Genomic DNA, 72,089 nt, shown 5'->3' with positions numbered 1-72,089 from the left:
CCTCGGCTCCTCCAGAGGACAGGAGCAGGGATGATGGTGGGTGGTGAATGCTGAGAGAGTCCTGACCACCAGCCAGCACCTCTGCACTCCTGTCTTCCTTTTGGCAAGACAAGACTGATGAAAGCATGGTGCCACATTGACTGCTGGGGAGTAACTGTGCAATAATCTGCTGCGGCTCACATTGCCGTCCAATTTATCAATGCACCAGCTAATTTACAAGTGGGAGATTGGCATCACCCGTGCCCCAGGGATGAGCTGTGCGAGGAACTACTGCCATATGGCTCGGTTAAAGCATGAGGGATTATAATGACAAAACATGGCCTCACAGACTGGGGTTTCTTTACCTCAAAGCTTTTTGGTTAACTGCCCTGTTCTCTCACCTTGCTGCCAGCTTTCGATCACTGAGCAGCAGCCATGCATTAACCCGCTGGGAGCTGCCCCATACCCATGGGTAGTTCTCCAGCTTAGCGCTTGTCAAACAAGAAATTTAGTCTCCATTAATTAAAGGTCTGAATTTAAGGCAAATTTGTGAAACTGCATCAAACACTATTGGGGATAGTCACATTCATAACTACTTTAGCCTTAATTAGCTTGATCTTAATTAACTTTTATTTAACTTTTAATTGGCTTTCAAATCTAGGCCATTTTAGTTGTCCGCATATGTTTAACACCGTTTAACCACTGGGAAACTGAATTCAAGCTTTTTCTTGGGTTACAAACAGGCACCAAAGTTGCAACACACCAGCTGAGTCACAGTACTTGCTCATGCTCACACTGAAGCCCTTCACAAACGTGACATCTGGCACCTTAACACAAATATCTCTCCTTGAGGTTTAAATGAAGGCTTTGCCTCACAGCTGCTGCAGGGTGGAAGCACCTGCAGCATCAGCTCAGCTATTGGAAACAGGAGAATTTAATCAAGTCTGCAGGATGAATAGAGAAATGGCCCCAGCAGATGCCTACATCATGAAATGACTTGTATGCTCTGCAGAAAGGACACTCTTGTCTCAGTCATGCAAAGTCAGCTGGGGATCGCTTTATCTACACTGAAAAAAGCCTCTTTTCCATGAAACAAGTGTCCACGTGGCATCAGGCTTTGGCTCACCTTCTGCCCCTGGAAAGGGGGACCGATCATGAAGGCCACTCTGCGGTATCCCCACAGGCTCACACATGGGACCTCACACATTTATCACATGGAGATGTTCTCAGCCTCAGCGTGACAATGCTTAAGTGCAGCTGTGGCGGCATGTAATTGGTCTCCCTGCCACACACACACTCAGGGGTACCCCAAGCATCAGGGGAAAAGCCTTCATCATTTTCTCAGGCCCTGCCTGCAAGGATGGGCACAGCCTCCCCACCTATGCTCACGCTGCGCAGCCCAAGGGAGCAGTTTGAGCACAAACTTGCATGAGAAGGACAGACCAGCAAAGCAGTGGCTTCACGGCAATTATTTTCTAAACAATTAAGTTGTCCTTCTGCTGCAGCACCTGAAGTCATTAAAGAAAAGGCTTTGTTTTCCCCTTTGTACAGCACTTTAAAGGATTTTTAATCCAGTGACCAGGTACACTGCAGTGACTGAAGTTAATGATAATACGGAAGAGACTTTGGTTCTTAAAGCCAAGCCACGTGCAAGTGGAGATGGAGAAGGCCTCTGGAGACACCTGACATGCTCGTTAGAAAACCTCCCACGATCGCTTTGCTCAGTGTTTGGTGGTGTCCTGGGTGCTGGGAACCTTTCACCATCAGAGCCAGAGACAAGGTAGAGGACTGCAGCACAGCAGCAACAAGCATGAGGCTCCTTGGGGACGCCTTTGCTTATCATGGCCGAAAGAAACAGCTGAGAAGGATGAGCCTGCACCAATGCAGCCAAAAAACATTTGTTTGCCCAAAACCCATTGCAAACCACGAGTTGGAAAAAGGCAGATAAACAAAACCAGCAGGGGTGGTAAGATGCAGCCTCATAGCAAGGACTGTGCTGTACATCTTGCAGCCAGGCACAGTGCAGAGACCTCTCAGCCTGCGTCAAGGTATGAGTGCAGCTGGCTGCAGCTTGCAACACACCATCGCAAATGCATAGCCCTTTGTAAGGATGTCCTACCTGCGGTGGGAGAGGGAAAGTGCTCTGGTTGCAGGAAACCTTGGGTTTTCAGTGCTCCCCTTCAGCACAAAACTCTCACCATTAGCAGTGGTACACGGGTAGTTTCATATGAAGGGACCAGTAACATTCCTTAACTGAAGCATTTTAGGTAACTCTCCATATGAGCGTCAGCATAGCACAAGAGAAGATGGCTTCCTCTGAGAGGACAGTATAGGCTCCCTTAAATGTTGGAAGCAGTTCAGGTGCTGGAAACAGCTCTAAATCCCTTTCACATGACAAGGGAAACCCCCTAACTCTCTTATATAACCTATACACTTTTCCTTCTTACAAGAAGATTCATTGACCTGAAAGAAGGATTACTAACTGAAAGACATTAGATTTAGGCTACCAGGCAGAAATCCTTATTAATTTTGGCTAATCTTATGCCTGCTTAAACTCTGGTTTCAAAAATTTCTGTTTGACCAGATACAGAACAACCTACATTCAAAAGACTGACTGATGTCACTAATTATCTTTATTCCTCATCACCTCCCTCTCATCTGTCTTAAAGAGAAGCTTAATCCTCCAGTTAAATGTTTTCCTTGGACTTGGTGGTTCACGGAGGACGGGGAGTTGTGGCCTGCATGGGGAACATGAGGGCTGTGCTGCATTCCCAGGGAGACGTTTGGTTCCCTGCTCTGCCACAGACCTTGGGCACCCATTAGCCGATCCCCTGCGCTTTCTGTCTCCATGTCCCTCCGTGTCCAGTGAGGGCACACCACCTCGCCTGATGGATGCAGGTAGCAGAAATAATGACAGCCTCAGTGCCAGGAGTGCAAAAGTCCCACAGGAGCCCTTCCAGGAAAAAAAGGACAAACCTCTCCATTCCTTGAATGGGCATTACAAAAAAAATGGTGATTTCATGGCCTATTTCCCTGCCATCTGGCACAAACCAACCACTCAGCAGGGCCCTAGCAGGCCCTGAGGTGCCTTCTCCAAGAGGAAGACATTCACTTGCTAAAATATAGCAGTTGTAGGTGACCCTGCTCTGGCAGGGGGGTTGGACTAGATGATCTCCTGAGGTCCTTTCCAACCCTAACCATTCGGTGATTCTGTGAAACCAGAGGCTGCCCACCTTCCTCCCCACCACCCTGCATCCTTGCATCCCTCCTGTGCCTGTGCACTGTCCCCCAGCGCTGAGCAGGGCACATGCCAGGCCCCACTGCCCCACTCTGCCCGTGCACATGAGTTGACCCTCTGCCATGGTGGGAGGCAGAGGCATGGCTGAGCTTCACACCAAGTCTCTCTGGCAGACATATAACCACAGGGGCCATGGCACTAAATCCCCATCTGACGTCTCAGCCATTCTGGATGCTGTTAGAGGCAATTTTCTGTCCGGCCGCCCGTTTTAATGGGATGTGCAGTTAAACAGATTCATCCTTTCAGCTTCACTCTGCACAGCCTTCACTCTCCAGCCACCACCGCAGCTCCCATCTCAGGGAATTACAGTGCTCACTGTGCTTCTCTCTTGCAGGCAGGCACGTTGCTCAGAGAAGTAGCTCTTGCCAAGAAAAGTGTATAATCTAGAAAGCCACCTGCTCAACTTTCATTCTTCGAACTCCCTACAATCAATTTGCCTTTCCCAGGAGAAGGTGCAACTGTTTTCAGTGCAGGAGGAAATAGAGGATGCATGATGTGCTATAAAAGCACAGCCAGTCCCAGGGAAAAGGTTAATTTGCCTCACTGAGGGGGGCTGAAACCTGTTATGCAGGAGCAGCAGAGACACCCTGGGATCCTCGATGCTGACCTTCCAAATTTCATGACAGTGTCCTCGTGCTGGCCTCAGTCTCTTGAAGATTATCTTCATGTTCCCATCAGGACAGGTTGCAATGTTAGTACTATACGAAACAAGATGTGGGACTTTACCTTCCTGACAGGTCCCCATTTCCTTCCTGTGGCTTTGTTCCTGCCAGAAACACTGCTCTGCTTGGGACAGGGGCGTCTGGCATTTGCTACAGGGGATTCTCTTGGCTGGTCACCCCGTGGCGGCACCACAGTCCACCATTGGGTCTGCCCCAGTGTCTGAAGCAGTGAGCACAAGGTCTGTGGAGCTGAAAGCCATTCTTTCTCCATTAGTTTTTGCGGATGTGAGGGTTCAAACACAAAATGTATCTCAACAGTATCAAAAAACGTTACCCAAACAACAGCAGCATCTGCCCCTGTGTCTTTACAGGATAATCTGAATCCCCACAACCTCACCATCATCTTTCCTGGATTTTCTTGGACAAAGAACACAAAAAAATGACTGAAGAGATGCATCATTTGGCCTTGTACAAGTGTACACTTCGTGACAAGCTGTCACAGCCAGCTGTCTTTTATGCAGATAAAGGCTTGGTTTCTCCTCAAGGTTTTCAACTACAAATACTTGCAGGAAACAGCATGCAGCAGGCACTGTTGGAATAAAAGTAGATCCTCCCCTAAAGTGCACAGCTAAAACAGGTGAGACAAATTGCTGCCTAAAACGACCTATTTCATTATCTATTTCAAGAGAGTTTTGCTGCCCAGGAAACTCTGCCTTGCACGAGGTGGCTAGCAGCCCCGTGCACAGAGGAGCTGCTACAGGCAGTGACTGGCACCGCTTTCCCCAGGAGCCCACCCGGGTCTCCTCATCAGGCTGAGACGCTGCTAATTGCACAGCTTCTCTGAGTGGGAGCCCCTTGGCCCCCTCTTGGGGAGCTCCCAGTGGCTGGGGAGGAGCACACAGAGACACACCAAGCCTCTGGCAGCACCAAGCCTCTCTAGGATATGTCTCAGAGCACCATCTGTGTCCCGTTTGCCTTCTAGGAAAAGGCAGGTCTTACCATTACCTGCTGCTTTGAGTACTAGGAACACACGAGCTGTTTTTTTCTTGCCGGATAGCTGGGAACCAGAGGCCCCAGCCTGTAAGGCTACCTGATAAAAATTCCTCACCAGACCTAAGGCTCTTTCCCCTGCACATTGTTACTAAATACTATTTAGTCAATTTTCACATCCAATTCATATAAATAATGGGAGGAATCAAAACTGGTGCCATTCCGTCTTCATTAATGCTGTCATCTGACTCCACACTGGAGCCTTTCATCCGTCCTTAATTTGCTGCCTGGCAGAAACGTTTTTGCTGTGGACATTCATGTTCATTTGATGTTAATTATGACCTTTAAGCAATAAAAAAAATAATTAAACAATCCCCTGGCAACAGCTTTTATGCACGGTGTGACAGACCACGGTGTCAGTTTTCGCTTAACACATCTCAAGACCTAGAAGAGACAATTCCAACTGAATCACAGCTGCAAGTTTATTGCAATCACCTTGCTAGGAAATATCAAGTTAGCATCAACAAAAACAACAAAAAAAATCTCATCTTCTATGGAACTGACACACCCCGGCACAAGCATTCATTGTAGCTCTTCTCACACATTCCACGATGGGAGAACACCACCGAAATAAAAGTCACAATATTTTCAAAGCTCCCAGTGGCAGGGGGCAAGTGAGGCATGATGAGAAAGACAAGTATCAAATGGCAAACAATTTAGATGGAAGTCTACGTGTGGTTTTTCCATACCTCACCAAAGAGGTCAATGGTGCCAACAGACGGTGCCCAGCTTGCTGACAAATAGCTCAGGGTAACACCTCCATCCCAGCACGCCGGCTGGCAGATGGAGGAGCACAGACGAGATGCAAAGGCTGCTCCTGGAGAGCTCTCCCTGCTCAGCCACACCACCCTGCCCCGGGCACTGAGCTCTGCAGACTGCCTCGGCCCAAGGGAAAGCTTTCCTGTGCAAAACAGTTGATATGGTACACATCTGAAACACCGGAAGGGGGGCAAAGCATGACAATGCTGGAAGTTTTCACAGCTCCTGACCCACAGATACAGCTGGGTTTGCTGATCGCCCCCAGCCTGGTGGATTGCAGGCAGTCACTCGCATACATCCTGCCTCTGCTCAGACCCTAAATACCGCAGCGGGATCTCCAGAAACACAGGATCAGCTCCTGCGTGTTGTAAGGGACACGTGCCTCACAGCAAGACCTAGCTGACCGCAAACGCAGTTTGCAAACCTGAGCCAATCTCATGGAGTTAGTGTTTTGGGTTTACTCTGATGGCAATTCTTCAACTCTGCACTTAATAACTTTCAAAATGTTTTGGCTGAGTGGACAAGGGCGTACCCAGGTCATTGTCTGCCTGCTGCTGTACACCTCTAGATTATTTTCTTGGTCAATGCATCTAATACCTCAGAATAACGCTGCTTCCAAACCAGAGCTTAATGCCAGTCCTGAAATGTTGTTACCACCCTCGCACTCCAGACTCGGGACAATGTACCACTTGCTTTGGTGAGGCAGCGAGCACCGCTGTGTGGGTGCCTGGCTACTCACAGACATGGTACGGGTGACAGGTAGTCACAGCATAACAGGTGAAATTACAGTTTGGCTTTGGTGGGAACTCAGTCCACTCACACTGCGGTTGGTCTGAGCCTCCTAAAACTGCCTTCATCAGGTAGTCTGCGAGTGAGCAGCCCCACAAGCGAGCTGCCGCCAGCCCCGGGCAGCCCCACATGTTCCAGAGAAGGCTCCCTGTGGCCCTAGGCTGGGTGCCCACACAAAATCATTGCCCAAATAATTTCCTACTCACTGCTTGGACTCCATAAAACCTAGAGACCACCGAGGAGTGGAAAGGAAAGGAGCAAACCAGATTTCTTCCAGTGCTGAAGGGGAGCTGGTGGCACGGCTCAGCTGTAGCTGTGCTGCTCTGGCTTTGGAAACACCATGAGAGGGAAGGGCTGCTGCAAACCAGCAGAGAACAGCTGAGTCGGGGCCCATAAATCCCAAAGGCAAAGGTAGGAAGGACAGTACATCAACACCAGCAAGCAGCGGATTTGCTGATATCACTATATTCTTCAATACTTTGTTTTCTGCCTCTCCAGTGAAAAGGTCTTCATTTTTCATTTTGGAAGAACGCAGCTATGAAATGCAGCAGTGTCTGAAACTTTGGCCTATCTGGTTTGTGTAGGAGGGAGCAGCAGCGCCGCTCACACTCTCGCCTGTGCACGGCACGCTAATGCTGCAACTGCAGCTCTGTGAAACTCCCGCTGCGCTTTGCTGCTAGCACCCTTTTCTATCCATCAGCATCATAAATAATCATAGCAGCTCCTGCTGTCTGAATCATAATTTGTATGTTGTTTCTAATTGTATTATGTGTAGCTTGTTCAGCAGACCCTATCTCTGGAAGCATACAAATAATTCATCTGTATTCCTCCATTCTCCCCATATGCGCTTCCAGACGAGCCAGGTTAATACCGGTCTTTGTCTACTTCTAATCTCATCTCCCTCCTGTATACCTAGTGTCTTATTCAGCTGCATTTTAGATGCCACCCAAAATTAATGCTTCACCTGGCATATTCACTCTCTTCCCATAGTCTAAATTCTTGATTAAATTCACTTCAGAGACTGAGGATGAACTATAGATATTCAGTCAGACTGACTTTGAGGACTATCATTTTTTTGGGTCAAAAAAGATCATCAGTTTTGTCTTACAAAAAATAACACCTGATACATTACAGCAAGCAGAAATATCTACGATGCTCTTGGGGCCACATTATACCACTGAAGCGCAGCAATTTCGTGATTTTGTATGCCAGAGTCAAATGAGGTGATTTAATGAGATGTCACTTAAAACTGATTGACACCTGCAGCCAGAAACCACATTGAACAGCACTTCTACCCGCCGGGCCGCAGCGACAAGCTGCTTGCGTCCAGCGCCTTCAGTGTGGCAGCCCCAAACGCTGCAAACCTGCCCAGCTCTGGAGGACCTCCCACTGGTGGGAATGTCTCGAGGTCCCAGGGCTGTGGCCACAGACTCTCCTGTTTGCTGAAGGTTTCTCCCACAGCCACACTAATCCACGGGTCAGGGATGAAACCAATCACCACGGCCACTGTGCCCCCAGTCTTCACTGAGGTCTGTGCAAACTTCAGCTGGTGGAAACCAACCCCACCAGTTACCACCCTGCTCTCTGCCCCAACAGCCCTTCACTGCCCCTGCAGGGAGGGTGACGGCTCCCTTCTGGGGGGTCTTGGCCAGTGCTCACCCATGCAGACCCCCAAAACTCAGCATCCTGCGACACAAGCCGACACGCCACCTCCTCTCCATGCTCACTTACTTTTGGCCTCAAGTATCACGTTTGCTTCCCAATCCTACTATATTCACGTCTTAATAAATGAATGAGTCCCCACTGCACAATTTAACAGGGAAAATACTCCTAACGCCACCAATAATTCAAACCTGCCTCTTCAATCATTCATTTTTCTTCCAGTTCCTGGAGTAGGGTGGTGTGGACTGTGCACAGCAAACAGCTGTCAAACGTAACGCTGCCTCCTGCTCATGAGTTGCCTGCTGAGATTTTGATTCCTGCACGTTTTCTTGAAATTACTCTGTGAATATTTTCTGCAAAAGCAATTTATTCATAAACTGTTTCAAATAATCAGAGAGAGCAGAAAATCCTCACTTAAAACATGACCCATTTGATTGGGGGCACGTTCACACAGTGCTTTCTGTTGCAGGGGAACAGCTGGTGGGACAGGGCTTGCATCACGTTTCTGGCCCAGCCGCTCACATGTCAGTTACTAAACTTACGTATTCCTCAACAGTAGTTTAAAAAGGAAACAGTTTTTCAGGGACTTGCTCCAGAAAGCAAATGCAAGACTGCTCAGCCTGAGTCTGTGCAAAGACAGCTCGAAGGTTCCGTGACAGAATAGTCTCAAACAGCCCTCACGCTCCAGACCCGGTAAATGCATCGCTGTAGAACTCACCACCTACCTGGGGAAACACGCTGCCTTGAGCTTGGTGTGGCAATTTGGAGACAATTTTACAGGTACAATATTATGGAAACCTTTGGATTTTCATACCTGCCCAGGGAGGTAAGAGCGGCTGACGGGGGAGGGTGTTTGGGTGCCTGGTGTTTGTTCCCGAGTGCATGTTCACTATGCCCAGATGTTTTCAACCTTCACAATCACCTTTTGCCTGTTGAGCACTGCACTTTACAGGAAGTGAATCTCAGATTTATTGAATGCATACATCAGCTACTGCTGCTGCGATACGAGCCAGGGTCGACGCACTCAGTCCCACAGCAAGCAGGGAAGGCGAGAAGAGATTGCTCCTACAACCCCCTCACCTTTTTCTTTCCTGAAGCTTCCCGAGTTAGTCCCCTGCACGAGGTCACTGTCTGTCGCTATAGGAGTGGGACGGAGGCCAAGGAGGCTACGACCTAATGTTTTCATCTGAACAGAGAGATGGGAGAGATGGATTATTACACAGGAAAGCTCTCTCCGTACATGCAATTATCTGATAATGATCTATTTTGGGAGATGAAACTCAGAAAGAGGAACATGCAAATCTCTCACCTTGTTTGTACTGGGAAGCTGCGTTATCCCTTTACAAACCAGGGAATAAAATGCATAAAAAATGATACAGAAAGCAGCAGAACAGCATGGTGCTTTGACTTGTTCTGAGCTCAGAAGAGGGAGGGAGAAGGGGTCAGTCCTGCCAGTGTGCAAAATTTCGTAAAAAGTATTCTTGCTTATTTAAGGCTAATCAGGTGCGTGAACAGTTGGACTAATTCAGCCTCGTTTCTCATGCTTCATGGCTGGATTCCTTCATCTACATAAGAACCAAAATCCAAGTGAAACTTCTGCATCCACTCTTTCTCTTGTGGACCCTGGTGCCTAACACACAGGTAGAGGTCACGCTGCAGCCTCACCCCCTAGGGAAGGTGCTGCCGAGGCCTCTCTGAGCCACCCGCCTCGTCTTCGCTGTGGAAATTTGCAGGAACTGAACACCCTGGAGGCGACTGTGCCTCTGCCACACTTGACCAAAGGTGCAGTTTGGTAGGTGCCAGACACACAAGCATGTGGACAATGTACCCCTGAGTGCTGGAGGAACTGATGCCCTCGGGAGAGGGGACCAGGTCGCGTCTCAGCCCTCCTTGCACCTGCTGGCTCACCTGCATTCACCAGCAGTGGGAGGACTTGGCAGACACCGGTGTTACAGGACAGCCCAAACACAGTGCCTGGAGGTTCTCCTGAGAGCACCAGCACACTCACAGGGGTTTCAGAAATCTGTCACCTAATCCGTGCCTGGGAAGGAAAACACCATCAGTCTTATCTTACAGATGAGAGAACGACACAGAGAAAACAAATACTGTAAAGATGTAGGACTCAGTGGCAGAAGTGGAACGAGAACCCAGGCACATTCACCCCTGTATTCCCTCCGGAAGACACCTCCCTATGCCAGTCCCTGACAGCTTCTCTGATTTCTGGTTGCTAAAACACACTGTAAACAACTACAAATACCTGTAACCCTTTCCTGACATCACTCCCCCAGAAGCGATATAGATAATGTCCGCCCATTCAGGTGGGACATCAAGCAAATCGTACCAGCACAGGGCCCGGAGAAGGTGGTAGTGTCGCTGCAAGAAGCCAGGCATGTCATGAAACCCTCCCCGAAAGGCCAGGCTGTCAGTCCCCCATGTGTTGGTGCTGTCAATGCTGAATATGATTTTTCATGTGTTCTCCTCCAAGGCTGAATTTTTATTATGCCAACTGATGCTTTAGCATCCACTCCCACCCCCAGTGATTTCAAACGGGGCACCGAGGAAGGTGAGATAAGCTTTTGCTGCCAGCCCTCTCTTTGTGCAGGAGGGAGGGTGGAGCTGCTCCAGCTGCAGCTGTTCCAGCTGCAGGGCTGTGGGCGCCAGCACCAGGCACAGGCCCAGCCCCTGGGGTAATCCAGGGTGCCCAAGGTTGTCTTCTACCTGTGTTTTGGCACAGGAAGTCACGCAGCATGACTTTGGCACAGGAAACGACATGAACTCTAAACATGGCATGAAAGGTGTCGGCACACACGCTATGGCATTTCCACCCAGCAACTGTCTTCTCATTCTGCAAATACATATAGAGAAAGAGCTATATGGTACCCCTTTCCATGTGAGCACTGAAACCACGCCCTTCTCTGGGTAATTTTATGTTCATTTGTTTACGACATCAGAGAAGGAAGGAGGACTAGAAGGTATTTTGCCAGCAGTTCCTGTACAGATATTGGGATAGCGTTTCAAATTGAAGAAATCAAGCTATTTCTAGGTTTAAATGAAGCACCAAGAGACAAGCCACTCACCCTTCCTGAAGCAACCTCTCCCTTGCGAGAGAGATGCTTTCTGAAGGCTGATCCTTCATAATTGGTGGTGCTAGGTTAACGATTTCCATCCTCCCTAACTGTAAATACTGAAGGCCCAGTGCTATTTTTCATATAAACATGATGTAATCAGGAAGGTAACCCAGGAGGGCAAAACGTGAATGTGCACACTTACACCATTGATCCGGCCTTTATACCTTGCCTGAAGCACAAAACACATTCCTTGCCAGGCCTCAACTAAGGCTGAATATACACTCATAATCTAATGGTGACATAGACAGAGGATTTAGGGCAGGATCTGAACAAGTATGGCAAGTTTTACTGAAATGGTATTTAAGGCATACGAGTTATAAACTTTGCAATAATACAGTTCCTATTAGAGCAGCACCTTCTCTCAAGCAACTTACCCACTCTAACCCACCTTTATCCAAGTCTTGCGATTACCTTCTGTGTTAAATCACTTTAAAAACATGGATCAAAGTTGTTTCATAGCTTTACTCTCTCAGTAATGTGCAACATGAACATAATAGTGTTATTAAGAAGTCAAAAATAACTTAACACAATAGCTATATAAGATTCTCCAATGGTCAAACTTTCAGCAATTACTTTTTGTTAAGTTCAGAAAAGTAGCATATTTGTTAATCAAATTAATTTAAAAAGTAGCTTTTCAAAATAAAAGCAATGCTTTAAATAAATATAGTCTTTTTTATAACCATAAAACACTTAGTCCTGTTAAAGATAACACAAATACTACACTCAAGCACAGTACTTAAACAATTGAAATGAATGTTGTGAGCGTACATGAGCTGGACACTGGGGGTCGAGGATGCATTGCTTTGTGACAGTCTCCATCTCCTTTCTACAGCGCAACAAGGAGGCATCCAATTCTCCGAATTACCCTAAACATATGACATGTGTCAGGATATTTGTAACTGCTGCACAAAAATGCTGGTACCCTGGTTTTTCCCCAAGCTATTTCTCTACACTACATCTGTAGCAGTTCTGCAGCCTTGCTTCACATTTCTAGCACAGCCTGGTTCTTAACCACAACAACGTTAAGGCCAGATCCTGCTTGCTTCATCCAACTGACTTCAGCACCTCAGCAGAAGGCAGCAAGCAAGATCTGACCTCTCACGCCTCTTGCAGTAAACCTCACAGCCTGTGAAATCTGTAAAACCTGCCTTCCAGTAACTGGCACCACCGGGTGTTTCAGAACAGACTGGTGCTCACCTTCAGTGTTCACGATCACTGAAGGATATTCACAGCTCTCCTCGTTAACTACGGGGCTGACGAGCTATGTTCATTACTACACAAGTTAATGCCTATCAGCAAAGACTGTAGCTGCCCTGCAGATCTACAAGGTAGCAATGATTTACTGGAATGAAATAAATCAGCTAGTTCTTATGTTAGTACGTGCTATCTGGGTATATCCCGAAGAGCAGTTTGTTAAAATTCAATGAAATGTACACCTCAAATCTAATCACAATCTATCCAGCAACTCTGACCATTTAATATCTCGTTTACTTGGTTTGAATTGTTCATTAAAAATCATGTTCTGGTTCTGCAGCAAACCACTGTTTTTGTCCTCACAAAAACAGCTGTCCGTGACATTTGTTGTTGTATTTCGTTTGTTTGTTTAAACAGCGTAACAGTAATGTAACCTATAAGTTAAATGATAAAAGCTGGAAAATAAAATAAAGCACAAAACTGATACAAGTACTCTCTATTTGTTTTGATCTTCAGAATGAACAGGCCTATTCAAAGATGACAAAGGAATAAATTAGCAAATGACTAATGTAATGCATGAAAGGGCGTCTACAGGATTTGCATGTGCGCACACACACACGCATTTGCATACAGACAGCTTGGCTTCATCAGAAATCTCACTACCAGAGTTTAACTTAGATAAATTAACTGCATTAAAATACTGACATTGTGAGGATTTTAATACTATCAACACCCTGTAGAGGGCATTCCCGTGTGAATTTTTAAATGCTTTAAAAAAATAGTTTAGAGTTATTGAAATCTGTGACAAATGCGACAGCTCTGCCTCCCCTCACAGCCTCCCGTTCTCATCTCCGGTATCCTTCTCCTGTATTGCCTCCAGGCACCGTTTTGACTTGGCGTCCGTGTGCCCACTTCCAGTTTTGATCAGTCCGCATGACAGGCACGCCAGCTGGATCTGCTTCATGTTCTCCAGGGCTTCATTCTTGGCGTTCTTCAGGAGATCTCCTTGGCCCTGAGGATGCAGAGACAGACATGCAGGAGAGAGTCAGGGATCACACACATCGCTCGGGACCAACAGTGGCAATACTGCTCTCATGTCTCTGACATACTCTTTGGTGCTGTGGAACAGGTCCCAGGTCCTGTCTCAAATCCCCTCTGCCTCCTTGTGACCACCAGACCTGGGGGAAGGGACCGAAGCCCCTTTTGCAACCCGGTACCCAGCCCAACGGGGAAGGCAGTGGCCAGCAGAGCGGGCAGGGTGAGCAGGACAGGCACCAGACTCCCCCCCATGGCAACGGCCACGTCCCCAGCCAAGGGTCCCCCTGTGAGCTCTGAGACCCCGCTTACCCACCCCTCCTTGCACCCCAATTTGCTAGCCAGCCTTGGGCCCTCTTTTAGCAGAGGCAGGCCAACCCCTGCGCTTGTAAGAAGCACAGCACCCTGCAGTGCCACACTGAATCCACCTGAACCATTTGGTTTGGGACCTTTAAGCAGGAGAATGGGAACGAGAGACTTCACGAGCAAAAGCCTGCTTCTGTATCTTCTCAGAGCGTGTAAAGGTGAGGTGACTAAGAGGATGTCAATCCAATTTGTGACTAACAGGAAAAAAGTGTTACATGAAATTTGTATTAAGGAGTTGGTGTTCAGAAATGCCAAAACGAATACTTATGCAATATTGATATCTCAAGTGCCACAAAGCAACAAGATTCTGGTGCTAGAGGATACAAATAAATAAAAGCCAGGAGATGCATCTGGTTATTAAAATTCAGTATTGCTAAGAACTTGAGCTGCTCTTCTCCTAATGTCACCCGAACTACAGCTTAAAGTACACCACCCGCTGCAGCTGGTTATACGCATATTCAGAAGGAATACCTCCGCTGACTGAAATGTCACATTCACATCCCTGCAACCTAACCTGACATCCTGTGAACCCACAGATGCTTCACAGGGTCTCAGAGGGGACAACAGCTATTACAGCGGTACCCGTGGTGCACTGGGGGGGGCAACTGATGACTGACCCTCCTTCGGTTTTCAAAACAAACCAGATGTGCTGGAGTCACAGCACGACCCCTTCCAGCCGTGGGAGCATCTCTCTGCTCTCCCTTTCCCCAGATCTAAGAAGAAGAATTTATCCCACACAGATGAGAACACACTTCTTTATTTGCCAGCGCCTGGCACTGGCCTCGCACCGCCTGAGCCCCCGTAAACAATATTCACAATGAAGAAACAATGGTGGTTTGCAAGTCTCGCTGCACTGGTAAACACCACATGGGAAACCACGTCAGCCAGGGATGGCAGCCCGCGCCTGAGAACGTGATTGCCTCATCTCCCGGTGACATGAATTTGTCCCTGATGAACAATGCAAATCGCTGCCCAGATGCTGGGAATCCAACTCAATGCTAGAATAACAAAAACCACTGGGACTGCGCGAGCAGCTCTGCGCTATTTGGTATGAAGCTCTTTTGAAGAGATTTGTATATCAGCAGCATGACAGTTATGGGAATACGCAGACAAATAGCTTGGGATCCACTCAGCAGACATGGTTTGAAAAAACAAAACAAGAATAATCTATGCAGCACATATTTCACATAGCTGTGATCTTGCTTTTAGGACAGAGGTTGAGCTTATGGTTAACAGCGGTAAGCAGGAATCCAGGAGCCCTGTAGCTGCCTCGAGCACCCGGCACAGCCTGGTCGCCCCATCTGCAAATGGCACAGGAATCATGCAGGACTGTAGCAACAGGGACAACACAACACAGCATAGGCAAAGGGATCCAACAGCACTGTCATTAATGACATGATAATGTCATCAAAAAGGGTGGTAAGATTCTTCACTACACAAGTGCAGTTTTAAATAATTTGGTTTTAGGATGAAATAGACCCAGCTGCAGCAGGGCTGCTGTTTTTTCTTATCATGTACACAGGACTGAAGACACCAAAGGCTGCAGTACAGGAACAGAAAAATCCCCTTCGCACAAGAAACAACTCAAAATAGACATCCCAACAGCACAAAGAACAAATAAGCTCAAAAAACTGGGAGAGCCAGTGCAGCAGAAAGGTAAAATGATGACGATGGAGGCACAGTACCCCAAAGCACCTGGCGTCCCCTTAGATGGGGTGCCTGGGGAAAGACTTCTTGGAGCTTGTCCTCTGCTGTGGCATGGCCAGTATCTCCCCAGGCAGCAGGAACAATCACCCACACCATGGACAGAGGAGGAGGATTTCCCGTCATGCAGCAGCACAAGATGGATGCAGCTCCGTAAGCTGACAGAAAGCTTCAGCTGCGTCTGTGTCACCTTATTCATGTCCTCTTCCTTCTCAGAGTGAGGGCAATGCATGGAAATCTTTCTCAGGGTGGCCCACAAACTGTGCCTTTGCCAAGGGACTCTCCTAGGCAAACACTCATTCAAGGAAAGCTACTTGGGATTTGATACAACCCTGCTTGGAGGATGACAGCCTGAGTCCGCCCTGCCAGACTCCTATCTGAAGACCGCCAAAGCCAAGGAAGTTCATACCCTGTCTGAGGGTGCCGAGCCACCCGCTCTCCCTTATGCATATTCCAATTCCACATTTAAGTAACCAGGCAATTCAGATTACAGATTTCGTCTGTGGCAATGCACAACATGGTTCCAAGAAGAAAAACACTCCTCCTGAGCGTACTTCCAATATTTTGAAGACACTCTTATTTTACAGTGATCTAAAAACAGAAATGGACTTATCAAAATAGTTCAATTCCATTCATGTGCAGACCAATTGATTTATGTCTTAGTCTCCTTGTATTTTTATTTTTAAACAGCTGGTTCATTTGAGCAAGCTGAAGGAGCAAAAATGATTTTGAATCATCTGTCACAAGAAAATTAATGACAAACCAGCCCCCTCTGACAGAGCTGTCATAATTCTAGAGACACCATAAAAAAAATAATCTGTGGGCATGCTCTCTTTGCAAAAAGCCATCTGTTTGCTTTGAAAAACTGTCTGTGAGCATAATCCACTGAAGAAAAATGTCAACAAAATTGTGTCAACACCTTAACGAACTAAATACTGGATAGAGGCTGGAGTAAACTTTAAAAGTACAATTGCATTGAAACAATCTTCATAAATCAGTCATTGTGATCATCTCTGTGCACAGAACAATCCTCTTTGCCCTTACAAAAAAAACCATCTCTCTTCCAGACAAAGAGATCACAATAGTCCACTTCGGCATCTGTCCATCTATCTCCCTCCTGCTATTGATATCATCAGCCTTCCTGAAAATAAATACTTGTGAGAAAGTTTAAACTCAGCATTTGGCAGGACCCTAAATTAAACCAGAAGAGATTAATTCAGTGTTCTACTGGAAAAACTAATCAAAGGGCCCATTTTTATTTAGAGTTAGGGAACACTAAATGTCAGGTTTCATACACCTAACTACAACTAACCGTGGAGCCTCAGCGCAAATTAACATTACAGTACAAATAATGCAGCTTGTCAAGCAAGTGTAAGATTATAAACCTTTATCTTGACAGGCTAATACTACTTAGAAAACAGGGATAATCTGACATGGCTTTAAATATTGCTCAGTTTCAGTGACAACCCATGAAAGGCTTTAAGAAGCATAAGTAGTTCTAGATAGACACTGGCAATGGCCATGGATGGGATGAATTCTGTATGTTGTTGTTTATTTTATTTTATTTTTTTTGCCAGATCAAACTCCTAAGTTTTTATGAGTAAAGACAACATCTCATTATGTCCAACAACAACCCAGACTCTGAGGTTGGGGAAATGAGAGGAGAAAGTGGGTTTGGTAAGTGACGCCATTTTGTGTTCGACTTTAAAATATTACTTTTTTTTTTTTTAATATGTTGCATGTTTATTTCTACATAAATATATCAGCATGGGTATGTATATTAATAAATAATTACTATTTCTATTCCTATGCTTTCCATGGAACACCCGGCGACGTGTAGGTCATGACACACTGCTAGCTCTGGGCGCCCACCAGGACCGGGGACCCCTGGCTACCACACAGGAGGGACCCGAAGCCCCCGTGTTGGCTGCTCGCACCAGCATCAGGGGGCCGCAGGAGGACCCTGAAGGCCACCGCTCTCTCTATGCAGAATCGAACTGCACCAACAGGCTGCCCCACACAAATGCCTCGCTTTACTACCGGTGAAGTGGAAAATCCCATGTTGAGCAACAGGGCCATCCCGGCGTTCAAAACTGGCTGTGTTTTCAGGGAGGCTGAAAGAGTGGCTGTGAAGGCCATTCTGTAATGTGCTGCTTGCTAAAGTAGACGGTTGCTTATCTCCTGGCAGACACGTTCTCTGACAGCACATTATGGGAGCTTTCCTCTCCGCTCCTCGGGGGCCGAGTAAACAAACAATAAATAACAGAGGTCTTACCGCCCATGCTCCATCATGCTCATGATATTACTGTTGTTTTTTAAGTTTTTCTCAAAGAAACCAGCTCTTACATTATTATTTAATCGCAAAGTAAAATCTCCGGAGGCTGTCAGTGGTTGGCTGAAAAAGCCAGACATGGTCAAATAAAACAACCGCAAGCATTGCGTTGCTCCACATTTCAGAGGTAACACGGGTAAGGTAATGGCACCGATAGTTTGTGTCAAGGGATTTGGAAAGCAGAAACGCTGGGGAGCTGCTGTGATATTGGGATATTCTGTGTGGAAGCAGCATTTACCAGAAGGGGTGCATTTTCAAAGTGTCATACTGGGTCTTTAATAGTGTTTAATATTAATAAGGAGGCACATGATTAAATGATTGCACATGGCTTTGAAAATGTAATCCTGAGGAGGAAATCATTAATGAAATGATTTGACTGCTATGTTAAACTTATTACAAAAAGCAGATATTTTTCCATGCATCCTTCAAAGTTCAATGTGGGAAAAATTGATATGAATTTGATTATGATACATCCACATTTCAAAACAGAGTACTCCAAAAACATACAAAGTATTTCTGTATCAATGCAGACTTTAAAAACCTACCCTTTTCACTACTACTGCATATAGTTTGTCAAGTGCTTTGCTTTATTCTCTGTGATAGAGATCATATTGCACACGCTGGCATGAAAAATTACTGTACACAAAGACTATACACAAAGCCTATTATCACTTCTCAAACACTGAAAAATAAAGGATTGCAAAAGTGGGTTATCCCACAGGAAAAGCAGGGGCCAAATGTTACTTGGCAATTTATTTTAAAGCCTTGCATAGCAAAAATTCACTTCCTGTCAGGAAAACAAAAAGGCCACAAATATAAATGATGGCACTTAAATGACACTCTTTGTGCCACTGGTATATCATTTGAGGTCAGGGTTTTGGGGGTAGCTTCCCACATACCCAGTGCTGAACCAAATGCAAGAGCTTGTTTCTACCTGGCTGAAACCAGCAACAGCTCTGCCACTGAGTAAATCGGGCTATCTGACCGAGTCCTTGCTGGGGCCTGAATCACTGCATTTTTCAGTATTTGCCAGTAATTTCAGACGTCAAACTGAGCATCTCATTTTGGTGTATCAGCGTGTTACTGACAGCCAGAGACCTTCTCTCCCATTTCCCGTAGCAGAGTCTAGCAAAAATTTGCAAGGAGGAAATGGAGCTGAGAATCAATTATATCACATAGAGAAAAGATCTGAGATGTACGAAAAGGAAAACACCCACTCAGGGAAAGGTGGTCACCATTATATGAAGTATTAAATCTCTGTAAGCAAAAGCAGGGAGGAGAAACTATTGTGGAACAGATTGTCATGTGCAGCTTTGACACAAGGTTACATGATAAAAACAAGGTGAACATGAGACTTTAGATGAGCGTTGAAATGGAGTCAAAGGTTGTGCCAAGCAACAAGGTCAGAAGCTCGAGGGCTGGTCTGCTCCACACACCATAGCCAGCAGCTGGGACACCCAGGAAAGCGATGATGAGGAAGAAGACAGAGAGGAGGAGAAGAAATAGTTAACAGGAGTAATGTCCTAGTATTGCTGTATCTAGCCCAGATTACTCCTTACTTCGTCTTTTCTCCATCTACTTCAACAACCAGCGATACGGATGCTGGCTCCAGGCTTTCCTGCCTGTCTCTTGTTATGCAGGGGGTTGAGAGGGTTCAGAGAACAGAAGAAAATTCAGGAAAAACCCAGGAAAAACACCGGGAGGGCAGAACCTTCCTTGGCTGCACTGTATTTGCCAACTGTTTTATGCAGGGAAAAAAAATCCTGTTTGCACCTGATACTTGCATGAGTCTCGGAAATGAAACCACACCTGCAGGCAACACTGGCAGCCTCGAGGGCACTCACCAACTTGCCAGGACGCACAGCCCTAAGGAGACGCAGTGCCACCAGCAGCCTCCTGCCAGCAAGCACCTCACTGAAGAGCTAAGGAGTAACCACCTCTGCAAATACCATTTACAAAGCACGGTCTCTTCTCCAGTGCAGTCAGTTGTGAGAGCAAGAGAACAACCCCAGCGTTACTCCAGGTGGTTGGTAAAATTCACATGGCAACTCCAGAGCAACCTGGCCAGGAGGTCCCTGCACAAAAGCAGAAGGGGCTCTCAGCAGCTGAAGGGAAAGCAGGAGGGAATCTGGATTACGGCCCCTCCACAGAGCCCATTCAGCCCCAGCTTGACCTGAGCACCCACCAGGTTCCAATATATTAGTCTGGTCCTCTTCGAGGCACAGATCTCTGCAACCATAATAGGTGTTCAGATACCATAGCAAAGGGACAGAGGTTAATAAAAAATACTAAATAAATGATAATAAATAGAATAAATAAATAACGGACACGATAAAGTAGGATTCAGAGAGCTCTAGCTTATAATACAGATCAAATCTTAACCTCACCTGTGATCACTCTAGCGTGATTACTCATTGCGACCACGGCTGGACTATTCTGTTAACACACCCAATGGTTTTGTGACTGCAGATGGGCACGCTAACCCAGGGATGGAGCCTGATGCCAAAATTGTAAATGGGGTGTGTTAAGAACATCACCCAGCTTAACTGAAAACCAGTTCAATCTTACTTATATTTAAACTCCCGAACTAGACCAATCTGCCATTTGTTCATTAGGCTGTCTCACGCAAACCCCAAAACTTTTGAACTGATTTTATTTGCCATTTGGGTCTCACCCTGAAGGTCGGCGCTGGGGAGGATGATTAAATGAGGATCTACAGAAGTGGTCCAGCATTAGACTGGCTAATTTTCTAGGAGGCTAGTGACAGTTCACTGCACAGCCAGGCAGTCAATCCCACAGCACAAAGCAGTGACATGAGAGGTTGGGAAGCGGGAATGCCGGCTGCTTCTGCCAGTATGGCACCTCCTTGAAAAACACCTGTGGCATTTTTCACCTTCTTTTCCAGCTGTTGCAAAGGTGCAGTTAAAACCTAAATGGCTGTGCTGGATACCAAGAGACAACCCCCTCGGCACCGCACTGGGCAAGGCTCCCCAGTTTATTACAGAACTGCCCGCCCATCACTTGCATACTCCCAAATCGTGGGACACTGCCAAACGCAAACCTTGAGAGCAGCCTGGGAGGTGGAAATGAACAAAACACCTCTGTCATACAAGGAAAACCACAAAAACAGTCATGCAATTAGCAAAAAAGCAAATACTCAGGAAAACTGCTGATTCTGGCTGCTGGCCTTGCCAGCGTGAGTGTATCGCTGCCTTGTGCAGCCATGGCAACTTTGGGAAAAGGGTCTGTATTTGTAATTGTCTTACAGAATTTGCCTAATGAAATAAAGGCGAAGGACATCTGTGGCCTGCTTGCTCTCTGAAATGCAGTCAAGTGCCCTCCCAAGCCCTACTGGCCCTAGACCAAAGTCTGAGAAGGAATTAACATCAACCATTTACTTGAATGCCTAAGTGGCAAAAGCACTCATGCTGCAGCATTCCCTATTGATCTTTAAACAGAGCATCTCCACTGAAATCCGTGGGCTCTTGCAAATCAATCACACCGTATGGCTACTAATCTATTCCTTCAAGCAGGCATTTTATGTATAAAAAGAGTGGGCTTTTATTTTCTTTTTTTTTTTTAAATGCCTCTTGCTTCTCTCTCATCTGGGCGTTTAAATTTAATTACGTTATATCAGGCTGTCAAAAGCGATGAATGTGAACATCGGCTGCCTGTTACTGTGTTGCAGCAGGAAATTGCTTTCAGAAATAATGGCATTAATTTGATGTTAGCCATGTGCTGAGCAGTTCAGCTGCTTGTGTGTCTCAGGCACTGCATCTAGCAGGCAGTTTGCAAGCACAGCCACAAATGTATGAACTCTCTCTGTCAACCCCTCCATGCTAGGAGCCTGCCTTTTTTCTGGTGATAAGTTTGAAATCAAAGGGTTGGCTGGAAGCCCAGGAGTGCACAATCAATACTAAGAAACCCCCACATCATTGAAGAAATTGGGGCATTATTTATTTTTTTATACACAGCCATGACACAGAAATCAAAGCTGTATGTCCAGGCATTTATTTCTTAGTCCTCCTGTGGTCACAAAACCCAATTCCCCATATGTAGCAGCACCAGCTGGTAACTCAAGTAAAGTCCAGTGTGTCCCAGGAAAAAAACCACACCAAAACAAGGGGAAGAAACAGGAAGCAGAAAGGGCAGACTTTTTCTGAGTAAAAGGACCAGCTGCAGGAAAAGACGTGTTTTTGCAGCTAACGAAACACCTGTACAAAGCAACCCCTGAGCAAAACACTTGGCTGGGAATAGCTGGCACTCCCCCACCTCCCTGCTCCCTGATGCCCTTCGCACTGACTCACAGCTGCCCAGGCTGCAAGCCACGCAGTTAACATCAAAATCATGTCCTTCATCGCAAGCGTTGACAGCAAAATGTCCATTAACTTAATCAGAAGCTGGAAAGGCTTTACTGACCATCCCCAAGCTGATTCTGTTTTGACTGAATACAATAGGCATCTGCGTGGTTTGGGGGTTTGGGGTTTTTTGTTTGTTTTTTTTTTTGGGGGGGGGTGGGGTGTTACAGAAGATGTAGCACAAATACTCACTGCTCTCCTTAGACCGCTGCTTAGGGCAATAGCTAAAAAAAAACCAACCCTGCAGCTGTGCTTGATGCTAACTGAAATGATCTAATTAAGCTGAAATGAAGTTACACCAGTCAGAGAGCAGTTTCTGGACAGGTAACAGAGCATACTCATGCAGTGCTTGTTCCTGCGTACAGCTCCTTACGCCCTCCTTGTCTCTGAGTAACCACCTGGCACAAACGCTAATTTCTTAGCAACTATATGGTTTGCAAATCCTCCTGCTCCAGTGGCGGCTGGCAAACATCACCAGCTGATAGGGGTGTGGGAATCTGCAGAACCCACCTGAGTTCTCCATTCCTCCTTGGGGACATGACACCCCTCTCTTCTTTCAGGCAAGGTGCCATGGGTAATCAGTTTCTAACCTGTTCCCAAGCAGCACAGACCACAAACAACTTTGTGTTGAAGCAGAAAGCTTTAAGCTGAGACCAAAAATGCCAAATCACAAGAAAGGTCAAGTGAAGAAAGAAAAAAATAACACAAAACACTATCTAGCTGCTAGGACAGAACAGGCTTTTAGCAGGTCCCTAAGCAAATGCACCTAGTCCCTGTCAGCTGGGACATTCCCTGTCCAGGGACCAGCCCTGTATCATCTTGGTCCCTGCAGTCAAAGGCAGGTTTGCTGGTGAGACTGGCCAGTGAGCGAGGCAAAAGCAGAGCGGAGCCACCTTCTCTGCTCACATTCCCCCAGCCAGAGGTCAAAGAGTCTTCTCTGGGTTCGGCAGCCGTGGGCCCTGAAATAATAGGGCTTGTTTCCCTTGGGAGAATCCCAGCCTCGCCCTCCCAGTGCAGATGTGAAACCAAGTATAAACAGCAGCAGGTACGGTTATTTTTGTAAGCACCACACTGATCCAGCAGGCAAGAGGTCTACCGAAACGAAGTGACTGGGAGGGGAGGACAAAATCTGGAGGGGTCAGAAACAGGCATGGCTAAACGTGGGAACTCTCCATGAAGGATGGGAATGGGGACACAACGCAAACCGAGTGAGCCAAGCACAAAAATAGGTGGTGCAGGACAGGGACTGTAGTATTTATTTAAACATTCATTGCCCCAAAATGTCAATGAGGGAAACTGAACTAGCACAATTTCCAACCCGTTACAATGCTATGCCACAGAAAATAAGAAGCTTTTTGGCAAAATTGAAATCAATTTTTACACCTGATACAGAGGGCTGTAGTAATACTTCCACAGTTACTGGTGAGAGTTAGAGAGGATGAATTTAGACTACCCAGCTTCAGACCACCAAGACATCTTCTAAAGGAAACTGTCCTGATACTGCTGGCAGCCTCCAATCTCAGCCTGTTCATCCCAGACTGCTAAATTAGGCCCCTCAGGCTGGGCTGTGCAACTCCCACCACCTTTGTCACTGCTTGAAAATGTGAAAAAAAAATTTCAGGTGCTTTTCAGTGCCTTCACGTGGCTTACCTTCTCCCTGCTGCTAGGTACACCAGAATCACCAGGTCACTGGTGTGATGGAGCAGGAGCCCAGGTGACACCAAGTTCGAGCATGCAGAGCACTTAACTGCAATTATCGTCACTCCCTGCTCTGTCAATTCAGAGCGACCACAGCATATCAGTAAGGCTCCTCCTGCTGATACAGGACCTATGTCTGAGCTGTAACACAGAGGATGCTGGAGAAAAAAACTACTATACGGGCCTTTTTAACTTACTCCTCAAAGTCTGACTGTTATGTAGGTTTAGTATGCTCTCTCACGTACACAGCCTGACATAAGCAATGCCATCTTTTTCTTTTTGTGACCTAAAAATAAACAGCAGCTGCTACAGCAACAGAATCACTGGTTTTGTCTCAGCTTTTCTCCCCAAATGGTTCCCACCTGTACCTGGGAAAATGACCCACAAGAAAGGTCTTTTAGCTCCTGCAGGGATGGTCACCTTGCACTTGATTTCAACTGACCCAGGTAAAAGATGACTGTAGCTGTCAAGGATACAAGATTGCAGTTTCCCAAACCGTCTTTCACACAGTAAAGCTTACTTCTACCCGCAAGCACTTGGGTCTCTGATTTCCCTAGCTCCTGCGCAAGTTTTTGGGAACACCTGCCATTTTTAGGGTTTATGGGATCTACCAGGATTGCTGGGGAAGAATAACTGCAAAGCAAATGCCTGGTCTTACTCAACGCCTACAACTTTCACTTAATACAGTTTGTAGCTTTCGAGTAATTGTCCAAGCCCTCCCTGCAGATCCATATTGCCAATAATCGTATATGTTAACATAGAAGTCTTTACTCCACAGCCCTCTACTACTGGTGGCTCCAGACTACAAAAATAAATCAATATGGCCATTGAGTTAAATAGCGTTTTACTTTAACCGCAGCCTTTGGAATATGTTAGCAGTGTGGATGAACATTTTCTCTTTTCAATGTCAGGAGGCAGTAATGGAAGCTGGACTGGCACGGGGAAGGTCATGCCAGCTGGATTCAGGGTTCAGCTCATCTGACTCCTGTACTCACGCAAGTGCAGAAGAAGTCAAAGGTCCTGGCTAGCAATGGTATTATTCACATCCCGACAAGTGGAGAGAGGATTCCTATCTATGTGTGGGAGAGAGAGGGGGAGGACCCAGCATTCATACAGAGACATGCTGTCCCCTAGGTTCGGCAAAGCACAAGGGGCAGCTATCGCTCCTTATAAAGTACATTACCGGATTTGACTGAGGCCACTGACAGTGCCAAGGAAAACCCAACCACCACCTCAGCAATGAAAGAGGAGGAAGTTTTGATGGAGCAACCGGCTTCTGTCATCACCTCCCGAGCTCCCCCAGGGAATTTGTTTCAATTAGACACCCGTTCCCCTGCAGGGAGCGGGGTTTTGTAGATGCTGGCACGCAATTCACATAACAAAAGGGGCAGTCAACTTCACATCATTTATAAGCCCGGGGAAACTGTATGTGATCCACTGACAGTAGTTGAAACGAGCTTAAAATATACCACAAAGGTAATTTTTAGAAGATGTTAAACCTCTTGGCACACGCCAAAGCTTACACTCAAACGCAACCGTTTCAGGCCAGCACCAGTTCACAGCTCCCAGAGAACGGCACAATTCAGATTTAACAATAAGCAAACGCTGGAGAAAAAACAATGATCAAGTGATCCTCTCTTAGTGTTCCTGCCATGTACAGATCAGTACCCCGGTCTCTCCCTGACACTCAGCAACCCTACACAAATTCAGAAAAAATGACTGTGGGCGGAGGCTTCAGGCAACAATTCCCTCCTGCTCTGGACTGCCATGGGCCACCTAGAAAAGGAGTCCTTTGCTCAGACACACACTCCCTCGTATGACAGCAACACATGCACAGGCTGCCAAAAGCAGAAGCTCCCTGGTGGCACAAAGACCCGTGTCTAAATGAACTGGGGAATTTAACAGTGTAGGAACATGACTGCTTTGGGTAAAAATCCTCCCAGAGCCTGTGGATTACCCAGACTCCGGCAGGGCGCTGAGCTGACACACACGAGCTCCACGCTTGGAGGAAAACAAAGGGAGTTTTCTCTACCTGCATTTCGTTAGCCCTGAAGCAATCACAGCTCTGCCAGATCTTTACCAGGACACACGCCGATGACGCTGATTCACAACGGCATTCAACAGTTTAAAACACTAGGAAAACAAAACACCCTGGCAGGTACCACCAGTGTCATCTCTACGCAGGCCAGGAGCAGCATCGTGTGCTAGCTGGGGAGGGACAAGATGAGCACAGAAGCAAATTCTGGGTGGCGAGGTGAATTTGCTAAATAATGAAGAATAAAATACAACTGAAATTATTTAAAAATGTAATGTGTGTTTTCAATAATAAATAATCATGCAACTGAATCTCTCTTCTCATATATTATGTAAGGGACATCAGGAATCCTCCAAATTGTATAAAGAGATAAATGGAGTTTTCTAAGCAATAGTCAGTCCCTGAACCCAAGAAAACACATCCATTTTGTGTGTCTCCGTCCATGACAAATACCACGCTGCTTAACTGACGACCCCAAAACAACATCAACAGTGAATGTAAGGGAGGAAAGGAGACCACCAAGGTCTTCAACAGTGCTGTGAATAAATCATCCAGGTGAGGCACCACGGGACACTGCCAACTTGGGAAGGAAAAGGTCTCTGCAAGCCCCTCACTAGTGCCAGGCTTCAGGGCAGGAGCACCGCCCGAGTCACAAGCCCAGTGCCACCCCACGGACCAGGAAGGGACCCGGAGGAAGAGCTGCCACCTCTCCAGCACACTGTCTCGCTGCTTGAGCTGCGTGTGGCAGGGCTGGCAGCTCGGCTTGGGTTATAACGACATCTTTAACACTTCACAGAGGCAGCTGCTCATTCTCTTTCTTTCTTTGTTAGTACAGCCATTGACAGATAAAAGCAAGAAATGTGTGAATTTCTGCTGAAACTTATACTTTCATTACAGCCCTTTTAATTCCTCTGAATGAGGTCATGTTGTCAGACTGGCATAAACAAGATTACCAATTTTCATGTCTTCCAGGTTGTGTTAATTAACTCCACTGCCAGGTACGGCAGCCTTTGATATCCATGTCTCAGATGAAAACGTCACCGTTGCAGGGGAGGGAACGGTGGCAGAAGTTGCTGAAGTTCCTATGCCACTTGCAGTTCCTGCCTTCACTGTCTCCTCCTCCAAGGGACGGGAGATGACACTGACCCAGTTTTTACACACAAGCGATACTCCTTTAGTGGGGAACCAGCTACAAACATTATTCCATTCAGTCATCTTCCCTGCCTCTCCCTTAGTACTACCCATTTTTCCAGCTCAGTCTGCTCAGGCACACATACGTGCAGGAGTAGCTCCTTTTCCTCAAAAGATGAGTTCCCTCACGGAACTTGTAATCCTACCTGCTGATTTTTCAAATAACTTCCTCATAGGTGATAATCTTGTTACTGCTCCGAGCAGCATTTGGAGAACAAACTCTCTTTGTGTTCACACATCATTACCTGAATGTTATTAATTACTTTTCCAGTTGCACAGTCTTTGGGTGGGATGACCCACACCCCCGAGAGAAGCTGGCCTTCACACTCAGGTGCTAAAATCCCTGCCAGGTTGGTAGAGAAGAGAGATGATAGCAGCGCAGCTGGGGCCCAGGCTGCAACAGGGTCTGCCCCACTTACAGGAGCCCAGCCGACAGCCAGATCCCACACAGCCACCCCAGGGTGAAGTCCACACAGATACGGAGTGATAAACTCATGTGAACCGCATCATAAGTAGAGACATCTTTAGAGTCATGAGAAGTTTAGCCCAGATCAAGGGAGGGGGAGAAGTGGACACACAGGTAAGACAAAGAGTGTGGTGGTTCTCCCACTGCTTTAGCATGATTTAGATGATACACACAACTGGGGCAACGCAGAGGGAAGGGGGAGTTGAGGCTGAGGAAAAGAGACAGGAAAGATGGAGACGACAGTGAGGCACAGGGGGGTACCTGAGACAGGACAGACAACCAAGCAGGGGGCTTCACTGAGCAGCCAGCCTACACAAGGAGAGAGAGAGGCATCTATTTTGGCAGATTAGCAATATTTAAATATCTTGACAAGCCTCCATTTGTGAAGCAACGCTAAAATTGGTTTTCTACACACAGCACCTCAGTGTGCCAACCCTCTGCTGGGCTCAAAGCCCACGCTGCCGAGGGGCGCCAGGCACAGCGACCCTGCATGCCTCTGGCCCTTTCTCCCACCCCCATCGCCACAATGCAATGCACCTCGCCCTGTGTGCATGCCGAGCAGCTTGGCATCGGATCCACGGCTTTGGGCAATTTGTCACATCACTCAAACTAAAAGGCACATCACAAGATTGCTTGCCATCTATCTCTGGCTTATTTTAGTCAAATAGAAGGAAAATGGGCTAAGCAAGATATCACTCGAGGCTTTTCATAACATCTTCCATTTCTCGAATCTGTTCTTTTGGTCCCAAAGTTACTGTTCTGTGTATATATTTGATGGCCTGTCTCACCTCCTATATACATACATGCATGTGTGTTTGCACACATACAAACCCATTCCAGTGGAATTGAAGGAATAATATTTACATCTGAAATGCGGAACTTTGGATTGCAGTCCAAAAGGTTTACAACAGAGAAAGGCAGCTCACAGCGCTTGTTTTCTTGATGAACTTTGGTGACCCTCCATTTTTGATCTGTCCTACACTTGGGTCCCACACGGATTGCAAGAGGGTCTTGTCCCTAAACCCACTGTTGTGAAACACCTGTGGGTGCAGAGCCCTGGTGCTGAAGAAGGAAAAGAGAAGTGAGAAAAATGGCAGAGACCCACATTTCTGCTCAGATGACTCTGGCCATCAGCTCTTTCCCCAAGTGCCAAGTGACTCTGGGTCCCTGGGTACCCCGGACACTGGGTGTCACCATGAATAACACCACAGCCTCACACCAAGCATCTTCCATGCCAAGTATTTGAGCAGGGCTTAGACCACAGCAGCTAAATATTCAGTTTGATCCTGCATTGGGGCAGCGGGAGGAACTACACAGCTTCTCACATGCCCTTCCAGTCCTGTTTTCTATATACCCAAATAGCTGTTAAAAGCTGGAGAAAAAAAAAATCAGAAAATGTGTGCTCCCTGAATGGACAGAAACAATTAATTGGGCTTGGTCCCGTGGGGGCCAATGCGAGGTGGGGAGGCGAGTGCTGCTCGTCACAAGCACCATCGCTGCAGGCAGATAAGTGCAAGTGCACGTGGATCCTTGTGCCTGGATGGTTAAGCACCAACTCTGCCTGATCCGAATGTCTGGACAATGGCTTCTTGCCAGGCAATGAAATGCTCCTGCTGTGCGAGTATTGGACAAAATCCCAGGAATAACCAGCTGATACGGGACAAAGTCTCTCTTCTTTGTCAAGCCATCCTGGGACTCCATGCTCTAACACACCTCCTCAGAAACTCACAGAATCACGAAGGAGCAAAAGCTGTGAACCCTGGACAATGTTGCTCTCCCGTACTCCACTAGTTCCTGCTGTTGCCAGCATTTGGTACTTGTAGATTTAAGATTGCCTGGGTGGCCTTCATGTATATTTTAAACACACATGAATATTTAATTTGCTCTAAATCCCATTCATGTCTTTACATTTTCCTTGGCCAAGAAAACAGAGACCTTGCCAGAAACACCATTAGGGCTTCAAAAGGGAGCAGCCAGGTACCCAGACAGGCCATGCTGTGCTTGTTTGAGACTGCTCACTACATCCTCCCTGGAGCAATGCTCGGCAGCATGGCTGACAGCCAAGAAGAACAGGATATTCCAGTTGATTAACGAGTACCATTGAGAGACTGGGATTACACTCATTTTATCCTGATACACGCTGTTGAAGTAACTTGAGAAGTTTCCATCACCAGATACAACTGACAAAATCCACGGGACGAAGTGTCTTTTAAAGAGCTCTGACTCCTGCCTTTGGGCTTGGGCAAGAAAGGCAAAAGCCAGCACTGTGAGCAGTACAGGGGAGAGCTGGAGGAGGCATTTACCAACCAAATCAGCAAAGAACAGCACTCTGCTACTTACAAGAAGGATCCACCTACCTAATAGTTACACGGTTTGGTTCTGTTGGTTTACAAAATTCACTGATCAAAACAGCTTTGCATGTGAATCACGCACTTTTACCTCCTTATCTTGTAACTCAGTATCATTTAAAGGATGATGCCCCTATCCCAGAAAAGTCTTGAAACAGCTCCCCATAGACAAGACAGTCCTTGTGGCACAGCCTGAAGGCCAGGAGCACAGGCTTTGCCCTCCTAATGAGCTCTGGAGCTAGGAGCCTCCACCACACTCACCACCACATCCAGACCTTGCGAAGGGTCCGGGAATGAGTTGCACTTCCATGCCACTCTGCCAGACTCTTCACGTGCTCAATAAGGAACAACCTAATTGTATCTCCTCCCTCACCTTTCTCTTTACTTTTAAGTAAACTGCTTCAAGCTAAGCAGGTCAGTATTTACAACAACAAACGGATGTTGACCTTGCTGGACCTTTTCACCTTCCTTTTAGCACTCTCTCAGAAAGCCAGCTGCTTCGTGTTGCTTTTTTCTTTTTTTTGTCCTTCAGTTCACGTGTAATAGACCAACCCGATCTAGTAACTACGTGAATAATCAGGGCAGCTCTGCATTGCCTCATTTGTTTGTAAAATCTGTCGTCGTATCAAAGACTGATGGGCTCAGTCAATCTCAGCAGCAGCTGAGCTGGTCTCAGAGTAGGGCAGCAGATCATCCAAAAGTAGCCAGGGCACACAGTCTGGAGAGGTTTAAAAGTTAGAAACACCACTCTGAACTGCATCAACAAAGGAAATGCAAACAACATGGGGACTAGACAGAAGGAGAGGTATTTAACCTCTGAGGAAAAAGAGCCTGTAGGGTAACCCCATTCAAAACATATTTACCTAGAGATGAGTAGACACAGAACAATACAACTAGTCCTGCATTTAAAGACAAGTATGAAGTCTCCATGCCACACCAACCACTCCTGCCTACTTCTCTTGCTGGGTTATTACTGTCACAAGATGACCGCAAAATCTCAAGAATTTGTTGCTAAGCCACTAAGGCTTATATTTCATTAATTTTTGCAGTTCCACAAATTGAGCACCGATGTGCTTATGTCCACAGAGATATGCTGGGGAAAGGAGGGACGTAAGATATGAGGAATTTTTGGGGGGGACAGGGAAAGAATTATATGGTACATGGAACACAGCAGGGGCTCATGAATTAACTGTGCTCTCACTTAAGATCTAAATAGTGTAAATTGTGCAAATTCTTGGGCAGCAATTATATGACATCTGGTAGATGTTGTATACTGTATATTGTTACCATTGTGCTTAATTACATCGTTACCATTGTGCTTAATTGCACAAAATGTCCCCAAGATACTGCCATGCTGCTCTTTTGTCCACTCTGTAGCATGCCAAGGAGCGAAGCCATGGTTCTTGCCTAACTAGAGGAAAAAGGACTGATGTGAAAAGACCCAAATAAATCTTACATGCAAGATGGTATAGAGTACTATAGAGTATCCATTAAAAACACTCCCATAGTGCGCTACAATAATCCTCGCATTAAGGCTGTGAATGGACCTAGTTCTTTGAAAGATCAGCAGCAACTCTGTGTGGTACCATTGTGCATAAGGTACTTTAGAATAATGATCACAGTCTGATATGTTGCTTTTCTTCCTTAAGAAAACTGATACCTTGTAGTGATGCTAAATTCAGCTCAGTTTAGGTGAAGCCAGATAAGTATATGGCTGTCTGTATGTACATCTTTCAGAAATCTGGCTTTTATCACTCCAAGTAACAGAGCACAACTGGTGCTCTGCTACCCAAGTGAGAGGTCTGGATGCTGCAGGTCTCCTGAGCAACTGAAGGCTGATTGTCACAAATGACTGTGATGAAGAAACAGGTCATTTGTGGACATGATCCTCCAAAAGTGCTATTTGTGCACAGTTTTGCTGCATAAAACCACTTACACCAGAGCTAACATTGATCACGACTACATCATAAAATTGCGGATTTCCCCTCCAAAGAGTGAACTGCATTAGCAATTTAATAATTGTACGCCTTCTGCATTCAGCAACCTCTCTCTTTATACATCTAATCAGCATTAATTTAAATGAAGGATAATTAGCAGATACACTCATGGATGGGTGCTGAAATGATCCCTGAAAATTTAACCACTTGATGTCTTGTAGTATGCACTAACAGTTGGAGAGTAAGACAGAACACACTTAATGGCAGCAGAGGCAAAATCTGATCATGGGCAGCAAAAAAGATTTAACAAAACATGAATGCATTTCAGAGAAGAGACTAGATTCAAACATTCGGGTGTTTTGCCCTTCAGTAGAAGACCAAAACAGTAAATGCCACTTTATCTTTGTCTTCCTATGTTTTGATGTTTTATCTATAAATAAGTCATTATGTTGGTATATGAACTATCTAGATATTTACCATCAACATGCAGGCAAGTATTTGGTGGTATTGTTCCTAGACTTCGTATGTACTCATCCACCAAAGCACAGAGAGCCCAGCAAAATATGTTTGCAGACAGACAAAGTATGTCCACGTGAGAGCAATAAATCTGAACCACAGTCAACACACTTGAACTTTCCTTGGCTTACTTGCCAGGCTCTTGGGACTCAGGCAGATCCCAACTTCTTTGCCCAAGTAAACACCTCCTGGTCATCCATGACAGGTTTGCCTCAGCAAGGAGAGCAGTTTTGCAGGCTATTACTTTTTTTTTCCCCCAAACATTCTCAAAAACTCATAAAGCAGTCATCAAATCAGAGGTTTGCACATGTGACAGATGCTGGGAGTGCCTCAGTTACTGGAAAACGCTTGGGACAAGATCCCGTAGGAGAGGCAGATGGAGCGGGCAGAAGGGCCCCTGGAGAGGTGGCAGCCGAGAGGGCTGGGAGCAGACCTGAGCTGGCCCTGCGTGCACGCTGCCCGTACGTATATGGGCATACCTGACCCGAAAGCCGTCTAGTGCTCTATGGCACTACGGTGGCACGAAGCGCAGAGGTGATGTCCCAGCTCTCAGGAGGGCTTGTTAGCTCAAAACCAGAACTGCCCTAACGAGGCTTCTCAGCTTCTGCCTCACACGCCTGGCACCCCCTTTCTCCAAGCGCGGGCACGACAAGCTCACGTGCCCGCCTGCAAAAACGGGCACACGTGCCAGGGAGAAGGTGACCTCACCAGGGGAAGGCAGGAGGAACATCAGCATCTGAGAGGAAACGAGCATGAGCCCACGCACCCCTGTGAACCCCTTCACTCCGTGAAACAGATAGCCGCCACTTTTAAAAATGGGCAAATATCTCATGAAAATTAATTGTGAAGTTTTGATGCAAAAGAGAGGGTCGGGCAAGCCAAGCAGTTTTGCATGCTCATTAGGATGAAATGAAGGGTTCCTAGCACCATGGTCCCATGAGGTGGTAAACATAAAATTTCTTTTGCTACCTTTGCATTTTACTGGCATGTAATTAAACACAGAAAGGAAAACAGAGGCACAGAGATGGTGATGCGTGGAAATAAAAACGAAAGCGAGACTAAATTTGGGGTCATAACCATTCCTGTAATATCACTGTGGGAACATGATTCTTCTGTCTGTTGTACTGATGTTGTGCCTCTCAATATTACTGACTGCAAGCCTGACAGTATTTTACACGATATGGGACCAAATAAGAAGACATGACATTTTAAAAATAAGCATAGATGTCAAAGTTGACTGTCACCAAGTTATAAAGCCCCTGTTCTTACTAACATTTTTATGTTCTGGCAAACAATTTGTCCTTCTAGTGGGTATTACTAATATGTAATTAAGTTTATATAAACTAAAGAAGAAAATGACATACTATTTTGGTTCATTTTCATTAGGTACCTCTTAAAAGTTCCTCAGGGCATTTTTAAACATGAAGAATGCCCACAGTTACGATTTTTATAAAATATACTTTAATCTTGTGCACTCTAACTATTTAATGATTTTGCCAGTAGCAATTTCTTATTGCATCGCCTCTTTCTATTCAAAGCTTACCTATTGCAATGAGTCTTTAGAAATAAATACATTAATTAAATATGCCTTTGCCTCACTAGCCTAGGAAAAGACTATTAATCACCTGGCAGGCACAAGCACAATGTAATACCTGCTATTGCTCATGGGTACCTCACACAAACTGACTACTGCCGCATGATGTAATTGCCTCCAACAACCCCGAGCACACAAAGAGGCTTTCTCCGGTCGGTGTTGTGCCATTCACTCACCTCATCTAGTGTAAAGCAGCTGATGCATTTGTGAGATGTTATGGGCTATTTTTTTTTTTCTTTTCTTACAGCACTACACCAACAGCTAGTGAAATATATTTGTAGTGACCACCTTGAGACTAGACATACAGAGGACATTGATTGCTTGAGTGAGGCAGGGTCTCACCAAATCCTCCTAGGGAGCTTTCACCAGCACAAATGGGAGAGTCAGTGCCAAACACAAGATGCAGCTGTAACCAGCAAATAGGTTTTACGGGCAGGGTCACCGAAATACAGTATTTTTTAAGGGGGGGAAAAAAAAAAAAAAAAGAAAAAAAAGATTAAAATAAGAACAATGACTGACAGCCTTGTATCAGACACCTGAGGTTTGACAACCACACTCCCAGTTGCCTAATGTTATTGCTGAGTTGGACATCAGTCAGAATGAAAAGGTGTTTCATGTGCATTTATACCCGTGGGTAGTTGCCTCAGACTCTGTTAATATTTTACTATGTGAGTAAGGTAAAAAAGAAGTCGTGGCTTAGAAATGAAACATGTCAATCATTCCTTGACCTTGACTAGATGTTCGAAATGCTTTTCAGTATGTTGACAGTATGTGCTAAGCAGCAATTATTTTTCATGGAAAATGTTTCTCTGATACCCTACTTGTACCTTCATTAATCACAGGTCACCCTCATAGGTCCAAACTTCTTATTTGACAAACATCTAAAAATGGAAAAGTTTAGAGTAACCCTGACTGTGTTTAGAGTGACTCTGAGCATGAGACATTTATTTTACCTAACACAGCTAAAGGCATTTAGATTAATGTTCAGAACTGCCTTATGGTTGCTGGGGTTTTTTTGGTCCTATTTAGCTACTTGCCTCAATTATGCTGTGTGGAAAAGGTCAGTCCCTTCCATCACATTTGAACTGGTAGCCTTTTCGTCAGAGGTCCTATTAAGTGAGTCTACACTGACTCCATTACTCGCTTTCCCTGTCATGGTGAATCAAGGTACACGAGGAACCACACGTATCCCCGAGGTCTTCTCTAACTCTTCTCTACTACCAACGGCCTCTCCCACGCATTTTTGCCCCTCAGCCTCATTCCCAACTCCTTTTCCCCCTCTCCTGCTTGGGACATGTTGGTGTTCTTTCCATCTCCACGACACTGAAGTGTGCATCTCCTACTACTCTTCCTACCACTGTTGCATATTACGCTTAGGTGTATATTTGATGTGGAACTTTGTACAAATTCCCTGTCATCAGCTGGCTCGCTCTGGGACACCATCGAAGGGAAAGGCACTGGGGGGTCACAGGGAGATGCCGTCAGACAGGGCAATCTGCTTAATGGGAGCTGGAAGGAGGGAGCAGCAGGGAGAGAGAAAGAGGAAATCAAAGTGTGATCTATCAGAGCAAGGTGGGAAATGAGCCTGTGAAAGAAGGCGTGAGCTGAATGCTAACAACCTGAATGCTTGGCTCATGTCCTCTCCCTGCCATCTGCTATGGCTGCACCAGATCATCTCTTTCCATCTTCGCTTGTCCCTGAGTAACTTCACCCAGGCTCAGACATCCAGCTGCTGTGGCACTTTGTGGCTGGTCGTCGCCAAACCAGTAGCTAAAGCCTGGTGAGTAACATGCTCACTGAGCAGCGCGTCACTGCACAGCCAGCATGGAAGGATTTTCATCCCTTCACTTTTTTAGCTGTTTGGATAATGCTCGACTTCTGAAACATAACCTGGTACTTCTGCAGGATCTACAATACTCCTCGTGTTCTTTCACGACACTCCCCCCAGCCCCGTCACTTCCCAAAGCGATGTTCTAGTCCTCATTTTACAAAACAAGTATCTGAGACACATTGACCCCACACAGATCATACTCAGGGTGTATGGGGCAGAACAGACAACCCAAACCAGGTCCCTGGGCGTACAAACCACAAGCTGTCTTTCCTCTTTTGTTCAGACTTAGATAAATTCCCTTCTACAGCTTTCAAACCAGAGGTGTAATTACATATATTTGATAGATCTCAACAATTGGGGGTAATTTATACATCCCATTAAAACAAATGTTGTTTCAGCATTAGTAAGACAGAACAAACAGATGAGCTAAAAGAGCAAAGGTTTGCTTATAGAGTTAATAGGAGACACAAGGTGGTGTTTTCTGTGCTTACCTTCAGTACTGTGATATTCCATGCAAAACTCTCAATGGCTTTGCTTAGTTTTCTTCCTTTCAAACCTTCCTTTGTCCCAAGGTTATGAAGCTCTTCATGGAATTCCATTCCTAAAAATACAGATTGCTACATCACCCACTGCACCATTGATTTGGCTTACAAAATGTTCAGTCTCGCAGCTGGTAATTCCTGCAACCTCTTTCTCTGTTTCTCCCCCTTCCCTGTTATGACCCCATCCTGCAGACCATCTTCCAGGATAAAAAGGTCATGTGCAATCTTGTGGTTGTGCTTCCACTTTGTATGCAACTCTCCTTTCCAGTGCTGGGGTCCCACACAGGCACGCGCCTGGTCCCCACACAAACACTCCTCCAGCGCGCTTCTGCTTGCAGTCTGCATTGCTGGCAATATTGCGACAAAAGGCAATCGCTTGTCACTCTCCTTGAATAGATGATTTTGTACCTTGGAAGGCAGTCTGACAGACGTGGAAGGTACCTGTTCAGCACCGCAAATACAGACTCAAATGCACAGGTCCTCATTAATCTTAATCACAGTTATATGGAAAAGCCCTTGTACTTCACAATGATAATTTATGTCAGAAACGCATACCACTAATGACAGGATTGCTATTCCTGCAGCCCGGAAAACTGAGACTTCCAACCACAGCCTAGGGAATTGTTACATTTCATTGCTAGTTTCTGTGGCAAATGTCTGCAAATCTGTTGCTGGATATGAGAATTCAGGAAATCTGGGAGCAGATTAAAAACCTTAACAAGTCAAATTAGCCCACCAATTCTGCAAGATTTGCACAGTGTATGCAAACATTTCTCTGAGTCTGGTGTGGATTAAGAGACAAAATGGAGAGAGAGCTGCTTGTGTTCCCTTAATTTGTACCTTACAAAGGCCACACTGGCACTAGATCACTCCAAAATGTCCAAAGCCCACCCTGGCTGAACAAACCAAGCTCCATCTCCAGTTGTTTCATAGCTCTCCCTCCCCTAGTGTTTTAAGGCAAATATCACTCGCAAATTCAAGCTTCATTGAAATTACATCAAAGAAATGCCTATCGAGAGAACACCTGCACGAAATAGACGCAGAGGGCTGTTTAGTGGGTTGCTGCAGGTGTCAGTCCTTTGACAGCCCAAGCCAGGCTTGCACTCGGTGTAGTTTGCCTGAAGCACTTCTGGAAGACTAACAATAGGTTTCTTCTTGCCTTGCACCACCAACTCCAGGAGCTCGGTAACACTGAGGCCGTTCAACGCCACACAATGCAAGATTTCTCTACTGTTTATTTTTCAAAACTTCGCCCACTCAACAAGTTTTGCCTGTCTAGGGTAACAGAGCTCCTGCAGCACTTCCTTTGGAAAACAGTTAAAATAATTGCACCCCAAGCAAGATTCCCCCGCAGGTGTGCCTCGTGCCAACTCATGTACAAATCACTTAACTTCAGTGAGTGACAGAAAACCTTCAAATGACTGGCTTTGTCTTCCAAAAAAATATGAAGGTTAACACTGCCCAGCTCCACATGGACAGCCCTGCCTTCATGCAGCATCCTTTTAGTTATTTTTCCCTCTGGACTTCGCTTCCCCAACTCTAACTTGGAAACAGTTCTGCCCTGGAGAGAGGGAGCCACAAACATTTGTTAGGTGGTGGGTAGGAGCACCAACAGAAACATTTAGCACTTCAGTCCTCCAAGCTGCTCCTGAGCAGGGCTGAGACTGCACATGAAAAAAAAACAAAACAATAAAACCAGCCACCTGAGAAGTCATCTGGGGGAGCGGGCAGGACCCCGTGGCACAGGGAGCCTGGACGAAAACAGGCTATGATGTGAAGCAGAGGTCTGGTGGGAACATGTTCAAAGGGACCAGGACTGGGGTGAGGTGAAGGACAACATCACAGGCAATTGTATCTCTGACAGCTCTTAGTTTTGAGTGCTTCATCCTGCCACGTTGAAAAAGTTATTTAACAATTTGCCTGGGTAACATTTGCAACAAACTAACTGGCAAGTGAGCACAGTGAGGGATTCTCTCTCTCCTACTCCTTTCCTCTGTCTAAATCCTGAGGCTTCAGAAGAGCACTTCATATGTCTCTAGTTTTCTTCTGAATCATAAATGATATTTTAAGGCTAATAAAACATAACAAATGAAAAGAGCAGCAAGGAGAACAAACTTTAAAAATTCATCTTTTTGCTGGGGGAAGGAAGGAGAGGGGAACTGCATGAAGCTCTGGACATCAGCGTGGTAGCACAGTCCTGTATCGTGATCACTGCGCACATCTCCAGCCCCCTCTGCTCACAAAGATGCCAGTGCCCAAGCAAGCGTTGCGGGTTCTTCTCTCTGGACACAGCACAGGGTGGGCAGAAATCTGGCTGATGCTGCTGAGGATCTGCATAATTTAGTGCAAAGTATTGCTCTTAAATTATACCATCTAGAAATACCCCCAGTGCTGCACTCTCCTATTACTGTCCCATTCCTAAACTCTCTGCACCCGATGAAGTCTTTGGGCTGCGGATGTTTATGCTGCTTATGCAGATAGACAGAAGCCAAGGCATGACACAAGATGAGGCCCATGAAATCCAGCAAGACAAAGCTGCTTGCCTCTCCTCCCTTTGCTACCACGGCACCAGCATGGCTCCAGAGCTCTGAGTTTCAAAGAGCAAATACTAGGTTCCACCCTGCTCTTGCGCCACATAAAAATCAGTTAAATGCTGTTGTTAAAAGCATTTAAACAGTTAAACAGTTGAAACAGTTTCCAGATTCCCTCTAATTAAAAAGATTAATTAAAAGATATACTACAAAACATCGGTTTCATTTATTATTTAGATTTAACAGAAGCAAATGGTTGTAGTCTGCGTCATCTGCCAAATCCAAAAACACCTACCAGAAACAATAGTATTTATGATTGCTGTGGTCCCAGAAGACTATGCTCAAAACCACAAATTAAATGCAGTAACAAGTGCTTGCACTGCTGACCTTCAAGGCTTGCTATAGGTTAGGAAAGGTGCAGCTATACAACTAAATGGACTGAAAACAGATTTAATTTCTGCAGTGTAACCCCCTAATGGAAAGACACTGCAGGTAGTTATTCAGCATGGTTTCTGATACATGAAAACTGATGGATTTAGTTGTAGAGGATTGCCACTGCCAAATGTGGACTCATCTATCTAGGAGGGCTTATTCTTATGTATCAGTGGAAACTGCAGGGGACACAGAATCACAGAATTTTCAGAGTTGGAAGGGACCTCTAGAGATCATCTAGTCCAACTCCCCTGCTAAAGCAGGATTGCCTAGAGCACAGTACTCAGGACTGCATCCCAGTTCAGAGTCTAGCCTGCTATCCTGAACAAGTGAAGAAGAGGAGTTTGTGTGAATAAGATGAACTGTGAATCACAGACACTTTGGTGATTTCTACCATCCTGAAAAAGGAGTGTGAACCTGTGGCAGAGCAGACAGCACACGGGTGGCCACTTCTGAAACTACCTCTTCCCTTTTTACTGGTGCACACAAGACAGAGCCCTAGTTCAGATAGAGACATCCAGTACAACACACCAGCAACACACGATCTACTTTAGGCGCACTTACAGTAGCTGTAGGGGTTTGTGCCTGTATACCTGATGTACATAATGCATAACCAAACAGATTCACTGTGATACAATAGACTTATATTGGCGTAAGTTCCCAAGGTCTAAAACAAACCTAAACAGCAAAAGTAAGCAAAGATAGGCAACAGGGCTTGGTCTTGTGGTTTCAAAACTTCTTGCCTCCTCCTCTGTGCTTAAGGGGACCAACTGAGGTACAGATCGGAGCGCAGTAAAGGCAGCACGCCTTCTCGCTCCCTCTATTTAATTGAATGCCTTTCTAGTTCATTTGACTCATTTAAATGCCGTCAGACATTTCAGAGCTGTAGAGCAGATGGAGAAATGGCTTTTGAGGTGAAAGCTGAGGATTTTTCCCTGATCCTATGCCTGCATTGCTACTGGAGGATGAGCCTTCAGGAGGGTGGAATCTGTCAGGGAAAGACCAGGATGCTCACTTAAATAACAGGTGAAAGATGCTGCAGTAAGTCACAAACTATAAGTAAATTATGGCACATCGTTTCCCATCTTTCACCCAGAACTGCACAATAAAGAAGGATTACCTGCTTTCTGGCACTGAACAATCTTGTCGTGAGTGATGTCTGCTGTCTCGATGAGAACCCTGCTCTCTTGAATCATCTGTCAGAAAATAAACGGGAAAAAAAGCAGCATTACAAGGGTTTCCTGCAACATCTACTCCACAGAAAAGTACACAGGTTCAAACTTAAAAAAATCCCTGTTCTGCAAGCAACACTATAAAGATTGCATCATTCCTTCATATCAGGGCTCCCAGATCTGTACCAAGCTGAGCGACAGTTGCTCAGAAAATGTTATGCTCCAGAAGTTAAAGAACAGCTGTTTTACATCAGTGAGACATCACTGCAAATAATGTGAAAGAAACAGAAGTAATTTCAGGAGAAAGCAGAGTTAACAGACAAACAAAATGAATTCTATGTGAAACCAAGCCTTTTCTAATTAGTACTTTTCTTGGAACAAAAGGAGAAATAAGTATAGTCCTTGACATAAGTGGTCATCAAAAATGTTACCAAGTCATGAATAGCACTGATTTCAAGAGGTACTTCAGCCTGTGCTGAACTTTATGCACTACAGCAGTCCAGACAGCTACAGTATTTTTGAGTTTCTCTTTGGAGAAATTCAGATCCAAATCCTATCCTATCCTCAACATTTCTGTTAAAGTTTAAAAGAAGAAAAAACCACCAAAACCCAAAACTAAAAGAGGCAGGCAGTTTCAACAAGCCTACTCACAACTTTCAAGAAATGCCCATATTTATGCATCTTCCCGGAGCAGCCCACTAAGAGCAAGCAGATGAAGTGTCCATTACGTGACAAGTTTCCCGAGCCTCCCTTATTGCAAATGCTATACTGCTTCGATGGTAACAAACCTTGCAAAACCCTTCAGAAGCCCAGGCAAGCAAGCAAATTGTTCCAGTGCTATATTCTGCGAAATTGCAAAAGGCGGCACGTACATCTGTTACAGAAGGCAAGAACATGCTGTATAACAAACTATGCCTGAGAATAGTCTCACTCTCCCGGGATGTACACCACAAACCCCTATCAAATCCAATCAGCATGAGAGCAGTGCCAATTAAAGATGAAGCAAACTGAATAGTGCCTAATGTTACATCCTGAAATTACAGAAGCCACCATCTGAAAGCTTTGCCAAAATGCTACAACCACTAAAAGCCTTCCTACTTTCAAACACAATACATATGAAAACACAACCAGTAGGTTTCGGTGATTTTAGTGGAAGACAGTATAACAGTATTAAATTAACACTTGCAAATTAGTATGCCTTATTGTTTAATTAGATACAAGAGAGGAAAGATGCTTCCGCTTGTCACACCCGAACTTCCAAATTCTGGAGTAATTCAGACCCAGTAATTCAGTAATTTTGCTCCTTGTGCCATCTTCATTTCTAATTAAATCTATTAAGACAGCAGGAAAGATGCTTCCGCTTGTCACACCCAAACTTCCAAATTCTGGAATAATTCAGACCCAAATTTTGCTCCTTGTGCAATCTTCATTTCTAATTAAAACTATTAAGACAGGCTTCATTTAATAAAAATACCTATGCCTTTGCTTTGATATAAACAAGAGCATGAGAATAAACAAAATCCATTAACAGCTTCACAGGCAGAGAGAAAAAGGCCTGATACATCTACAGAGTGCAAGATTGTTTTTTAACAGAACATGCCCAGTGGATATGCCTGAGATAGATAGAAATTACTTTTGATAGTATCCTTTGCCTTTCATTCTTATTACTTGCTTGTTCATGCATCATGTTGATTTTTTCCTCTTTGATATTTTCGCTTGTCATCTAGAAAGAAATGACAATTTCTACCCACCCTCTGGCTTTTCTGTACCACAGCGCATAGTCATTTTGTGCCGAAGGAGCTGTTCAGCTGCCAAATACAAATGCTGAAGTTGGTCAGAGCAGTAAAGGGAGCGAGAATCCCGTTAAAACCTGGAAGTCCTTATGGAGGCAGCCAAATCTGCAACTCCTGGACTTGCAGACACGGGGCCAGTGAGCCAGTGCCCACGCTGCCTGGTCCAGCCAGGAGCTGCCAGCATCGCCATGGCCACTGTGCCCCGTGCCCCCATCACCCTGGGCTTGGCCCCCCCCATGGGTCTGTGTCTGTACTTCTTACCCAGCAACAAGGTTTTGCCCAGCACGGTCAATACATCTAAGCTGGGACAGGATATCCAAAGCGCCCAACTCTCATGTGCTCAGATCTCTAAAGCAGAAATTAATTTGTGAGAGATTTTTTTTTTTAATATACACACACACACACACACACAAATACACATATATGTATATGGCCTCAAGAAACTATCCTACCACACGCATAAAAAAAAGCAAGCTTGAGAATCATGCAATTTGGTAATCTAAGTTTGACCATATATTCCTCCGACTCCCGGACTCACTCCCAGGAGTTTCTGGCAAGCCTGTTTTAGGATTCTCAGACATGAAGGCATTACATTCATTTTTTAAGAGAAAAGTGGCAATAGGATGTCAATTTTCCCATACTGAAAAGTAGGTAGAGCAGCCCTTCGCTCCTTTGATGCTGACATCAAAGTCTCACTGCTCTCAGCTGAGCAAGAACAAACAATTAAAACCAGATCATATAGCAGAATTTAACCTGTTCCTGTCTTCCTGCTCAGCAGGTAATATTGACCAAAATAAGCAGCTTTTGTCCCATGACAAATCCTGAGAGTGGATTCAGAGTTCCCCAGCTCAGTGACTGGGGTTAGGGGATGTCCTTAGTGCACCACCTGGAATCCCCCCTCACAGGTTCCTCTAGGAAATAATGCACTGGGTAGAAATAATGCACCCTGGGCCAACAAGGGTGTATGATTTGCACCAGCCTATGGTGTCTTTGCCACCTGTGATAACACAGTGTGCCGGATCTATATGCAGCATCTCTACATGACAGACCAGACTCTGCTCCCAACAAGAACTGGGTGTGCAGTTTCAGCGGGCACGAGATCCCGCTTGCTAAGGCTGCGGTAAACGATCGTAACAATGGGCTAGTGCAGGGATGAAGCCTGGGTGTTCATTTTGAAGAACCAGAGTCTGATTCATATAGATAAGAGTACAACAGGCAAGTAACTGCTATCCAGGAATAAAATTATAGCATAGGTATGGGGGATTTTATTTCATTTGGCTTTTTTTTTCTTTTTCTTTTTTTTTTCTTTTTCTTTTTTTTTTTTTTTCTTAAAGGACAACACAATAGATGCTCTTGAAAAGATTCTGTGCAAATCCTGGCAACAGAATTCATACAACCCTCAAAAAATAGCCAAACTAATTTGAAAACACACTTTTTCTTTTCTTTTTTTTTCTTTTCTTTTTTTTTTTAATTTTCCCCTCTCATATGTTTTCACTTACACACAAGGTAGCACCTTGGGGGCTATTTACTCAGTAAACATTGTAAAGGTCACCTAAAAAGCTAAGTTACTAGTAACTGATTACTGGAATTAATATTAACAATTTTCAATATTCAATCTAATGCAGGCAAAAGCAGGTGAGAGCTAGAAACTGGTGCCCTGCACATGCTTTCATGCGGGACACAGGAGAGCAGGCAGCAGTTTTGGCAGGGTTCCCGGCCATGGTGGAGGATGCTGGCCAGGGATGCAGCATGTTGGCCATAGACACCTCTGCTTCATCCAGTCCACTAGCCCCCAGGAGACTTTGCTACCATGGCTCTGCTTGTGAACAGCTCCCGCTCACAGTCCTGTGTTATGACATCTAGACATCCCTTTTCTTTTTTGGCACTGGTTCTGAAATGAGTCCATGATCTCCCAGCCTGAATGGTCCCCTTCTTTTCCAGCTGGTATCACATCTGAAACCCTGCTTGGGGATGTCACCTACTTCTTGCAATGCCAAGACAAGAATCAGAGGACCGAAACGCAACATGGTGGGCTGTGAGATTTTCTGCTGGGAAGGTAACCCCATAAATCACACGATAGCCCAAGATTTCCAAACTCGGTTTTGCCAGTAATGTTTCAAAATCCCCCAACCTGTCTCAAATGTGCAGAGCGAGCTTTCTGATGTTTGCAGCATGAATCTCCATCCACCTTTACTTTGCTCAGACCTGCCCGGTGCAGCGCTCTTAGGCAGTTGTGTAAGTCCCAGCCATCTGCCTGGAGCCCATCAGGCTGCTGTTTAATGTCAGCTCCCAAACGGCAACTCGCTTCGGTGAGTGCCTCTCGAAAAGCGAGAGACATCCTGCTCCCTCAGGAAACTCATGCTCCACCAGAGTGTTAACTCCTGAACGCTGAGCTTCAAGGGATTAACCTCCAAGCAACATATGCTAAAAAGCAACCTTTAGAGGATGGATGCTGGTATCTGGGTCCACTTGAGGGCAGTGAGGAAACTTTTAGCAGCTGCTGAAGCTGGCAGAATTGCTCAGGACAACTTGCATTTCCCATGTCAGAAAGAAGATGATTAACTTTATTCAGTGATGTGTTTAACATAACCAAAAGAGGGGAAATGGACAAAAGTAAGAGTGAAAGCACACAAAATCTGATTCCGGTATAGGGACTTAAAAAGCTACCTTGCTGACCAACAGTGTATACCTGTTAGAGTAAGCAGTGAAGGGAAGAAAGCTGAATGGGAGAAGCTACCATGCACCTTGACATTATTTGGGATCCTGCTAATTACAGTACTGGGCCCGTGGGGAGGGCACAAGGTCCTTTCTGTGCTCACTCAGCAGATACGGTGGCGCAGAGCTCTGTGGGAACAAGGGCCAGCCCCACTCCTCCCGCCAGGGACCCCTGCCATGTTTCCATGGGAGCAGAAGCAGGAAGATTTTTGCGAGTCCTGGAGGTCCTAAACCCTCCTGGAGAGGCTGCTGCGCCAGAAATGCTCTCACAACAAGAAATGAATAAGGGGTTGTTCAGATTCACAAAAGATGCACATGGCACGAGGCCCAGAAGTACATGTCACGTTCAATAAACTAATGGGAATGAGGAATAACAAAGCCTCATCTGCATAGGTTTGGGTTTTTTTCTGCAAAATAGCTCAATTAATTTAAATGTTCTTACACAATGCTGAAAGCAAGAAGCCTAAACTTGATTCATCTCAGTCTACCTGAAGCACTCTGTTCCAATCATGCCGGTTTCTCACAAAAGCATGGGAAGCAAAAGCCATCACAAACCCAGGAGATTTCTCTTGAACTGTATATGAGACAGACCACGGGCTGAAAATATAACTGACCTGTCTCACTTAAGTGTCTAAATATAGCACGCAATATCAAATTTAAAATCCCATTGCTTCACAAAAAGAACGATGCTTTATTTTGTCACTTCTGTTAAGTGTTAATTACAAAGATAAATAAATTTTAAGTGAAATTTAAAATATCTTACCGCTGAGGGCATCATATTTTTATGCACAAGAAATGAATAGTCTTATTTCTTGTCTGCATTAAAAGCTGTTTAATCACAGGATCAGTACAAACTGAACAAAAATTTCTTTTTACTTTAATGAACTCCTGTGCTAGAGACCAATTTCTTCTTTTCATTACAAACTATTCTACAAACTGAAAAGGGGAGAGGAAATTAACACAGCAGAGTCTCACCAAAAAAGACAAAAAAAGACAGGAAAAACTCTTGGTGGCAAATTAAAGCACTGCTCCTGCTGGGAAGATAAATGATACAAAAGGGACAGTTCAAAGAATCCTCTCATAAATATTCCAAAGTTTAGAACAGAAACTGACTGAACATCAGACTAAAAAGAAGCTTTCTCTCAGGTGCCTCCTCATGGCCATTGTCCCATCTCCTATGCCTTTCACTGACAATGAAGAGTTTTGCTTGGGTAAGGAATATCATACCGTGCCTCGGTTGCTAAAAAAACCCCAAACAAACAAAAAAAACCCCACCAAAAAAACCCCAAAATCTACAACCAAACAAAAATAAAAAAGGCTACAAAAAGACAACCAATTTGGAAAAAGAGCTGAAGTGCAAATTGAGCTCATGAAAATTTGAACAGGATTCCCTCTTTAGCATTGAGCATTTCTTGCAGACATTTGGGACAAGAAACAGCCAGGCAATCAATCGTGTGCCAGCAAGTCTTGCAAAAAAGGAAGGATGTACACATGGTGCCAGGATGTGGGAAGGAACGTTGGCCACAAGTCCGCCTTGTCTCTGTCCCAGTATACTCCAAACCAGGTTTCTGTATCTGAGCCTTTTCCTGCAACAGCTCAGTAAGAGGAACAGTTATCAGGCATGGCTCTGTCAGCTGGGAACATCTGAAATGCATTATTGACACAAACTGCAGAAGGAACTGAACAAAATTCACCTTAAATTCTTATTTCATGTTTTGGCTTACAAGTATTTCTGGGGAAATCTGGTGTCAGACTGTTGCAGGATGTGATTTGGTGCATGAAGACCAGTTCTCTATAAAAAAAGGACCAGTTGAGGAACAACGGAAGGGGTCAGCTTTTAATATGCTTATGCTAAAACAGAATAACTTAAGTACCCAACTGGAACTTCATGCTGTAAGAAAAGTTCTGATCTGACTGTTTTCAGGTCCTATTTTAGAAGGAACTAATGGACAGGGCTATCAAAGAGAGAAACTGTGAGAATGGTGGGGAAATAAGAGAGAGAATTATAAGAAGTGAAACAAGAAAAAGGATAATTGCTTTCCCAGTCTATGTCCATTTTCGGATAGAAAACTCTTTAAAACAGATGCAAATTCAAGACAATGTCCATGTACTGGACTGTGTTTGACGTCAGTATATTATGACACGTCCTTGGCAGCGGATGTTCTGCTCTGCAATATAACTTGTCCTCAGTTGCTCAGAGAATTGTGAAAACCTTTCCTTTGGGGATGACTCTGTCCCAGTTGAAATATGAATTTCAGTGGAAAAGCTCACAAAAATCTATTTAGTCATTTTGCATCGACATAAACTGGGAAAATGGACTTTCTCCTTGGGAATAAAGAGCTGTCATGCCTGCATCAAGACAAAGAAACACAAAAAGACTGAATCTGAAAGAAGAGCAGACAAAGAGCAGTTCTGCTCCACACACACCTTAATAAACTTTGGCTAGCGTGCATGGACCAACACCTGTGACAATAAAAACACTGCCATTAAATATATCGACTTATTCCCCAGCAGCATCACAGATATTACTTCTCCTCTCAAAAATCACCAATCCATCTCCATGTCAGCCAAGACATTCATAACTAACCTGCCATCTCTCAACAGTACCTACAGACACACTGTCCTTCCTTATCTGTCTGCTCCAAAATAACAAAATCAATTCCAGTGGCTTCAACAGGCTTCCAGTGTATTAAAGAGGCTTGAATACAGAGAAAAATGTTAATGCCAACATGAGTTTATATAACAAATAGCTTCTCTGTTGAAACCTTTTTACACTTTTTGTTGTTTATGATCCATATAAAGATACTTGGGGGGGTGCTTTTATTTGTCTAGAAAAATTTCTGTATGCACACAATACTCCAGGAGACAGGGTAAACCAAGAACATTTACTATCACATGTTTATTGCTTTTGATTTGCAAATGATTCAATCATTTGGTCTTGGAGGAAAAATAATGCTGAACCAGTAACTGAAAAACAAAGTGCACGAGTGTCCCTGAGTTCATGCATGCTTGCATCAGCACACGAATATATCCTGCAGACAGAGAAACCGCAATCTGTTTCCGAACAATTCTCAACCAAAAAAAAATCCTAACTTCACAGGATAACTGTTTGCAATGAATAATTCAACCATCTGTCAGGTGCAGCTGGGCCCTATCCCTTCTTTTCACATCGAGTATCTCCTTCTTTTAGGTGTGATCAATGAAAACCAGCATCAATTTGACAGGTTATAAGACATACCGCACATGCTGCCTACCTGAGCGAGCATCTTCCCATGCCCGGCCACCAACGATGGGGCAGAGGGGGAGGGGGAGAGTCCTCCTTCACAGGAAAGGAAAGGTTTGAAGAACAGTTCTGCAAGTGACATGCTATACTATCCAAGGATGTATGTGTGGGAATCAATGTCAACATTACCGAAATCCATTCATCATACTCTATGTATGGTAGCAACCACAGCTGTAAGTTGAAATAAGCCATTCTAAACTGTATTTCTGGTAGTTGACACACTTTTAAAAAAATGTTTTCTGTGTATTGTCAATGGTCCACCTTATTTTCTTGTTTTCAGCAAATCCCATTCCTTGCTCTCTTCTGCAGAAACTCCCATACAACCCAGAATCATCAATGAAGCCTCTTCTTCCACAAGATATGGCAACAGTCGGGTTCCACTAAACCACTGCAATGCCACCATTAAAAAAAAAAAAAAATCTTCGAAAAATCATTCTGGTTCCCTAAAGAAAGCACATTACATTTTATTCTAATAAGGCCTCTCTCGAAAGAAAATATTTAATGCAGAACACAATGGTGAAATGAATTGACCAGGAAAAAAACAAACAAACTGCACAAACCACTCTTTGTCTATCGCTTCTGATGGCAAAGGCTGAGCAGGAGGGAACAGTCAGTTGATTGTTTTCCAGATCATTGTGGCAGGTCTCCGAGCATTTGCACCTCCATTTGCCTGGACTGTCAGTGCTGTCTATGCCCCATTAAACACACGGACAGCATTTATACTTTCCTCGGGGGGGAAAAATAGGTATATTCAGCTGGCAATCTCTAGTAATCGAGGAAAAACGTGGGGAAAAAATTCAACACGTTAGGCCTGCTTTTATCAGAGGTTATTTTCAAAGCAGACCTTTTAAAGAATGTGAAATATGTGGTGTTTTCGGAGGTGACAAGGAAGGGTTTGCCCAGCACTCACACTACCTGGGCTGTGAAGCCTAGCAAGTGAGGTAGACCTACAATCACAGCTTCCCACTGTGAGATTTAAGGCCAACCTTTTTTCCATTCTACCATGAAAGGAATTAAGAAGTACAGCCCATTCATACAAAAGAGAGGCCAACATCAACAGCTTTCATTTTAAGCATTTCAAATTGCTCTCAGGCCTATTCACCCAAAAAGTGTGTTGAGGTGAAGAGACGTTTCTGGGGAATTAGAGACATGCAGCAAGCACTTACGGATCCAGTTCCTTCAAGCCATATTTATCAACAAGTTAAAAGGCTGAACTGTAGTATATCTTGAATATAAATAAATAAATAAAAGCTAAAATATTTTATATTGCTTTCCACCAGCATCTCCTTGTACTCTCATTTGTGCCAAAAAAATAAAAGGGAAAAAAAGTTGTTATTATTAAAATTACATACACCCCGGATTATACCAAGTCAATACAAACACCATAGCTAAGAAGAGCCTTTTCTCAACATTAAAAGTGCAAACTGTATTTTCAAATATCAAGATTGATAGAGACAGTTCATTTTTTTAAACACAGAAAAGGCTAAATACATTTCAATATTCTGCTGCTGGCATTGCCCCAAAAGGCAAATATCCAAAGTGTAGCAAAAACATTTATTAAATTCGGCTTTTGCTTTTTCAGAAGCAAATAGTTTCAGCAAAGTAAAAGGCAGTCCCAGCCAGACAAGGCAGGTAAAAATAATTGAAAGTATCATGTTCTCATTAACCAGGTTTACATCTCAACTCAACCCTTACATAGGCACGGAACAATTCCCTTCTCTTTCTCAGCCCTCTGATTTTAAACTCCTTGTACTGACTCCTGATGTTCGAGGTACATCTTCCTCCATCAGAGACAAATGTGAGAGCAAACATTATTTAAAACAGTTATACAAGTGTTTTTGTCTGCATCCAGAAGAGGCCTTTCACCTATTTAAATTGAAAAACTGTTGCCAAAGCACAAGGAGGCCTTGAAACGTCCCATATGTACTCTTCAGTATGTAATTACAAAGATAAGAGGCGACACATTCATTTTGGTAAAAATCCATTAAGCGGGCCTCCAAAGACAGAAAAATCTCTTATTTATGTGGTATTTGCTCTTTCAGACAGACATCGCACCATGTAACAAATCTATCCAAAAAAAGTCCAATCTAAAACGTGGCAATCAACTGGATTTACAAATCCTCGCTCTGGTATTGTTACAGCTGGTATTTTATTACCACAACTTAATCACCTTCAAGTAACATAAACTACTCTGGAAGGAACCCAGAGGTTATTTCAGAGTATTTTTAGTATTTCTCTTTTAATCAACATCAGCGTCTCCCTCTTCCCCCCAAGCTGATTTGCTCCTGAAAAGTATGTTATAAGAGAAAAAAAAGAGATGGAAAGGAGGCAAGCATTTGGCACACTGAATAGCTGGTCAAAGCTGCGATCGCTCTTTGCAACACTTCAGGGTCTCTGGAAGCAATCTGATACCCCCGAAGTTATTCACTTTTTTATTCCTTCGGAGCATAAGCTGCAGAAATAACTGCCATGCACCGAACATGCATCGTGATTTAGTCTGGTTCCAGCAGCGTAAGAATATTTAAGCCAGAGTTTGCAAAGCTACGCGGCTTGAGAACAGTTGGTGCAGACCATCTACTAAGGATGGGAAGCGACGTGGCAGCCCAGTAGCCCAAGAGGCACCAAGTGACAGCAACTTCTGCTGCTGAAAGTCACACACAGCTGTTGCTCAGTCACCGACAGCAGTGACATATGTCAATCAAGGCTGAGCAGCAGCATTCACCTGGAATGGCTTTAGCTCATCTCTCTATGTTTTTCTAAGTATTCCTGTACCATACTGCCCTCTCCTTCCTTATAGAAAAAAATGGGCATTTTAAAACTTCCCTTCCAACTTTGCAATGCCCTCCCCCAAGAGTAACACTGACTTGGTTTGGCAGGGACTTAACGGTGCTGCTGAAAGGCATTGGGAAGGGGATGGCTCAGCTTTGCCCGGGAACTCCCACGCTGCAGCTCCCCATCTAATGCCCTTGCCCTCTGCTGCGTGGAGGCAAGCGAAGGGCAGCGCGCAAATCTTGTCACTTCTCAAGGACGATGACTAACAGCCGCCAGTACATGCTGAATTGCTGCTGCTATTTTTGCAAACAAAGTCCCTCCCCAAGTGCCAACCTGTGCTAGCCACAACCCTGTTGAAAAAAAAAGAAAGAAAAGCAACAAAAAGCAAACAACAAAAAGCCCAGTGTGATGATTTTGGTGACTGAAGGACAATTTTGCATAGCTTAAGTCATTTGAAGAGCCTCATTCGTTTAACTGAAACGTTTGGGTGCATGAAAGCCAGCAAGCATTGCCTGCCGTGTTCACGCAGATGAGGAAAGGCAGAGGTAGCAGTGGTAAGCGCCTACCAGGTCATACGCTGCCAGGACCTTTTTCTGCACGTCAGGCATGGTCCCCAGAGGCTCTAGGTAAGGGAACGCATCCTTCATGCAGAGGGTAACGGAGGGTGTGTTGTCACTGCTCACAAGCCGCGAGGACAGGGTCAGGATGCACTGCTTCAGGCTCGCGATGGGCGGCAGCCCACACAGCTCCTTGACGGACACCATGGCATTCTGGGGGAAGGAAAAGAAATACTTCAGCACACTTGGCCACCTGCCTCTCCCCCGTGATGTGGGGCAGTGCTACCCCACTGCCCGCTGTCCCTGGGCCCCCCCATGGACCCTGGGGTGCCGGCGCACACAGGAATTCCTGGCCAGCCCCGTTCTCGGCTCCCCAAGCCTACAGCCAGCTCCAGCTTTTCCCCGGGCCCGGGTATCCCAGCTGCCAGCTCTGCAGCTACTTTGCATTGCAAATCCAGCCCCAACGGGGACAAGCTCCGGTCCCCAGCATATTAAACCATCAGCCTAAAATGCTATTTCTCTTCCCAACTGCTCAGACTCCAATTGCTTTTGATGCTGTAATCGCCTCGTTCTCCGTCATTATCATCCTCCAGCAAGAACAAGTTCGACAGACCTCAGATTTCCCATGGGAAAGGCAAGCAGGAAAAAAACACTTTGTTTTCAGCCTTGCATTACCACATCATAAAGAAACACAAACACTCTTTTTTTGTCACATGTAAGAAAATCAATACTGGATATACAGGTCAAACCAAACTAACATGCCAGGATTTATTTATTTAAGTCAATGGATGTATGGCTGACATGCCCTCATCATTTAGCTTCTTGAGTTGTACAATGAGTGACCAAGATGCACAAAATCTAAGTAAGAGAGTATTAAAACAACCCATACTTTGTAAATGTTCCCCCACGCACCTTTCTGAAAAAACAGTCTCCAGAAAATGCCCAGCTAATTAATAGAGACTTCTCATTAATCAAATACATTAGCACACAGTTAAATATAACAACTGTGTCTTTGCGAGCATTCCCCCAGAACAAGAGCTTGCCCTGAAATTTCTTTTGGAAGGCACATTAATGCTTTTTCTGAGTCAGATTCAGAGTCTTGTCTTTTATATATTCCACATACATAAGCCTGACCTAAACAGAAGGTGGAGTCAGTGGTTCAAAGTAGCTACTTCCAAGGCCTGCCTGAAAGGAAAGGCTGGGAAGAGTTTCCCATTCTTAAAAATATGCTTAGACTATTCCTTTGGGAGTGATTTAAAACTTATGTCATTTTGTAAACTTTTCCAGCTGCCAACATTTAATTTGCTTTAGACTCTGTCCAGAAGAGCGGGGTCAATGAAGTGCTATGCGTTTTTCTCCTGTTTTCAAGAAAGAAAAATGAATTGTTTCTGTATCTTTACCAAGGAGATAGTTATGGCTGATTTCAGCTATTTATTAAAGAAAACGCATTGCTTAATGCTATTCAGTTTTGTTTCTAGGCAGCGCCTGGACCTGCAAACTAAGCTGTCCCTTACTGAACCTGCAGAGTCACCCCCACCACGAAGGAGAGCACCAGCCAAGGCTGGTTCTCCTTTGGCCTCGCTGCCGCTTCATCTCCTGCTGACCATGAAGGTCTAAGCCCAGCAGCGGTGACGGTGCTGTGCACCTGAGCCCAAACACCCCCGGCCGCAGCTGGCTCTGGCTGCTCTCAGAGCAGCACGGGCAGGCGGACACGGTGCCAGGAGACCCCCCGAGCCAAGGCACAACACCGATGTCTGTGCCGGCGCGCAGCCAGCCAAGACAACACAGCTATTTAGCAGGGAGGAAACTGCAGTGCAAGTGGCATTCAGTGCCTATGTTGAACATCTGCAGCCCTTGGGCAAACGGTGGCAACGCTTGCTCAGGGAAACCTGCTGCTCTTTGCACTGTGGGTTTCTCTGGTGTAGACAAGAATTTAATGACACATCCACCGACTGTTTCTTATACTTACCCAGACAAGAAAATTAAGAGCATAACCCTCACTCAGCAAAACAAAAACTTGCTGATGTTTTCCAGGACCAGCAAGGAAATGAAGTTTTTGAGACCTGAGGCCTGGGGACACAAATGTACCCTCAGTTCTGCTTTCTCAGACAAAAACAACCAGTAAAGCATGTGTTTGGAGAGAGCATATTGATTTTTAAAACTTTTCTGGCTAATCCCACATCTGCTTGTTAGTTAACACCTCTAACTGATGCCTTCTGATGTCCAGTTAAAGGTTGACAACAACTGCATGTCAGAAGCGTACCCAGCTTCCACCCAGCAAGTTTGCCCAACCAGCAGCTCACAGCAGGACCCTCACCTCCACATTCAGTACACACCAATGTACATGACTAAAGTGTTGTACCTGCATATTTTCTCTCATGTCAGTAGCCTCTCGTAGCGGATGCACTGCCAGCTTAAAGATGTCATCGATAGTCTTGAGACCGGTGTTCCTCAGCATGGTGTACTCCCTTGCTTTCTTTCCTATCCTCACCGAAAGGCTGCGCTTTTGGGCCTTCCCACCTCCACTTCGGTTGGTTATTGCAATGTGAACAAAGAGGGTAACATGCTCCATGATATCACCAACAAAAGACCGCAGCGGTATGTGCCTGTATCCAGGTTGTAAGCACTCCAACGGGATGGTGTACTGCCCTATGAACTCATCCCCAATGTAGTCATCGTCCAAAACAACAAAACGGATCATGGCCAGCTCTGGTAGATTGATCTGGAATTCAAAGCTTTCATCAAAAATGGGGTTATCACTGTTTTGTTGAACAGTTTTAGTTCTTTGTTCAGTGCAGTCTGCAGGAATCCCATGTATTTCTATGCAGACATAGGGGTCTATGACATCCCCTTTTGCACATGCACCCTTGGGCTTTGGAAAGTTCTGACCACTGATTATTTTGACATGAAGGACTTGGGGAGAGACCCCCGGAACAATGCCCTTGGTATTTGCGCTGAAGTAAGACACTTCATCACGCATCACTGAAGGCCTGAGAACGTACCCACATCCCCCATTCTGTAGAAACCAGCCAGTGTGTAGGTCCATCATGGGCCCCGGAGTCTGATAGTTCATTGCCACTATCTGGCAACCACAATTCCAAAAATCTTGAGGATTTAAGTTACTGGAGTCTATCCTCATAGCACTCGGGTACACCCTGGACAGAAACTTCTTGTTGTAGTTCACAAAATCTTCAGGGTATTCATTTGCAATCCGACTGGCTTCTGCCTCACTGAAGGAGCACATTTCCCAATAATTTTGAGCTTTCATAGATGTCTCAAAGTCTTTGTATTGGACAGATTTGCATAGGGACACCAAGTCAGACAATTCCCTGCAGAGCCAGATCAGCTTCGGTTCCCTTGAGAAGTCCTCTGACAGTCTCCGGGATATTTCAGCCTCTTCATCTTCATCTGTGACTTCTCCTTCTAATATATCCTGGTCGCAGGGCAGCTTCTTCCCCTTCACAATGATCTTCATTTTCAGTTTCTCAGGTGATGGGAGGTAGACTTCTGAGGATAAAGGTGCCTCTGTGTAGAGCTTGTTTCCAAAGATCCTTTTCATGTGTTGTACCACTACCTTCTGCTGTTGTACTGAGCAGTGGTTCCCCAAGCAGAGAATAAGGGGGTATTCTGAAGCAAAGAAGGCCAATTTGTTTATTACCTCAATAACATTCCGAAAGGCAAGTGGCGATGTCATGTTGTTACGGTTACAAATAATGGGTTCATTATCTGGGCCATCACAGACGTCTAGTTCAATACTCCGACAACTCATCTTTAAAGCTCTGACATAACCATTGATGTCAGCTGGTCCTCTGAGCTGGTCTTCTATTAGATACGTGTTGTGGGATGCATTGATGTAATAATGTGACAAAGGCTGTGTCATGTCTTGGACAATTTTTTTGTGCTCCGGGTCAAAAATATCACATTCTGGGGACAACAAGTATTGAGTAAATCCATCAATTGCAAGAAAACCTTTCAACCGCCCTTCTTGAGAAAGCTCATACCTGCGTATAATATCTAGACACATTTCTTCTGTTATGTGGGTCACTCCTTGCTCAGCCTCCAAAAACAGCATGAGGTCATTGGCATCTAGATACTCTTTGTTTTTAGATATCTGCACAAGCAAGAAATAAACTTCAGGTCTTGTGCAAAGTTCGCTGAATGCTTCACAAAATTCCTCTTTTGTTACTCGTGTTGTCAGTTTCTCTTTGCTCTTCTGGATTTCCTTAAATTTTAATCTAATCTTTGATTCTTTTAAGGTGGGGTTAAGTTTCTTTATTAGCTCCACAGATGTATCTTCTAACATTATGCCATTACCATCAACATCTGCTGCTTCAAATACAGTTTTTAGCCAGGCAAACCGTGGGGTATTATGGCTGCTTTCCATCAAATCCAGGGGTTGTTTGCTACGAGAAACCAAGTACCTTAATCCTGATACCCAAATATTGGCCACATCAGCTGAATTGGCAACCAAGTCAAGGGACTCATAGTTCTCACCATGAATTACCGACAGCGCACAGTCCTCAGAAATCTGGTCTGCAAGTCCATTATTCCTGAACGTTTCTGTGTTCTTCCCTAGTCTGATTTCTTTTATAGCAGAAATATCAAGTTTGGCTTTCTCCAGGTCCTTCTTGGAAGGCTCCCAACGAAGAGCCTGCAGGTCAGGATCCAGAGTAAAAAAACGGTTATAAATCCGAGAATTTGGACGAACTTTCTTCAATTCACACCCAGCCTGCATAAAGCTGATACAGTCGCTGGCGCTGCTTATTTTCTTCTCTGATGGCATGCTGCTGAAGGACACTGTTTTCTTTCTTCCACATTTTTGGTTTGAAGGATCCTGTGGAATAATTACATAAAATAATAAAAAAAAAGAATGAGTAAGTTTTCTTTGGCCATTCCACAAGTGCATAAATAATAGAGAAGATCTGTTTATGTAAAGACAATTCATGTTCTTCTGAACCTCAAAACACAACACATTATCCCTTCCCACAGTTCAGTTCCCTACTGAGCTATAAAATATTCTGAGTTATACAGTGACTTGATTGATTGCAGCATTAGAGATATCAAGTTTTCACAAGTGACTTTTGCAGCTACTAAACTGCCTTCCAGATCTCAGCAACTCGCTACACTTATGAGGAGGTGGTATCCGGTTATGTCACGTGCATCTTCAAGACAGATACGTATGGGAAGAGGGGTTTCGTGGGAAGCTCCAGCACCTGGTTAAGGTCTGCATAACCAAAAGAGGGCTGGATCTCACCGGGATTTAAGAGATATCCTCAATAAAGGAGAAACTTTGGGAAAAGGCATGAGAAAGGAGTCTAAGCTGTTGTGAGAGGAGAAGGGGAAAAAGTCTCCAAAGCAGGGGTGGGAGGAGAGCCTGGGATGGGTCAGCATGCCTGTGGGGCACACGTGACAGCTTGGTGCTCAGCAGATGAGTGTCCTGTCTCAATTCTGTCTCTTTTCTGCAACCTTGGACACCTCAAGCAAAACTAAAACAAAACCAAACAACAGTCATGAGTCAGACCCCTGAGATACACACCCAGGAGAGTCTGGGCTTTCTTATTTGTGTTTTAGTGTCCTTTGCCAAAGGACATTCTCACTAGGCTGAGAAGCTTATGCTGCATGCACAATTGCACAGGTCTCACGGCTGCTCTTGTGGGAGCCCCACGTACCCCTCTGCTCAGCCCTAATCTACTTCATACTCTCTTGTCTCCCCATTTGCTTTGAAAAGTGGCTATTCTAGTCATTTCTGAGTACCAGGACCATGAAACGTTGGGGTAAAATGGACAACCAGGCAAAAAAAACAAAGCCCTTTTCTTTACAGCATATATTCTAACTCCTATTGAGAAAATACTTAGCCAGACACATGTGACGGTCTTTTCAGTATCAACTATCTCCTTGCTGCTGGATGTAAACCCAGCTGCCTGCAAAGCTTTCTGTAATTTTAGTGCAGCAACTAAAATTTAAATCTTTTCCCACATATTATCAATTCAAAACATTTCACAGTAATTATAAATTGCAAATCATTCTATTTTTCTCTGCATGATTTCCACCTACTCCATTAGTATATAAAGTATCCAACAGCTACCAAAAATATTTGTAAAACATCATTCAAGGCTGTAATTAATAATGAAACGCTTGTTAAAATTGCTTTCCCTCCTATTTCCCTGGCCACCAGCAATACCTTCCCAGTTCTCTGCCTTCTACTGTTGAAGGGACTTTTGCTGCCTGGATTTCAAGTAGGAGAGGAGTCCCAAGACGAGGAAATGTTGACACTGGGTATAGCATCTCAGGTCCAGCCATGAGAGTTGCACCAGGGACCAGCTTCCCAGCAGCCCCAGGGAATGCGCTTTGAGACACCAAAAACCCTGACTACTAAACCCTTTGCAGCCTGGACTACCCTCCCCTACTCCAGGGGAGTACCAGCTACAAACAGCTGCTGTTTCCCTGCAGCTCCCATTTATCTGCTGTGTCATTCACCCTTCCGCAAGTCATACTCCCCTTCAAATCCTAATGCAAACCCTGCTCTAGCAGTGCCTTCCATCCACCCATCACTGTCCTTCTGCTGCTTCGCATGGTCCATGCTGAAGCAGGACCCCAGCCACAGAGCATGAGTCCTCCTGCTTGTCAGAACATCTCCATGCATTGTTTGCATGTTTGTACAGATGCTTTCAGCAAATTAGTCAGTATAAATGTTTCTGCAAAATTGCTATTGCCATTCACTCACTTCATTCAATAATATCCAAAATACTTCCAAAACCCCAGCCCCCCAACAACTTGATTCAAAGGCTGATCACTGCATCTGCTGTGAACAAAATCAGAATCTCTAGGCTTCTTACGCTAAAGATTTCTCATTAAAATGATACAGCGACTTCTACTGACAAGAAGAATTACTCTAGCCATTTATTGTACTACTTATTATGAGAATTGGTCTTAAAAATGAGAAAGAAAGTCAATGAAGCGAGTGCCTTGGGTCAGCTACTTTTTTAATTACAGTTTTCTGCTAAAATATTCTGTTCCTGCATTAACATACTGCGTTTTAATACACAGCTATGGCCATGAAAATCTTCAAGCAATAGATGCTAACAAATATAAACGAATGTGGCCAATTGCCCTGTGGGTTCTAGAAGAGCCTTTTCTTTCTTATTTCTTTAGGTTTACAGGAGTAATATTCAGATCTAAGATTGATGATTAATTAAGATTATTTTCTCATACAGAAAGATGTATTAAGGGCCTTTGAATCTGCAGTGATTCATTCCTTGATGGAGAGTAGTTCCTCAGGGCCAGACCTGGAAAACTCATCAGAGCAGCATGACTGATTTAGCTATAGGTCTGCCATTTTGTCTTTGGTAGAGAGGCAGGAATTATTATGTAACTTTTTTTTTTTCTGCAGAAAAATAAAACACATTTATTTTTAGTTCCAAGATACCTGTGCTTTTTGATGAAAATAAGCCATGGAATTAATCAGCTATTTTGTGGGTATTAAGGTGGGAAAAGAAATAATTTGCCTCATGAAGAATCAACAAAAGTTGCCTTTTAAAATTCAGTCTTAACCTCTCAGGGATTTGGAGGGAAGTAGATTATTCTGTGTGTCCTCTCCCTGACTTTATTTTTGATGGATACTTCTGGTTTCATACTTGGTGGTATGTAAGGAACATCAGAATTGTGTAACAGCAGTTCTTCATCTCTGAGTAGGACTTCCCCGTATCTTTTAAGAAACTGAATAGAATTCATCTCTAATTCACGGACTAATTGCCTGAAATTAACTAGATTTGAGTATTATTGACATTGATATGATTATTTCAACTGATACTAACAATTTCCCCGATCTACTCCACAACACATACAAACCCTGGAAAAGTGCAATTGCTAACTGAGCTTATTACTGCATCAGCTATTCCCCTCTTGGTCTCTTACGGATAGGGAACTACTCAGTCTTTCAAAGCAAGAGCCGCTAATTTTTCTGAGGATAAAGGTGCCTCTGTGTAGAGCTTGTTTCCAAAGATCCTTTTCATGTGTTGTACCACTACCTTCTGCTGTTGTACTGAGCAGTGGTTCCCCAAGCAGAGAATAAGGGGGTATTCTGAAGCAAAGAAGGCCAATTTGTTTATTACCTCAATAACATTCCGAAAGGCAAGTGGCGATGTCATGTTGTTACGGTTACAAATAATGGGTTCATTATCTGGGCCATCACAGACGTCTAGTTCAATACTCCGACAACTCATCTTTAAAGCTCTGACATAACCATTGATGTCAGCTGGTCCTCTGAGCTGGTCTTCTATTAGATACGTGTTGTGGGATGCATTGATGTAATAATGTGACAAAGGCTGTGTCATGTCTTGGACAATTTTTTTGTGCTCCGGGTCAAAAATATCACATTCTGGGGACAACAAGTATTGAGTAAATCCATCAATTGCAAGAAAACCTTTCAACCGCCCTTCTTGAGAAAGCTCATACCTGCGTATAATATCTAGACACATTTCTTCTGTTATGTGGGTCACTCCTTGCTCAGCCTCCAAAAACAGCATGAGGTCATTGGCATCTAGATACTCTTTGTTTTTAGATATCTGCACAAGCAAGAAATAAACTTCAGGTCTTGTGCAAAGTTCGCTGAATGCTTCACAAAATTCCTCTTTTGTTACTCGTGTTGTCAGTTTCTCTTTGCTCTTCTGGATTTCCTTAAATTTTAATCTAATCTTTGATTCTTTTAAGGTGGGGTTAAGTTTCTTTATTAGCTCCACAGATGTATCTTCTAACATTATGCCATTACCATCAACATCTGCTGCTTCAAATACAGTTTTTAGCCAGGCAAACCGTGGGGTATTATGGCTGCTTTCCATCAAATCCAGGGGTTGTTTGCTACGAGAAACCAAGTACCTTAATCCTGATACCCAAATATTGGCCACATCAGCTGAATTGGCAACCAAGTCAAGGGACTCATAGTTCTCACCATGAATTACCGACAGCGCACAGTCCTCAGAAATCTGATCTGCAAGTCCATTATTCCTGAACGTTTCTGTGTTCTTCCCTAGTCTGATTTCTTTTATAGCAGAAATATCAAGTTTGGCTTTCTCCAGGTCCTTCTTGGAAGGCTCCCAACGAAGAGCCTGCAGGTCAGGATCCAGAGTAAAAAAACGGTTATAAATCCGAGAATTTGGACGAACTTTCTTCAATTCACACCCAGCCTGCATAAAGCTGATACAGTCGCTGGCGCTGCTTATTTTCTTCTCTGATGGCATGCTGCTGAAGGACACTGTTTTCTTTCTTCCACATTTTTGGTTTGAAGGATCCTGTGGAATAATTACATAAAATAATAAAAAAAAAAAGAATGAGTAAGTTTTCTTTGGCCATTCCACAAGTGCATAAATAATAGAGAAGATCTGTTTATGTAAAGACAATTCATGTTCTTCTGAACCTCAAAACACAACACATTATCCCTTCCCACAGTTCAGTTCCCTACTGAGCTATAAAATATTCTGAGTTATACAGTGACTTGATTGATTGCAGCATTAGAGATATCAAGTTTTCACAAGTGACTTTTGCAGCTACTAAACTGCCTTCCAGATCTCAGCAACTCGCTACACTTATGAGGAGGTGGTATCCGGTTATGTCACGTGCATCTTCAAGACAGATACGTATGGGAAGAGGGGTTTCGTGGGAAGCTCCAGCACCTGGTTAAGGTCTGCATAACCAAAAGAGGGCTGGATCTCACCGGGATTTATCCTCAATAAAGGAGAAACTTTGGGAAAAGGCATGAGAAAGGAGTCTAAGCTGTTGTGAGAGGAGAAGGGGAAAAAGTCTCCAAAGCAGGGGTGGGAGGAGAGCCTGGGATGGGTCAGCATGCCTGTGGGGCACACGTGACAGCTTGGTGCTCAGCAGATGAGTGTCCTGTCTCAATTCTGTCTCTTTTCTGCAACCTTGGACACCTCAAGCAAAACTAAAACAAAACCAAACAACAGTCATGAGTCAGACCCCTGAGATACACACCCAGGAGAGTCTGGGCTTTCTTATTTGTGTTTTAGTGTCCTTTGCCAAAGGACATTCTCACTAGGCTGAGAAGCTTATGCTGCATGCACAATTGCACAGGTCTCACGGCTGCTCTTGTGGGAGCCCCACGTACCCCTCTGCTCAGCCCTAATCTACTTCATACTCTCTTGTCTCCCCATTTGCTTTGAAAAGTGGCTATTCTAGTCATTTCTGAGTACCAGGACCATGAAACGTTGGGGTAAAATGGACAACCAGGCAAAAAAAACAAAGCCCTTTTCTTTACAGCATATATTCTAACTCCTATTGAGAAAATACTTAGCCAGACACATGTGACGGTCTTTTCAGTATCAACTATCTCCTTGCTGCTGGATGTAAACCCAGCTGCCTGCAAAGCTTTCTGTAATTTTAGTGCAGCAACTAAAATTTAAATCTTTTCCCACATATTATCAATTCAAAACATTTCACAGTAATTATAAATTGCAAATCATTCTATTTTTCTCTGCATGATTTCCACCTACTCCATTAGTATATAAAGTATCCAACAGCTACCAAAAATATTTGTAAAACATCATTCAAGGCTGTAATTAATAATGAAACGCTTGTTAAAATTGCTTTCCCTCCTATTTCCCTGGCCACCAGCAATACCTTCCCAGTTCTCTGCCTTCTACTGTTGAAGGGACTTTTGCTGCCTGGATTTCAAGTAGGAGAGGAGTCCCAAGACGAGGAAATGTTGACACTGGGTATAGCATCTCAGGTCCAGCCATGAGAGTTGCACCAGGGACCAGCTTCCCAGCAGCCCCAGGGAATGCGCTTTGAGACACCAAAAACCCTGACTACTAAACCCTTTGCAGCCTGGACTACCCTCCCCTACTCCAGGGGAGTACCAGCTACAAACAGCTGCTGTTTCCCTGCAGCTCCCATTTATCTGCTGTGTCATTCACCCTTCCGCAAGTCATACTCCCCTTCAAATCCTAATGCAAACCCTGCTCTAGCAGTGCCTTCCATCCACCCATCACTGTCCTTCTGCTGCTTCGCATGGTCCATGCTGAAGCAGGACCCCAGCCACAGAGCATGAGTCCTCCTGCTTGTCAGAACATCTCCATGCATTGTTTGCATGTTTGTACAGATGCTTTCAGCAAATTAGTCAGTATAAATGTTTCTGCAAAATTGCTATTGCCATTCATTCACTTCATTCAATAATATCCAAAATACTTCCAAAACCCCAGCCCCCCAACAACTTGATTCAAAGGCTGATCACTGCATCTGCTGTGAACAAAATCAGAATCTCTAGGCTTCTTACGCTAAAGATTTCTCATTAAAATGATACAGCGACTTCTACTGACAAGAAGAATTACTCTAGCCATTTATTGTACTACTTATTATGAGAATTGGTCTTAAAAATGAGAAAGAAAGTCAATGAAGCGAGTGCCTTGGGTCAGCTACTTTTTTAATTACAGTTTTCTGCTAAAATATTCTGTTCCTGCATTAACATACTGCGTTTTAATACACAGCTATGGCCATGAAAATCTTCAAGCAATAGATGCTAACAAATATAAACGAATGTGGCCAATTGCCCTGTGGGTTCTAGAAGAGCCTTTTCTTTCTTATTTCTTTAGGTTTACAGGAGTAATATTCAGATCTAAGATTGATGATTAATTAAGATTATTTTCTCATACAGAAAGATGTATTAAGGGCCTTTGAATCTGCAGTGATTCATTCCTTGATGGAGAGTAGTTCCTCAGGGCCAGACCTGGAAAACTCATCAGAGCAGCATGACTGATTTAGCTATAGGTCTGCCATTTTGTCTTTGGTAGAGAGGCAGGAATTATTATGTAACTTTTTTTTTTTCTGCAGAAAAATAAAACACATTTATTTTTAGTTCCAAGATACCTGTGCTTTTTGATGAAAATAAGCCATGGAATTAATCAGCTATTTTGTGGGTATTAAGGTGGGAAAAGAAATAATTTGCCTCATGAAGAATCAACAAAAGTTGCCTTTTAAAATTCAGTCTTAACCTCTCAGGGATTTGGAGGGAAGTAGATTATTCTGTGTGTCCTCTCCCTGACTTTATTTTTGATGGATACTTCTGGTTTCATACTTGGTGGTATGTAAGGAACATCAGAATTGTGTAACAGCAGTTCTTCATCTCTGAGTAGGACTTCCCCGTATCTTTTAAGAAACTGAATAGAATTCATCTCTAATTCACGGACTAATTGCCTGAAATTAACTAGATTTGAGTATTATTGACATTGATATGATTATTTCAACTGATACTAACAATTTCCCCGATCTACTCCACAACACATACAAACCCTGGAAAAAGTGCAATTGCTAACTGAGCTTATTACTGCATCAGCTATTCCCCTCTTGGTCTCTACGGAATAGGAACATACTCAGTCTTTCAAAGCAAGAGCCGCTAATTTAGATTTAATTAGATAGTTTTCATTCATAATTATCAAGAACTTATTTATTCCGGTGTTGCAAAAACTAAAAATGTGTTTCTGTAAGCTCAAATGCTGTCTTCTCAGCCTGACAAGCCAGGCAGTCACCTTTGTTCTGCCACATTCACAATGCTTGAACAAGCATCTCCAGATCCTGACACCATGGTTTAGCCAGGCCACACACCTCCAGGACCAAGGGATCACCCTGGGGAGCAGAGGAGTGTTTTCTTCCCTCCACTGGGCTCTGCTCACATCAGAGTCTGGAGAAGACAACTTGGATACATTTCGCCTCCCCACTGATCTTATGCCGAGCTTAGTTCAGCTGAGCTCAGACTTAGGTTCCTAATTTTAGTTTAGCTATTGTCTTTCTTTAAGACTCTACCATTATCCAATGTCAACACATTGCTCTTCTAAGACAAGACATCCAGGTAAGAATAGTTCTGTGCTACAGTGCCTCCAGTGGCTAAATTCCTGCTTTACCTTTCACTGGAGACTACAAACAGGAACAAGCACTGCCACCTGGCAAACTAAAAGCTGCCAACATGTTACGTGAATAAATAGGAAACCTCCTCTCTTGTGCTACCTGTCAAAAATATTCAAATAGCAAATTATCAAAAAAGCCTTCTACAGTATTCACTCACACAAGAGTACTTGTTCCCCTTCATTAACCAAAGCACAATGAGATGTACCCCTGAATCTTGGAGGTAAAAAGTCTACCTTTCTCCAAAACGCTAAGTCCATCAAAATTGATCTTACCACACAGTAACTGGCCTAGGACTGCCCTTTATCATCAGTCATATGTACTGATGGCACTGAATTTTTCATGGCAATGAAAGAAGGAAAGGAAAGGATGACATTTGCCAAGAAAAGAAATCTACATCAGTGTGAAAAAAAGCAACTAACTTGTAGATTCTCCACTGTAAGACCTTCTCTACCAGAGACAGCCTAGCTCTATACTAAACACTCTTACTGGAAACAAACACAACCAGTTTGCATGCAGTTTACACGTAAGAAAAAGAAAATCCCTACTTATATGAGGAACCTTGTGATTTCCAAGGCAAGACACTTCTTTCAACGTGACTCCAACTGTAGGTTCCTTCAGTTCTTTGGACCTCCCCTGTAAGGTGACCTAACTGGCTGACTCCATCTCCTGCTCCTGACCCTGCATAATATCCATTACGCAAAAATACCTGAAGACTTTGATCACAAGACCACTTCAACACGTGCTTAATTTTCAGTGTACACACAGTTGCTCTGAAATCAGTTAACACCAAGGAGACATCTCGGAGTGCTGGCCTGTCTGCATCCTAACATTGCAAACAACTGTTTTCTAAAGGTTTCTGAAGGAGGGATTCAGAGCTCCAGTCTAAGCACACTCCCAAAATAGTAGAAGCTCTCCTGTTGAACACATCATCCTCGTCAGAGGGACTGGATATGTAAACAGCGGGATCAGTAAGCCATCAGCAGTTGTGGGAAAACTCCACCCCATCCACCCTGACCTTTGACCACTCAATCTTCTGCTGTTTAAATCAAAGAGCTAACAGAAATAAATATGTGGGATTAAAAAAATATGAATAAACATGCTCTTCACCTCATCCCACCCCCTTTGTCAAAACTATAGGACATAAATTGTTGAGCTGCAGTTAAGAAACAGGGCAGTAATGAGCTGTATAGCAACCCTGCACATGGAAGTCAAGCTCATGAATTATTATTTGTCTGAAATTAAGTTACCTGAAGGGCCTCTAAAGCATTGACAGCCTTCCAGAATTCTGCTAAGGAGGAGGAGAAGGGCAAAAGGCATCGCTTACCCAAAGACATCGAAAGCCCTTAAAGAGCTAGAGGGCTTCTGTGAAAGGATGTGAAATTCAGTAATGATGCTGAGAGCTAAACTTGTTAAGTGCGGTTAAGAGCCATTTCCCCAAAAACCAATTCACTTTTTCACCAGTGAGTATCACCGTTGCTGAAAGAGAAGCTTTATTCTGATCTTTGCTATTTCCCATGAACCTAACACTAAGAAATCAATAGCAGACAGCTTAGTCTGTGCTCACAAATAGATTGTGATAAACGGTGCATCCTAAAAGCCCTCTACTCTGGAAACTCCACATGATCCACTTAATTGGCCAGCTGATTACCTGATTATTTTTTTCCAGGAGAAACCAATTAACTCTGCAGGGTGAGGTTTTGGGGGATTCTTCTAGATATTTCAGTTATATGCAGACAGAATCCCAGTCCCCCAAAATCTTAAAGCTTTACAGTACTTGTGGTGGGAAAACGTACCTTTAAGCATTAAGCAAAGAAGTCAGTGAGTCACTAGTGGCACTCAAAGCACCATGTAGCGGGTTGACAAATGATGGCGTAATTTTTTTGTTATGAAGTAAATCAGAGCAGTGAAGGTTTATATAAACTATCCAAGAGAACAGAGAAAGCTAATGTTGGGGCCAGGGCTGCAACCAGATCTCATGCACACATGGGACTTAGTCCATCTGATCAGAGATGCGACTCAAAGCTTGAACCCTCAGTACCAGTAACGTGGTTACTATAGGTAGCAATGACCACTGGAAACTGGTATTCATTACTGGGACACAAAGATTTCTTCTGTGAATCTGAGACATGTTCTGGCCATTCTCAGAAAGCATCTCAGGATTGCCCATTTTGCAGATTTTATTGGTTCTCCTCACAGCCTCTGCTATCACAACAAATTAACGAGCTGAACTCCCTCTAATCTTTCTTGGCAAGGCCTGTAGGATTTAAGTATCAGATATCCACTGTGGCAACCCACGGGACAACAAAGAGAAGGTTACCTTCTCAAAATTCAGCCGTGCCAACAACTCACGGCACAGAGCACCTTTGCACAGGGGCTGAACAACCAAACAACCCCATCACTGGTGCAGTCAGCCGCAGGGACGCGTCCAGTTGCACTTGGGCTAACTGCACAGCTCAACAGATTGCGAGAGCAGATGTTAATGCTGCGGGATCAACCTCGGTAGCCTCTTCAAGGCAAAATTCCTGCTAATTCAGGGATTTGAGCACATGTGGAACAAAGACAGGATCCAAAGTTTAACACGTGCTCTTAAAGGCTGAGATACACACGTAATGGAATAAACAGAAAATTTAAGGCAGACCAAAAATACAACATGGACAGATACATGAGAAATAGCTTCAGAACGCAGTGTCCAACAATTTTCCAAGTACCAAAATAGTCATGCGGGCACGTCTGACAATCCAGCTAGTTGTCACTAACTAGCAGTTTAACTTGAGCTCAAGCTCCACGCAGAAACCTAAGCACAATTGTCATTCATGAGAAAGTAATGACTAAGGCATCTGAGATGCAGGGGAAAGAAAAGTGTCACAGTATTATAAGCATTTACAGTGGGCTTTTCTGAACTCCCCAGGATTACCCAGACACTGGGTGCAGATAGAGGACTGTCACCAAGACGTATAATAATGACTTTACAGGGAGCTTCTCATCAAAAGGGGAGGAAATGTCACCCTGCAAAATGGACACCCTGAGGGCAGGAAAACAGAGTGAAGACAATAGCTTAACTATTCTGCGATTCTGAATAGTCCCCGCTGGAGAAGTTCAACAGAAGCAAGATTATAATGGCTTTTCTTTTTTCCCTCCATTACTAAAAATGACTTTCAAATACTGGACTGTAGGCTGGAGACAGAGAACGTCTGGAGGAGATCTTTGAGAAAGACATCTGAACCAAAATGGTTTGCTGTTCAAGGAATGCTTTGTTGTGTGTTTGCTATTTTTATCTTCTTCTCTTTTCTTTTCTTTTTTAAAACCCTAGCATTGCCAAATTTATTCAATTTTACCTTGAAGAAAATTTACCTTTGCTGATTAAATGACAAATGAGAGCAAAAGAAAAAAGCGGCAGCACATAAAAACTCCATCTGGAAACACTTTTTGGAAATAAAATCCATGCAAAGCAAAAAAGGTTCATTTTCTGGCATGGTACGACACTGAAGTTACTACTTCAACTTGTTTTTATAATTAGGGCCATGAAGCCAAAGTCAAGAAGCTTCCAAGAGCACAGGACTGTGAATAACCACTCAATGCCTGTAATGAGGCTACCACTTCACCACTCCTTCTGCTATAATTGTTCCTGAAGTTTTCTCTTCACACTTCATCATCCAACTGGTTTCCACAAGGACATCCCTTAAATAAAGGTGCTATCCCTTTATGTATTAAGCAACAATCTACAGTAAGAAATAAATTCCTGTATGACACTTCAATACATACACATGATGCCTCTGTATAACCCTATGGAAGATCCCATCTGATGCAGAAGATTTTCCGTGCACCCTCTTCATTCTCCTTGTGGAACAAAACCTTCACTTTTAACACCCCAGGTGCCTGATCTACTTCAGCTGGGAGGAGGCTTTTAGTTTGGAAGGCACTGGCACAACCCACTGAACATAATGTCTCCAACCACTGCCACTCCCAGCTGCTGTCTTTTTCAAATACTTGGGTTGCTCACAGGCTGTAACGCTTATGAGTCTCCAAGGGCACTTCGGACATGGATTGAATTTATCCCCATGCTCTACGGGAATATAAACCTGAGAAAGACAGAAAGACACTTTCTGTCTTCACGCAGGAGCAGTAGCAGTAAGCCCTGGGAAAATGAGATCTCGGCTGCAGCATTCCCAGGAGAGCTCCATCTACAAAGCCTCGTTCTTTTACAGCTTCTCCTTTGAATGCATCTAAGGCAAAAATTAAAAGGGGTGTCTACTTAAAGCAGCTAACCTTCTAGCAATCACAGACCTGTTTTACAGAGCTCCTCCCTGCAAGCAAAGAGACTACAGCTCCTATCAGTCCCCATCTGCTGATGGGTAGTCTGTACCAGAGTCCAATAGATCAGTGCGGTCAGGAGAGATGAGTAACCAAACCAGGGGTCATCATTAAGCACCCATTTTGAGTATTTGAGCTGATCACCACTCTTACTGGGTGGCACAGCAAAAGAGAGTCTCTCTGTGCCCTAAATTTAATCTGGAGATAAACCAGCACCAAGAGTAACCGGTGCAGTTCAGGCAACATGAACTTCCCCCATTTATACCTACTTAAAACTTCTGGGTTAATTTCAGGTTTACAGAGGTGACTGCAGTGATGGGGCCTTGTACTGACCAAAACCTGGATCATGGTAGAAAGCACTACTCAGAAGAAAATGCCCAGACACCCCACAGAAGGGACAGATGGGAAGCCGTGCTCCTGGTCACTGCTGAGGCCGTGTCATTTAACAAGGCCCATGGGAGAGGGAGCCCTGTTCTGAGGTGTATTTGTAAAACCGAGTACGGGGATGTTCCCTAAAGTTTAGTGACATTTATTCTGGTGACAGATCTGTGGGGCTGCATTGTAAGGGTCATGAATCCCATTCATTAGTGCACCCGTGTAACCTAAACGGGCAGCTGGGTTATTCTTTCTGCAGGCATAATAAACAACATATTTTGAAATACACAGCCCTTGCATTTAAAAAATACACAACTTCTCTTCACACAGACATGAAGCCAAGGCATTACAAGAGCACAGGGCATGTAACTAGCCTGAACCTGCAGCAGAAACAATGAAGACGATCCAAGATCAAAAGCAGGGAAACGCCAAAGATTTCAGCATCTTCCCAACAGCTCTGAGCATCATGACCTGGAGGACTCTAAAATATTGCTAACAAACACTGTGCAGGCTCACTGAGAGTTACAGCATTACCCTGACATAAGGGCTGCTGTGGCCCCAGGGAACAGGAAAACGAGCTCTGCAATATCTGCATATCTCAGCACAGTGTTAATGTTCATCTCTTTTGCAAGTCAGAGATATGACAGCTCTGCAGCAAGCGCAGAGGACGCTGCCACAATGTCCTTCCAAAACACAGAGACCAGAACAACTTCCCACTGCCCCTAGTTGAAACAGGATTTAGAAGCTGCTCTGAACTTTAGCACAGGGATGGGTGCAGTCACACCTACACCTGGGAGCTAATGCAGGGATACCTGACCCAGCTTCAGGGTCCTCACCCATGGTCCTGATAGCAGGGAAGCCACAGCTTGCTGTGCATGCCATCGTAGCCCGGTGTGATTGCACAGGCTGCACTCCCGGGAGCCCCCAGTTAGAGACACAGGCAGAATAAACTGTGGCAGCAAAGCCAGGAATCCAGAGGACTCAGAGAGTGCTAGCAGTCACACCGGAAAGAACCTATAGGGCTTTGAAGCCTTTGAAACTATAGAAGACAGGCTTTTTATTTCCACGTCACCTGGGTGCCTGGGAGAACAGCATCATGCGCTACATCCCGTGATGCAAAAATCCAGATGTGAACACAACACACGATGTACACACCTTCCCGCGGGCTTATACCTGCAGTGATTTTGTTTATTTCTGCATCTCTTCAAAACAACATATGCTCAAGTATTTTGAAGAAATTAGTTATTCAGACACAGACATTAAATCAGAGCAAGACCTTCTCCACATCCCTTGTTCAAAGGAAAAACAAAACCAACAAACAACTAAAATTCAGGACCTTCACTGAGAGAAAACTGCAAGAACCTGACTTGAAAGATTTTTATTTTTTTTTTATTTTAAAGAGACCTCCATTGCATCTGTGAGAAGTCCTCCTTAAAACCTGACAGAAGAGGATGACCTGTAGGTAAATCATCTAAACTTTCTTAAATCAATCAATGGAAAACACTACCTGAGCCAGACAAGCCAGAGAGAAGGTTATGCTGGTTAAAAATGTCTCTTAACCAGGAAAGAAAAACAGCCAAAAGAAAGCAATGCATTACAAACTGAAAATAAGAGAAGTCGTTGGTGTGGGTTATATAGTAAAATAAGGAAAATTAGGAAATTAGTAAGGGAAGAAAACAGACAAAGGAGGAAACGGCAACCAGAGGAGCTGATACAAGAAGGGTTTGGTGGCAGGTGGCAATTACAGCAGAGAAGGTCCAGACAGTTCATTTGAAAATATCAGGAAGAGGCTGAATCCCATCAGCATTCCAACACTGAGTGGGAACACTGGTGGTGTTAATAGTACAAAGGAGCATTTATTCACTAAATGACAGTAAAAGAATTCCAGTAGTAACTCAGGAGGGAAAGTCAGTTGAGATTAAAAAGGCCCGGCTAAGGAAAAACTTGGCTCACTGGTACTCCCCTTCAGTACACCTTTGAATGTTGGATTTGCAGCATATCTGTGAGTGGGTAGTCTTCATTGTCAAAATAATGGAAAAGCTGAAAAAAGATTTGATTAAGAAATAATAAAAATATGATTTGCATTAACAATTTCCAACATTATGGAAAACAGAGCTTGTCAGACTAACCTGGTATCTCTTTCATGAGATTAAAAGTTTGGTTTTAACACATAATAAAGTAATTGTAATATACTTAGACTCTGTAATATATTACGGTTTCTGCAACGCATTTGACTTGGTACTGAATGACATTTTGATTAAGAAGATATAGCAATAAAAATAAACTCAGAAGACATTAAATGGATCAAACACGAGATAAATGATGTGTCTCAAATGCAACAGTAAATGTGAAACACTCATCATGTAGACATGCTTCAAATGGGATCTTGCAGGGACCTGTTCTTAGTCCAGTGCTATTAAGCATTTTAGAGTGACCTGGAAGAAAGTATAAAATCAATATAACATGGAGTCTGGAGATGATACAAAGCCAAGATTTGAACAGCTATGAATAGCAAAGAATATGGCTTAGCCATCAAAAGTCAAAAGACTGGTTGACAAGCAATGCATAAAATAAGAATCAAAATGTGAGGATATAAATCTAGAAACAGAAGGGGCAGGCCTTATTTACAGGACTATGATCCAGGAAACAATAAATTTAGATAAAAACCTCAACTTTGTCATCCCAGATGATCATCACAGAATGTAACAAAAAGATTGCAATGGTGTACTTGGTCGTATAAAAATAATATATGTTAGGGATAGAGA

At 44.3% G+C, this 72,089-nt stretch overlaps 1 protein-coding gene across 1 annotated transcript; it reads right to left on the bottom strand.

The window, feature by feature from the left end:
• Positions 1-13,350: 13,350 nt before the first annotated feature.
• On the bottom strand, positions 13,351-56,560 carry PLCL1 (phospholipase C-like 1). The gene is made up of 5 exons (XM_009890163.1): positions 54,092-56,560; positions 51,739-51,942; positions 40,558-40,633; positions 36,424-36,533; positions 13,351-13,533 (listed from the first exon to the last, which is right to left on the bottom strand). Exons 1-5 carry the CDS (start codon positions 56,510-56,512, stop codon positions 13,351-13,353), a joined length of 2,994 nt encoding a protein of 997 aa, XP_009888465.1. The 5' UTR covers positions 56,513-56,560.
• Positions 56,561-72,089: the final 15,529 nt, after the last annotated feature.

This window comes from Charadrius vociferus, unplaced genomic scaffold (assembly GCF_000708025.1).
Source record: "Charadrius vociferus isolate BGI_N301 unplaced genomic scaffold, ASM70802v2 scaffold147, whole genome shotgun sequence".
Lineage (NCBI taxonomy): Eukaryota > Metazoa > Chordata > Aves > Charadriiformes > Charadriidae > Charadrius > Charadrius vociferus.
This window is presented reverse-complemented; position numbering and strand designations above follow the sequence as displayed.

Excerpts from the sequence above, each read along its gene's own strand:
- PLCL1 (XM_009890163.1), bottom strand. The coding sequence starts at position 56,512 with ATGCCATCAGAGAAGAAAATAAGCAGCGCCAGCGACTGTATCAGCTTT. Across the intron at positions 36,534-40,557 it reads TGTTCAGTGCCAGAAAGCAG|GAATGGAATTCCATGAAGAG; the intron begins GTAATCCTTCTT and ends CTGTATTTTTAG. Across the intron at positions 13,534-36,423 it reads GGAATATCACAGTACTGAAG|GGCCAAGGAGATCTCCTGAA; the intron begins GTAAGCACAGAA and ends CTGCATCCTCAG.